General features: G+C 35.8%; 2 protein-coding genes across 7 annotated transcripts; one reads left to right on the forward strand and one right to left on the reverse strand.

Annotated features, from left to right (window-relative positions):
• Positions 1 to 8,035: 8,035 nt before the first annotated feature.
• On the reverse strand, positions 8,036 to 26,412 carry SLC35A5 (solute carrier family 35 member A5). 6 transcript variants are annotated; one of them, XM_017653449.3, is made up of 7 exons: positions 26,203 to 26,412; positions 25,268 to 25,413; positions 21,480 to 21,578; positions 20,099 to 20,229; positions 17,476 to 17,543; positions 10,821 to 11,601; positions 8,036 to 9,510 (listed from the first exon to the last, which is right to left on the reverse strand). In XM_017653449.3, exons 2-7 carry the CDS (start codon positions 25,392 to 25,394, stop codon positions 9,442 to 9,444), a joined length of 1,275 nt encoding a protein of 424 aa, XP_017508938.1. In that variant the 5' UTR covers positions 25,395 to 25,413; positions 26,203 to 26,412; the 3' UTR covers positions 8,036 to 9,441. The 6 variants fall into 6 exon arrangements, with proteins under 6 accessions (XP_017508938.1, XP_036873595.1, XP_036873596.1 ...); XM_037017700.2 differs by having other exon boundaries at positions 26,192 to 26,407; XM_037017701.2 differs by having other exon boundaries at positions 26,188 to 26,407.
• A 138-nt stretch (positions 26,413 to 26,550) lies between these two features.
• ATG3 (autophagy related 3) lies at positions 26,551 to 52,585 on the forward strand. The gene is made up of 12 exons (XM_037017705.2): positions 26,551 to 26,987; positions 29,706 to 29,747; positions 33,183 to 33,232; positions 35,991 to 36,061; positions 37,336 to 37,443; positions 40,833 to 40,882; positions 43,135 to 43,216; positions 46,567 to 46,601; positions 46,837 to 46,992; positions 48,491 to 48,618; positions 50,673 to 50,741; positions 52,311 to 52,585. The coding sequence occupies exons 1-12, from the start codon at positions 26,916 to 26,918 to the stop codon at positions 52,390 to 52,392; spliced, it is 945 nt and encodes a 314-aa protein (XP_036873600.1). The 5' UTR covers positions 26,551 to 26,915; the 3' UTR covers positions 52,393 to 52,585.
• Positions 52,586 to 72,089: the final 19,504 nt, after the last annotated feature.

Below are 72,089 nucleotides of genomic sequence, written 5' to 3' on the forward strand. Positions count from 1 at the left end.
CCTCAAACCCAAAGACATGTACAGACTAAAAGTCAAAGGATGGAAAAACATATTTCAGGCAAACAACAGTGAGAAGAAAGCAGGGGTTGCAGTACTAATATCAGACAAAATAGACTTCAAAACAAAGAAAGTAACAAGAGATAAAGAAGGACACTACATAATGATAAAGGGCTCAGTCCAACAAGAGGATATAACCAATCTAAATATATATGCACCCAACACAGGAGCACCAGCATATGTGAAACAAATACTAACAGAACTAAAGGGGGAAATAGACAGCAATGCATTCATTTTAGAAGACTTCAACACACCACTCACCCCAAAGGATAGATCCACCAGACAGAAAATAAGTAAGGACACGGAAGCACTGAACAACACAGTAGAGCAGATGGACCTAATAGACATCTATAGAACTCTACATCCAAAAGCAACAGGATATACATTCGTCTCAACTGTACATGGAACATTCTCCAGAATAGACCCCATACTAGCCCACAAAAAGAGCCTCAGCAAAATCCAAAATATTGAAATTCTACCAACCAATTTTTCAGACCACAAAGGTATAAAAGTAGAAATAAATTCTACAAAGAAAACAAAAAGGCTCACAAACACATTGAGGCTTAACAACATGCTCCTAAATAATCAATGGATCAACGAGCAAATTAAAATAGAGATCAAGGAATATATAGAAACAAATGACAACAACAACACAAAGCCCCAACTTCTGTGGGACGCAGCAAAAGCAGTCTTAAGAGGAAAGTATACAGCAATCCAGGCACACTTGAAGAAGGAAGAACAATCCCAAATGAATAGTCTAACATCACAATTATCGAAATTGGAAAATGAAGAGCAAATGAGGCCTAAAGTCAGCAGACGGAGGGACATAATAAAGATCAGAGAAGAAATAAACAAAATTGAGAAGAATAAAACAATAGCAAAAATCAATGAAACTAAGAGCTGGTTCTTTGAGAAAATAAACAAAATAGATAAGCCTCTAGCCAAACTTATTAAGAGAAAAAGAGAATCAACACAAATCAACAGAATCAGAAATGAGAACGGAAAAATCATGACAGACTCTACAGAAATACAGAGAATTATTAAAGACTACTATGAAAACCTATATGCCAACAAGCTGGAAAACCTAGAAGAAATGGACAACTTCCCAGAAAAATACAACCTTCCAAGACTGACCAAGGAAGAAACACAAAAGTTAAACAAACCAATTAGGAGCAAAGAAATTGAAACGGTAATCAAAAAACTACCCAAGAACAAAATACCCGGGCCGGACTGATTTACCTCGGAATTTTATCAGACACACAGAGAAGACATAATACCCATTCTCCTTAAAGTTTTCCAAAAAATAGAAGAGGAGGGAATACTCCCAAACTCATTCTATGAAGCCAACATCACCCTAATACCAAAACCAGGCAAACACCCCACCCAAAAAGAAAATTACAGACCAATATCCCTGATGAATGTAGATGCAAAAATACTCAATAAAATATTAGCAAACAGAATTCAACAGCATATCAAAAGGATCATACACCATGACTAAGTGGGATTCATCCCAGGGATGCAAGGATGGTACAATATTTGAAAATCCATCAACATCATACACCACATCAACAAAAAGAAAGACAAAAACCACATGATCATCTCCATAGATGCTGAAAAAGCATTTGACAAAATTCAACATCCATTCATGATAAAAACTCTCAGCAAAATGGGAATAGAGGGCAAGTACCTCAACATAATAAAGGCCATATATCATAAACCCACAGCCAGCATTATATTGAACAGCGAGAATCTGAAAGCTTTTCCTCTGAGATCGGGAACTAGACAGGGATGCCCACTCTTCCCACTGCTATTTAACATAGTACTGGAGGTCCTAGCCACAGCAATCAGACAAAACAAAGAAATACAAGGAATCCAGATTGGTAAAGAAGAAGTTAAACTGTCACTATTTGCAGATGACATGATATTGTACATAAAAAACCCTAAAGACTCCACCCCAAAACTACTAGAACTGATATTGGAATACAGCAAAGTTGCAGGATACAAAATTAACACACAGAAATCTGTAGCTTTCCTATACACTAACAATTAACCAATAGAAAGAGAAATCAGGAAAACAATTCCATTCACAATTGCATCAAAAAGAATAAAATACCTAGGAATAAATCTAACCAAAGAAGTGAATAACCTATACTCTGAAAACTACAAGTCACTCTTAAGAGAAATTAAAGGGGACACTAACAAATGGAAACTCATCCCATGCTCGTGGCTAGGAAGAATCAATATCATCAAAATGGCCATCCTGCCAAAGCAATATACAGATATGATGCAATCCCTATCAAATTACCAGCAATATTCTTCAATGAACTGGAACAAATAATTCAAAAATTCATATGGAAACACCAAAGACCCCGAATAGCCAAAGCAATGCTGAGAAAGAAGAATAAAGTAGGGGGGATCTCACTCCCCAACTTCAAGCTCTACTACAAAGCCATAGTAATCAAGACAATTTGGTACTGGCACAAGAACAGAGCCACAGACCAGTGGAACAGATTAGAGACTCCAGAAATTAACCCAAACATATATGGTCAATTAATATTTGATAAAGGAGCCATGGACATACAATGGCAAAATGACAGTCTCTTCAACAGATGGTGCTGGCAAAACTGGACAGCTACATGCAGGAGAATGAAACTGGACCATTGTCTCACCCCATATACAAAGGTAAACTCAAAATGGATCAAAGACCTGAATGTAAGTCATGAAACCATTAAACTCTTGGAAAAAAACATAGGCAAAAACCTCTTAGACATAAACATGAGTGACCTCTTCTTGAACATATCTCCCCGGGCAAGGAAAACAACAGCAAAAATGAACAAGTGGGACTATATTAAGCTGAAAAGCTTCTGTACAGCAAAAGACACCATCAATAGAACAAAAAGGAACCCTACAGTATGGGAGAATATATTTGTAAATGACAGATCTGATAAAGGCTTGACGTCCAAAATATATAAAGAGCTCACATGCCTCAACAAACAAAAATCAAATAATCCAATTAAAAAATGGGCAGGGGAACTGAACAGACAGTTCTCCAAAAAAGAAATACAGATGGCCAACAGACACATGAAAAGATGCTCCACATCACTAATTATCAGAGAAATGCAAATTAAAACTACAATGAGGTATCACCTCACACCAGTAAGGATGGCTGCCATCCAAAAGACAAACAACAACAAATGTTGGCGAGGTTGTGGAGAAAGGGGAACCCTCCTATACTGCTGGTGGGAATGTAAATTAGTTCAACCATTGTGGAAAGCAGTATGAAGGTTCATCAAAATGCTCAAAACAGACTTACCATTTGACCCAGGAATTCCACTCCTAGGAATTTACCCTAAGAATGCAGCAATCAAGTTTGAGAAAGACAGATGCACCCCTATGTTTATTGCAGCACTATTTACAATAGCCAAGAATTGGGAGCAACCTAAATGTCCATCGGTAGATGAATGGATAAAGAAGATGTGGTACATATACACAATGGAATATTACTCAGCCATAAGAAAAGGGCAAATCCTACCATTTGCAGCAACATGGATGGAGCTGGAGGGTATTATGCTCAGTAAAATAAGCCAAGCAGAGAAAGAGAAATACCAAATGATTTCACTCATCTGTGGAGTATAAGAACAAAGGAAAAACTGAAGGAACAAAACAGCAGCGGAATCACAGAACCCAAGAATGGACTAACAAGTACCAAAGGGAAAGGGACGGGGGAGGATGGGTGGGTAGAGAGGGATAAGGGGGGGGAAGAAGAAGGGGGTATTAAGATGAGCATGCATGGGGGGGTGGGAGAAAGGGGAGGGCTGTACAACACAGAGAAGACAAGTAGTGACTCTACAACATTTTGCTATGCTGATGGACAGTGACTGTAAAGGGGTTTAGAGGGGGAACCTGGTATAGGGGAGAGCCTAGTAAACATAATATTCTTCATGTAAGTGTAGATTAAAGATAACAAAAAAAAAAGAAAGAAAAGGGGGATTACTCCCTGATAGGATAAAACTAACTGTAAATCAACGATTAATGCATGCTTTAAATATCCTTAATTTTGATCACTTAAAGGGTGTCAGATGATCGGCTATGGAGGTACATTTTTCTGATAATATTCCTTTCTCTTAAAAAAAAAAGCAGTTCCTGGGTGGTGACCTCCAATGAGTTCTACACAATGGTATAAAGGGCATATCAATGTGTGGGCAAAGGGTCTGTTTGTGTTTATACAGAGGATCAAAGCCTAATTTGGCTACCCAGGAAATGAACTAAGATACGATATGAAGAAGAACTTCCAACATCAGCACTCTCTGGAAGAGTCATACCAGATGATCATCAAAAAATCTCAACAAACATCCAGGCAATGCTGCAGTTGTAGCTGCATTCATCCCACTAGTTCCTGGACTTACCATTGGAATGAAGAAGGAGATATCTAAGCTGGCCTGTGCATACAGCAAAACAACAAATTTGACTGGATCTATACTGTTGGAACTCAACCAAGAATTAGGAGAAGTGCAAGTTGTAGCGCTCCAAAATCTTACAACTACAGACTATCTACTGTTAAAAGAACATATGGGATGTGATAAGTTCCCAGGAATGGGTTGTTTTAATTTGTCTGATTTCTCTCAGACTGTTCAAGTACAGTTGGACAATATCCATTATATCATAGACAAATTTTCACAAATGCCTAGGGTGCCTAACTGGTTTTCTTGGCTTCACTGGAGATGGCTGGTAATTATAGATCTGCTTTGGTTATGTAACTGAATTCCTATTATGTTAATGTGTGTGTACAATTTAATTAGTAGTTTAAAACCTACACATGCTTAAGTTACTCTACAAGAAGATATGTCAAAGAAATCATCAATCTTCCCATGTTTGCTTCCATCTGCTACCTCTATAGCTTTTCCTTCCTTCCTAATTACAATCCTTAAATAGAATTCATGCCTCATATCGAAGTTACAGAGTATCATAATTCCTCCAAGTGGTAAAGATACCTCAAGACAAATGCTGGGCATAGAAGCCACAGGGCATAAATCTGCAAAGAAGTAAAAATCTAACCTTTTCAAACAATATGGCTTCTTTCTCACCAACTTTACATTTCCCTGTATGGCCCCGGAAGATGACTGGTTAGCCAGAGACGGGTAAGATTCCTCAAGGGAGGAACAACTTAAGACAGGCACAGTCACAGGGGGGCCATCAGGTGAGAAATTGGGGACCAACAGAGGTGAGGCTTAGAACCTCACCCCCACTCTTTTGAGAGAAATCTTCTGCATCCGTGGATGTTTTATTGACCTTGTCTAGCTTGGATTAACACATAGTCTACAGGCACACACCTGATCATCTGTATTTGCTCTCTTACAACTCTAAACTATGTTTTCCACCTTCATCTTGCATCTACCTACCACTTCAGCATTTTATTAAAAATAATAATAATAATAATAAAGGGAGAAATGTGGGATTCACATATAAATCAAGTATAAAAATCAAATGAATATTCATATTTGACCTGATTGTTTATAGTTCATAATGCGTGATCAAAACCGAAAGTTTTTGTGATGACTGCCCTTGTACTGTTCACCGTGTAAGAACTTATTCACTATGTAAGAATTTGTTCACCATGTAAGAACTTGTTCATTATGCTTCAGAAGATTGGAGACTGATGAGAATTAGGCTTGGGGTGGATTAATGACTGTGCATTGAGCATTGACTCCCCTATACAGAATTTTATTGTTGTTAACAACCATTTGATCAATAAATATGAGAGACACCCTCTCAAAAAAAAAAGGAGAAACCATCAATGCACAAAGTTAAGAAAGAGAAAGAAACCAGAACTATATAGTAAAAGAGGAAATTAAAATTTTGAGAATGATTCATAGATTCCTATGCAAATAAATTTGAGAATCTGGATGAATGGTTAATTTTTTAGTAAAATATCAATGATCAAAAGTAAACCAAGAAGAGACAAGGAAGAAATAGAGAATGTGGGTGGGGCGAAAGGTATTCGTGAATGAAGTGCCAAGCCTAGCCAATTTTACTCATCAGTTCATTCAGAACTTCAGGGAGCACGTAAAGCTGACGTTTAAAAAATCTTCCCAGGGCACTGAGGCCAATGGGAGTTGGCAGCTTGACCCACACCACATCCGTATGGGATTGTCAGGGACATGGGCTGATAAATCCCAGAAGGATTAAATGTATTACTAGCAATGTCAGCAGGCTTCCATTGTCTTGGCAGACAGGATATGCCTGAAGCAGGGAAAATAGCAAGCGAGGGGAAAAGCGTTCTGCAGGTCTGTTGGGGGATTTGTTGTGATTTTATTTGAGCAAAACATCACTTTCTCTCTAAATTCATATTTGAATTTAAAATTTGTTTTTTATAGCTTTGTATTTTAAGTTGTAGATTCATTTTGGTTTCCACATATACACTGTAAGAAGTTTATGTATTATGTTTGTACGTATCTATATAATAGAGTAGAAAAAAGGTCAACACTGAAATCTATAAGAAAATTAATTTTCCCTTAAAGGGAGGAATATATTATGCAATTTCAGAAAGTCTACTTTACCATTCAGAGAAGGAAAACCACTCTTTTTTGTTTGAGTTTGACTTTCTCTGCCTCTTACCCAACCTAGAGTGGTAAGAGCTCATGGGAAAAATCAGGACATAAAGGGAAAGGAGCCAGCAAGGACCTGACCTGTGTTCAGTCAAGCCTTTTGGGCTGTGCAGAAGAGTGAAGGGATTTTCTGCTCATCATAGTCTGGCTAGCTCACAAGCAACAGGGCCTCAGCACAGGGATTCAGAGGCCAAAAGCCTTAGAATTGTAAACAAACTTAATTCTGCCCTGTCTCCTCTGCACATGGGCCTTGAAAACCTACAACAGGAGGATGCAGTTGGCCAAGGAAGGGGTATCCTGGGCCTCGGCTACCTTTCCCTCTATACGCAATACCCATATCTTGCTTCCCCTCAGGATCAGTTTAGGCACATAGCTGGAGGAAAGTTTGGTCCTAGGACCAAAGACAGAGCTGGAACCAGGCCACGAGAGGCCATACTTGTGGTCCAACCAAAGGCTATTCAGAAACTCTGAAGGGAGCAGATTTAGTGCTTTCCTAGGGTCATAACTGCTTAGGAGGGAATCTGAAACCAGGAAGTAACTTAGAAATCACTTAGCCCAACTTCTGTACCAATGAAAGAATCTCTTTGAAAACATCCTGATAATACACTCTCTCCCTAAAATCTTCAGGGATAGAGAATTTACTACCCCCTTCCACAGGCCTCTTCTGTTGAAATCTATTATCTGTGGGGTGAGACTTCCTTATAAGGAAAGAACAACCATCACCTTGTGACTTTCTCTATGGTTTGGTTCTTGGAATCTGCTTCATTTTCCATGTGACCACTGTTTTTCCAGCCAAGTCACACACTTGACTCCAGGAGCTCCTAAGGCAATAGGAAATGATTTCTCGACCCCTCACCTTCTAGGGATTCTCCTTTTAAAACAGCACGACCCACAAAATACTTCAATGCATCCACATCAGAACTAGTTCCAGCTCTTTCTCTCTTATTAATTGCTAAGTTAACACAAGTAAACCTTATTTTGGGCAACAAGTGCTTTCTGAAAAAGAAAGTGAAAAAAGTAATTGTCGGTAAGAAAATCAAGCTCCATGAACTAGCAGAATCTGCTATTGAATGTATTCAGTAGGTAATACCTTTGCAAATACTGTAATTTTATCTGCTTTGTAAGATAAGTAGTTTTGTATGATAGACTGCCTAAAAGTGAGGCCTTCCTATACTTGACTTTCCTTACCTTTAAAATGAATTGCCGATAATGGTGTAATCTTCCTTTTCACAGCTCTGATGGCATGCCTATAAGGTGAACAGTTGTGTTATTCTCAGAAATCACAGAAAATTTTAAGTTATTTTTTGCTTTATTTTTTAAAATTAGAAGAATTCTGCATCCCACCACATATGACAGAACAGCGATGCAAGATACAGGGTTAATAATTATTTTATTTATCAATTTCTACCAACTCTTGCCAGTCATATTATTCTGGATATCACAGTATCACAGATGGATATGTTAATAGTATTATCAGATGTTCATCTGTATGAAAATCAGGGGCAAAAAGAGATACAGGGAATGCATGAAAATGGCACCTACAGCTCACATTTACAGTGTAGAGCTCTGTAAATACACAGGCCTATGAGTGAAACCTGACTGTCTTAACACTACCCAGCTGCATGACCTTGGGCAAGTCACTTCTTTTGTCGCTGTTAAATTATCTGTCACCTGACTGCTTCACTTCAGAGAGTCAACTGGCTGCAAATGCGAAAATACCTTGAAAAATAACACCCACCTAAAGTGTGAAATATTATTACTGTAAAGTGCTTCATTTATTACTAGCGTTCTTCCTTTTAGAGTAATACTATTCATATTTCCAGATTCCATGTTTGTTTGCCGAATGACCCTTTTAGGCATTAGGTCTTTCTGACCACCTGGTATGATTCTGAAGCCAGTGTTTCAACTCTTAGGAACAGGATATGATATAGAGATAGATATACAATCATAAATTCTAGTTAATAACACAATGAAAAATTTATGAGTTCTCCAAAATAAATAATCCAAGAGTAGAGGTCAAACTGAGGAGAAGAAAACCTACTATTACTTGCATAAGTGATTTAAAATACGAATGATAATTGTGGTGATTGGGAAACAACTTCCACCTAAATTGAAGCTTATTTGTGTAGAAAAATATCAAAAAATAATCACTAAAAATCAAATTCCCTATGTATTCCTAAAAATTAAAATAGTAAGATTTTGTTTCTGAAAAAACTGTTTGTAGCAAAATATTTAGCACAGGCTACATTACCCCCCAATCAATGTAGTTCCTTCAACCCAGTTTTTTAAGAGTCACATTGCTTTTTAATTGCAAAATGAGTACCTCTAGGGCCTCAAAATTCAAGAGATAACCTAGGTGATATTTATAATAACAAGGAAAGACTTTGGCATGCAGAGTAGAACTACATAATTATGAGTATCTGGCAAACTGATCTCTATTTATATATTTATAGGGTAAGCCTAACATGATTACTACAAGGTTTTAGGAATCTTGGAGGACAAAGAAAATAATTTATGAATATATCGTTTTGACTTATCAAGTACCAGGCCATTAATGCATCCTTGCAGACTCCAGACTATTAGTCTTAACATCAGTTCCTTAGGACTTTTTAGCCTTTGGGTACTCTAAGCTTTGGATGGAACTATTTAGAGAGTAGTTAGATATATGCCAAAAGCATTATGCTTCAGAATTCTTGGTTTATCAAAATGAAAAGACAAGTATCACACATGCTGAAAATGTAAAAAGTTTTGCAAGAGCTGCCAGCTATTGTGGTACCAATTAGAAAGTATCTTCGTCTGACTCAATATCACTCTTTGGTTTGGTCAGTCTTTCCAGTTCTTCTCCATCCTAAAAGGAAACATGAAATTAGTTATTACTTAAAACAAAATTTAAAAATCGCAGCATTTTTAATGATTACTAAGGAGAAAACTTACTAACAAATCATGGATTCAACTTCACTAGGTTACAAATATAATCTGGTCAAATGAAATTAAATAAATACTTAAGTCCTTTTAAAGTTAATTTTAGACATATAATGAGATCATGAAAAACTAAAACAGATCTGAGGACCTGAATTTCAGTTAACATGCGCACAGTACAGAGCGCTCTCTGCTGGTCTTGAAGGGAAATGTCTAAAGGTTGTAGAAAAACCTATTAACTAGGCTGTTACCGAAATTTATTTTCTTTTACCCAAAAAGAAAGGCAAGCCATATTATCAGACCATCGGAGAAGAATACAGGAGTTTTGGGTCTATACTCCAAATGAGATCAGGGCATTCGGGACCCAAGCGTCTAACTTTATCTTAAGAACCTACTGTATCACCATTTCAGATGCATAACTGAGGGAAGCTCTGTCTGACTGTAGTTGGAACATTCATTGTATGGAATATTTTGTATTTTGTGTGTGCATGAGTTTTTAATTGAAAGCTAGGTAGAGGAGTCTGTTTTTTCTTTTACTGAAACATATATTTAACTTCTTGCTTGAATCTCCAAAATATCATTATTAATTTGCTGATATCATGGCTGACAGACCTTCCTAAAACAATTATAAGCAACTGGCAGAATAACGGCATGATTATTTTTCTAGGAGATATTTCTCTATTTTTAGACATCCTTCTTAGTGAGACAAACAAGGCCTACCCTTCTGGTACACTGGGGTTTGAGTTAAGAGCAGGGGAGATCAAGCCAGGCTTTCCACTTAACATTTAACAAGACTAATGTTGAAGATCACCTTCTCTTATGAATAAGGCTTACTTCCCCAACAATGGAAAAGTGGAAGGAGTAATGGACTGGGAGTCAGACCTCATGGGTTCAGTACCAGTTCAGGCACTTGCTGTCTGTAAACCAGTTAGCCTGAGTCTGTTCTTCACTTGTAGAACTAGGGAGAATGGACAAGATAATATATGAGGCAGCTTCCAGCTCTGTGACTCTAAATTTTGAGTCCACTAACACATAAGGTGGCTTATGTTTAATCTCAACCTGACAGCATTATGATGAGCCCTTGCACAAGTAAGTCCAAAGAATGTTTGTTGAATGATTTTTAAAAGTCACAGAGATCCGACACAACCTTTGTAAGTCAGCACTGATCTTTCTTTTCTTGTATACCCATGCTTTGAGTTTGGGAAGAACAGGCAAAAGGCAGCATCATCACAAACTCACCCCACTGGATCGCTCCCAGAGACTGCCACTTAGACCTCGGATCCTTTCTTGCCTAGGAGCATATTCCAGGTCTTGAGGCTTGCTAGCATTATAAATAAATATGGAAAGAAGAACTGATGGGGCTTCTAGAAAAAACTCCATGGAGGGTCTGAAGTCAAAGACCAGGACAGACACTGTTGTGATAATGACAGTGGTGACCTGGGCCATCATGACATGGAACATATTATCCAGAAACTTCAGAATAAAAGCAACAGAGAGGCCCTGGAATGCAGTTACAAAAATTAGGACAACTGAAAATGCATTGTGGCCATAAAAAAACCCACAGTTCTTAATCTGATCACGGTTACTGCTCTGAAAGCCCAGGGTCAGTCCATTAAAAAGAATGCCAAAGAAATAGAGTTTGCTGTTCTGTATGAAGATGTTGTCAGTGAGCTGGTTACCTTCCTTCAATATCTTTTCATTATAGATATTGGCCATTGAAGAAATAAAACACTGGACTATAATAAGAATATGGCCCAAACCAAGACGGATGTGACTGAAAACACTGGCTGTTGTATTCCACTTGGCTTCAGAAAAACTCCACTCCTTTAATGTGCAATTGTCTCTTCTGGGACACTTATTTCTGAAAAGGCGGCAGGAATTGGATGGGCTGAAGAAGGCATCATGATGAAATCCATGTCTTGCCAGGTTATGCTGTGAGGTTCCAGTCCCTCCAGTGAGGGCCACAATAGACAGAAACAGAATCAGGAGGGAAGCCCACTGTATCCAGTTTAGATGTCTCCTGTTCAAAGATTAAAAACAAGATTTTACTACTGGCTTTCCCCCCTCCCATATCAACTGTAAGCTCAGACAGACACTTGAGTACTTGGTTAAATAAACTGTAGCCAGCTTTTGCTAGCATTCCCAATTCAAGTTCAAAGGAAAACTGTTGGTGTCTCTGCTTCTTAAACTTGGTATTTTTATTCACTTTTGTTAACTGTCCCTGAGACCATTCAGTCATCTCTCCCCACTGTAAGTTTCCTTTTAACCTATAGTTTTAACTAAGCCTCCTTTCTATCTCCAGAGGTGATATTGGACCTTTGGAACAGTAACTTTAAAATCTAACTATGAAGCTATGGCAGAGATTCTCAGCCTGCTTTCCAGAACCAGAATGTGAAGAGCTTCAGAAATCTGTGAATCCTTGCAGTGTGTGCCAAAGCTGCTATATAGTTGAATTCCCAGCCCTCTCCCAACCCCTAGGAGACCCTTGAAAACTGTCAAATGCTTGGTGGCTTTCTTCTTCCTTCCTTCTTCCTCCCTCCCTTCCTTCTTTTCTCTTTCTCTAAAAAATAAACTTCTGAAATACAGAAGATATATTTTTATCATTCCATCTTGCAGAATCATTCAGTCCAACAGACACTAAGCAGCTACTATGTGCCAGGCACCCGAGGGAGGTAAAGACACCTTGATCTCCATCCTCAAGGAACTTACACTTTAATATAGGGAGACAGCCATGAAACTAAATGATGACAACATAATGTGTGACAAGTGATAAATGGAACGGAAGTACAGTGAGGAAGGAGCACCTGAGTCTGTAAATGGAATCAGGTATTGCTTCAAAGAAGAAATAACACTTGAGCAGAAAGATGAAAAATAAACTGGAGTTTGCCACGTAAAAAGGGAATTTGTGATATATCCAGGCAGAGGGAAGAGTCTGCCAGCCAGAATGCACACTGTTAACTAGGGGACGAGTAGCTGACTCAGGGTGGAGAAGACACGAAGACCTTGGGAGGGGGGAACAAATCCTCAGAGATCATCTGGTAGGGCAAAGAAGAAGGACACACACACACACACACAGACACACACGGACACACACAAATTAACATATGCAAAGACATAAGTGCAAAGCAACAGGTAAGAACTGGAAGCTACAAAAATCTCAGAACATTTATTGAGCACCTATTTGGAGTTAGGCACTCCTGTTTTAAGGGAGAAAACACTGCTCTGAGAGGTTAGCTGACTTCCCTAAGGTCAAGCATTTATGAAAGAGCAAGGAAAGGATCTGAGCCATGGTTTTGTATGCCTTTGTTCTGGACTAATGCACCTCTTAAGTATAGTTCTGAGTTTCCAGGGTGCAAATACAGGAAGATGTGTCTGATTTTGCCAGTGCCTCCATAGAGCTTCATGCTTTGAAACTGCTAAACGCACAGACTGGCTTAGGTAAGACCACACCTATGCACACAATCATATACTTTCGAATAACCAGATATGGCACTTGTGATGTGCTCAACAGAGCCCTATGCCACGAGGCCAGAAACTGAACCAGTTACATAAATTACTAAAGGTGCTACTGGTACACTAAGTGGTAGAAAACAAATCGAATAGAAACAGAAAAGACAGATGAAAAATGAGTGCCCAATTTATAAAAATCATATATTGTATATATAACCAATTATTGTCTATCAAGACAGATGAGGCAATGACCTAGTTCCTTTAGAAGTTTTCAATTCTGACAGCCACAGAGTTTCCATTAATTCTGACACTGAGTAAAAGGAATCTAAGGAAACAAAGTCTTAAACAGGCTAAATGGTACCTTGCTGCAAACAATTACTCATCCAAGGTGTTGTTCTAGGGAACATAAAAATTACTAAGGGTTAAGCTGGAAATGTTAGATTTTCAGCAAAGAAAATAAAGCTTAATAAATTATCTTGTAAAGTTGACTGTTTGTGGCTCTTAGAAATGAAATGACTGTGCATAGAAGAGTTTGTTTGCTCTTCCGAGTTTAGTGGGTGCAACAGTAGAAACTCACTTTACTGATCTCTCCATTGCCCCAGTAAAACGCTCATTGATTCTCAGAGCTGAACACCTTACACTGCAAGGCCAGCTCAGGGCCTCTTCTCCCAAGCCAGCTGGGTTCCCATAGAAAGGCTCTATTCCTGTGTTTTTGTCAGGTAACATCATTACTTAAATAAAATGATACATTCTGAGTGAAAGAAAAGGATCAATGTTTTTATGAAAACTAAGTTGAATGCTTTGGGAAGATTAATTAAAAGGCAAATCACAAGATAAAAAACTGACTTCAAATTAGGTATAGGTGAGCTAATTTCAAGACTAGGGAATGGATAATAAAAATAAAAAAAAATCTACTTTAAAAAGTATTTTTAAGGACATGCTCTCTTTTAAAGAAATGGAAACTAGAATCGATTCTAATGTAGAATGTAGAAAGAAGAAGCCAAAGAACTCTAAACCAGTAAGCCGTACACATACTCAAAGGAAAGGCCCTGTCTCTTCATGAAAGAATGACTGGACATTTATTTATGTATCCGAAGTTAAACTGTTTAAAGTATGTGTTTTAAAAAAATGATTCTCCACTTTCAGTCTTCCTAGTAACTAAACAATTAAGTCCAAACTGTTACATAAGAGCATCTATGCCATATTTGGTGGTAATAAACCAAGGCAACACATAAAAATAAGTTGTAAGACTCACATGACTGCTATGTTTTTAAGAAATTGTGCATAATATTTTTCTTAGTATCACAGAAAATGACCAGAGGCAGATTTATAATGAGAAATTATAAAAAAAGATTTATCAAATGAATGATTTTATAGAAATACTTGTATTACTGAGTGGCATTTTTATTTTTCTGCTGCTTTGGAGAAAAAGTAAACTTTACTATAACTCCTAAGACAACTATGATATTTCAAATGCATTTTTTAATGATTTGTTTTCCACAGTTTCTCTGAGTATATCAGAGCAACATATACATTCTTTAGGTAAAGTAAGCACTGGTTTGATTATCTTTTGCCCCTAAATCTCAATGTTCAGGGTGATACTATTATTTCCTAAAGCCTAAGCACACATGATTAGACAATTTGCCAAGCCTTAAGAGCAAACCAGTAATGCTTTAGGCATAATGCCCACCACCAGTCTCCACTCTGAACCAGTGGCTATACTTCAAAGAACAAATCTATACATTCACATGGGGTTTCTCTAGAAAACACAGTAAGACATTTGGATAGTGATATATTTCTTTTTTCCCACTTTCAAAGTCTTCCAAGTAATTCTCACATTAGTCACTGGACTTATTTGTTCCTACCTGTGAGCCTTATATTCCTTATCAGTATGGAAAAGGTATTTGATGGCTCTGTGAGAGTCAAGTAAGTTATATAAGACAACAGCTCTACTATTGCAAGTGAAAAGTGAGTTATTTACAGCAAACAAGTTAAGAATATGTGATAGAATTCAAGAGGCTACTCCTAGGTCAAAATTTTAATGCCATGGGCAAAAGACCAGCAGATGATTCACATAGATCAAACAGGGAAAAAACAATCAAACAACCTACACCACCACCAGCAAAAAAGATCAAAATATAAGAAAGTTGAATTTAAAATGTAATAATAGATACTTAAAAGACAGTATTAGATTTATTGTCATATTATTTTAGCTCTATTAAGAGTAGCATCAGTGCTGACTTGTGAATGGGTCCAATAAAGACCCCCTCTGGGAGCAAATATTCCAAATTTATTATGGAATAAAATACTCCATATTAAAATTAAAAAAATGGATTTTTACCATCTTTAATACAAATAACTCCCAAAGATTCAAACCAGAGATATTAGCAACAAACATGTCTAAGAATCAATATTACTGCTCCAACTATTAAGATAAAGTATGTGGAAATTTTTTTTGAACTCTAGTTCTTAAGTGTTATTAAAACTAGCAGAAACATAATACAATAATTAATAGTATTAAAAGCAAACAAAGTTTACAGTATAGATTTGTTTTTGGTAGTACACTAAGAATTAGCTTTCTTATACAAATGAGTAAATGGTTAAAAACTTAATGGGACCATCTTTGCCCACAGTGTCAACGCTCCAGCACTAAGCCTGACAGGTGCAGCTCATTTCAAGCTGGCCCCTCTGCTCCTAACCCTGCCCCATCTCCAGCAGATGTGCCCTCCCCTACAAAGGGAGCTGCCTAACCCTGCAGTATGCTCAGCTTCTCTGGAACTGGACACATCTACTGATGAACAGATAAAAACTGCTCCTGCCAGCTGGGTCATTGTGAGGTTAAACTGAAACAGCAGAGAAAGGCTCTCAACTAATATGGCTCAGGGGAATCCCTAGTATGTTTTCTGGTTGCTACCTGGTGGAGAACCTCCCCCAGGTTGCCTTCAAAGCAAGCTGGCCAGCCCTGGGTAGGGCCTTTCTGAGGCTTTCTGTGGCTCCTTGACTGGCCACATAGCCATGGCTCATGCTCTGGAGTAAATTAAAACAAGAGACCCACTGGCACAGCTATAGCTACAGGCCCATTTAACATCAGGCAACACATACTTTACATCTTCTCCTTGGTAAATTCAGTTTTAGACTGATGTAATTTTGACATAATACTTATGTCAAATGCCTATATGAAAAAGTATAACACCGTATGTACCTACACTGTCATTTCACAGGAAAAAAATTTTTTACTTTAAAAAGACAAGTTTTTGAGACCCCTTTATTAAACAGTGATCTTTTCATTATGTGTCAAAGCCAACTTTCTTTTTTCTTCATGGAAGTGCATCTCTAATTTTATCACAGCAATCAATATAAAGATGTTATCATCTACATATATTTTCTCAGAAGCCAACTTTTTATAAGTGACTTTCCTGTTGATTTTAAAGACTAAAACATTTTTAGAATAGCATTCTTTAACTTGGTAGTTGAACTGTTTTCATAAATAAAATGAACATATTGCAGAAGCAAATTTCTGTATACTCTAATATTTAAACTGAGCAAAATGTAATGTTCATTTTTTTCCTCTCTCTCACATCAACCATTAAATTGAATGTTTCTCCAGGGTTAAAGAAAATCTTTCAGAAATTCCATATAATTGATGAACTCAATGCATCTTGGATTCAGCAAGTATTTACTGAGTTCTTATGTACCAAGACATTCATAACACAGCACACTGAGAAACAAGAAATTGAAAGAGAAGTGAACATAAAATTAACAACAACAAAAAAACAATCACAACAATATAACAAGAAGTTGATTTTATTTTTTTCATCATCATTACCAAGTCACAAATTAAACTGGAGTTAAGCATATAGATCCAGTATCACCTTAGGACATCTGGCTTTTGCTATGCAGCACAGACTATTTACTTAAAAATGTTTATTTTATTCAAAGGTCCTCCCAGAGATAGGAAAGACTGGTGATAGCATTTTTAAAAGCTTAAAAATCTATCATTTCCATTATTGTAATTTTGAGACCATCTCAAGTAGTTTAATAAAAATTTTCCATCTCCAAACTCCAAATAACAAATGTATTAACAATTTTTAGGAACTTCTTGGTTCCCTATTAAATGTATAGAGATTCTGGAAAAAAAAAAAAGCTGATGGATTCTGTGGTGGAAATCTGGCACTAAATTTCAAATACTACTTATGCTAATTATCTTTTTTTTTTTTGAGATGTTAAGAAACAACATTTCGTACACCTAACTACAGAAGATTTAGACAGGCTAGCACTGCAGCTGCTTTCTAGGTGGGTCAAACAATTTGCCCAATACATAAAGCCAATTAGGAATAAAATCCTGGCCTTGGGAGTCAGTGGGTTCAGTGCTCTGGGTATATCATCTGAAACAAGGCCGAGCCGTTTTAAAGTACGATACATGCTTTCACAGCAAGTTACTTACTTCAGCACTATCCTGAATAGAAGAGCTGTTGTTATAATGCTAAAATTTGAGAAGATAACAGCCATGGCCTAGAAAGAAAGAGAAGATAGAGTTACCATCCAAAGTAGTGACCTCAGAAATCTCCCGGTTGGTTCACCTAACAAAAAAAGCTTTTCGGTCAAAAAAGCAAAGGGGTTTAGGGCACCTATTTCACTAGAGGATTAAATTCCATTTTTATTGCTTGTTAAATTTATGCAGATATGATCAAATTTTTGAAAATGTTTTAATTCAGTAAATGCCTGTGTAAATACTCTGTATGCACAGATTTGGAAATACTTATTAACGCCAAAGGTTCAGGTCCAGAAATAACAAGTTACTATGCTTATGAAGCATACTTCTAAGTTCTTAGGGTGCTTTTTAGACTTTTCATATTCTATAGGTAGAGAGAAGGCAGGTACTATTAGGCCCATTTATACATTAAAAAATTAAGGTATAGGTGTCTTTACTTTTCCAGGAATTGAATCAATATTCCTGGCTGAATTCAACACCAGTGACTCAACACCAAACTCATATTTGATAGTCCTTTGATTTATTCATTATTGTTCTAAATACTTAAAAATGTTAGCCAGATTCTATAGGGTTTATTTTTGTGAATTCAGTCATATGAGAGTATTAACTTGAACATGTATATATTTTGGCTCAGAAAGAATGAAATTTCATCACTGCTCCCCATAAATGGATCTGCTGATATTATTTTTAATAACAAATCCTACTCACTCTGCCTTCTTCCTCGCTGTCACTTTAAGTCAACTAAACCCCTAAGAGTATCCAGTCTTGTGTAACTAGCAAACATGGTGAATATGCAGCTGAATCAAAGAAATAAAGTAAATCCAATAAAAACTAGCAAAAGTTGCAAGAACACAACAGTGTTGTTTTTCCTTTGAATTTTTATGAGAATTGCTATTTTAAGGTTTTCTCAAGTGTCATTCATTCTCTGTAGACAGATGCTTGTGAAATCCTAGTTGGGAGAAGAGTAAGAGAAGACAAGGAAAGCAAGTAATTGGTAAGAGTGGGGAAGGGCTGACTTTGGCTGACCACAGTAATGTCACAGCAATGCACTGAACCAAGCAGCCTGGCAGCCTGGTGAATTCTGAAAACTCTTCCCACAAATTGTCTAGAATAAACAAAACACCAGAGCTCTCTGCTCCAAAATTTCCATGCATCTCTAACTCTTTCCAATTCGACTTGGGCACGACAATATACTAACTATACCATCTGATCTATTTTGTAATACCAGCGGTCATACACAATCAGGAAGGAAGGGCGCAGCAATAGGCTGAAAAAACAAGGAAGCTGCAATCTCAGGAAGCTGCAATCTTGCTTTGGTACTAGGGCTGTAAGAAACGGGTGTAAATTTAGAGCTAATCTGATGGATACATTATCACATACAATAAATATATGCTCATGGGATACAAAAAATTGTGTTGTTGTTTACATGAATTCTCAAATCTGAAAAACAAAGTAGAAGTAAGAATGTAGGAGAGGACACATTCTGGATGGATGAACACTTAATAACAACATGGATCACAGAGCTGAAAAGAACTTCAGGTGATCACCTGCCCAGGTGCCTGCCTTCGGGTTGGTATGGTAACAGTATTCTGTTTTACAGAAGAGCACTTGAAGCTTCTAAATTGTGCAGAAGAATCAAACTCCTATTTTCTACTACAGTGCTCTGTTGACCCTTTTTGTCCCACTCTCAAACTGACTGGCTATATTCAAGAGGATTCACACAGATGACTTATGCCAATAAAAATCCTGTTAATAACCCAAATGCTTGAATTTATTCTTTAAAGAAACTTAATACACATTTTTGAAAAAATGGCAACAGAAATATGTACTTTACAAAATATTAGGGAAAATATGCATAAAACCCAAAGTGAGTAGTAGGTAAAAGCAGAAGACCAAATTTTTGTTCTGATCACTAATGGCTCTCTAAATTGGCATGGAGGATGCCAAGAGAGATTAAAAATAGTCCTAGTATCATCAGTCATAGATAGTATTTATAGCTGGGAGGCAAAAATCTCTAACCTTAAAGAACTTGTTGGTTAAATGATAGGGCTAACAGAAAAAAGGAAATCATATAAATAGAAGCCACATAAACTATATTAAAGCAGGTGTAAGAAAGAGTAGTGCACTATGTGTGTAATTTTCTGAGTTAATCATGGACATCATCTTGGAGGTCCTAGATGCTGAGCTTAGTATCAGAGGTTAACCATAGGATGGCCCCAAAAATAGGTGGCCTGATTCAGGTTACAGAGATGGCTGCAGATTCACTGGCCAGAGAGCAACTCCTCCCGAATAGTCAGCACAGCAATCTTTCACAAGGAGAGAGCCTGGCAAGCAGATTGGTAATTCAGCATTCGATGATTCTGGTCAAACCACAGGAAGGCTGGTGAGGGCAGTGAGAAACTAACAATGCCAAAGAAAATGATGGAAGGAAGGTAGGAGGGATGGAAGGGAGGGAGGGAAGAAAAGAAAGAAGAAAAAAGGGAGAGAGGGAGGAAGGAAGGTAAGAAAGAAAGAAAGACAGAAAGAAAGAAAGATTAGTTCTGGGATTCCTATTTTCTTTGTCATATTTACTTACAGGCTGCAGATAGGAAAGGATGTAGAAGACTATCAAATTATCCAGGAAATAAAGAAAGGCAGGAATGGACCACTTTATGAAATTAGAGAATTCCTTCCAGGAAGCACATCTCAGGTTTCTACTTTGATGATCTAAAGAAAGAAATGCAGCAATAAATAATCTTAATGAGAATACCCATATTTTTAGAAAGGTAAATTGTATTTGATTACTGATATAATTCTTTAAAAAGGGCTTTAAGAATTTGCTTCCATCAGTGACTATTAGCTGTAAGAAATCAAAGACCTTACAGCATTTCATTATTGTCTATTTCTTCAACCTCCCACCAGGCCCCACACTGACAATCAACCACCACCTTAGGAATACTGATTCTCCTAATTTCTGTTAACTTGAGATAGAAGTATCACTTAAAGCCATGCAAGATACATGTATGGTTTCTCTCACTATTATAAGAGACTAAAGCTAAGAAAAAAAGCAACAAGTTAGAATAAGTAGAAAAAAGTCAACCACTCATACTGGGATTTTTTTTTTCTTTAGGGGGACCAGAAAAGGGAGATACTAGGTGAACATTTATATAATGGGAGCAGAGAAAACTAATTTTTACTAATCCTCATATGTGTTATTACCCCTCTCAGATTTCCAAAAACTTAGAAAGATACTGTAACAGAGAATATTAAATAAAATAAAAAGATGAAAAGCAATTTAAGTATAAGCTATGCAAATAACACATGAATTGCATGAGATTAAGCAATGTTATTTCATTAACTAGAAATTTTGTACAGATTGAAAGCCTTTAGTATTTAAGGAGATCTTCCTGGGTAAGCCCTTTAATACTCTAAATTCTGTGTCAACCTCATGTGGGAAGGCAGGTCAGAGAAATGAAAGAACTGAGTCTCAGTCACTGGATAACTAAGAATTAGCAAAAATTAAGGCCACAATAGGCCAGATGCTTTAGATTTGAGGCAGGGATTAGTATCTCTAATAGTTAATGAAACTGGAACTCGGGATAATCTTCCACAGAATATAATCTCTCTGACTCGAATGTACTATGCCACCTCCCCTGTAGGAAATGGGGACTGCTTTGTAATTTGCTATGCATTAAATCAGTAGCATTTTAAATGGCCATGAAATGGCCAGGACACTAGGAAACATGAGTTAAAAGTGCTGGCTCTGCCCCTTGTTTACCCAGCACTGCAAAGCACTTGCTCTTTGAGCCTGTTTCTCCACCTGCAAAACATGGGTAATTGTACCTATGTTTGTATCTTAGCATCCTTATATATAAAATTAATGAGCTAGACTAAATGTTATAAAATGTTCCTTCCAGTTCTAAAATTTTTTGATTCTGTGATTTTTAACAAATATATAGTACCATTTCAAGACTCACCTTTCTTTATAATCCAGAATGTCACAATTACACAGAAAACTAGCTTCACCAGTTCTGAGCACACATTCACAGTAGTTGGAAGATAATCATATTTGTTCTCTGGAATGTAATAGAAATGTTTTTTAACTTTTGTTCTATACAATGCTGATATACAGTTATTAATTTATATCTGTTTTTAAACTTAAAAGCTGGATTTTAATACTGGTATGTTAACGTTCATCTGGATGGCTTTACTCTTTGGGATTTTTTTAATCATTTCACCTGATGTATTAGCTATCCCTAGCCCATTCAGTATTTTATTACCCATGAATTTGATAAACATACCTCTCATGTTTTTATCCAAGTTGCTGATAAATATTCTGAGGAGGCAAAGGCTAGAGGCAAAAAAGCTCTGTGGCTTGGCATTAGAGACCACCTTCTAAACTGACTGTTAATTAAAAATCAGGGCATGAGTAATCATGTAGCCATGAATTTACCTGGGTAAATCCTTACCTAATGCATGGATCCTCTTGTGTGCCTTTTTTCCCTTGCTCTGTTTGTGATACTAACTCAGAATTTTCCAGTTTCATATCATGTTACACATAGAAAACAATACTTGTTTGCACTCTGGGTTAAATGTACACTGGGGTAAAAGATGGAAGCTACTTTTTAACAGGCAAATACTAAATTCAGTGGACATTTAAAAGAGGCAAGAGGCACCTGGCCCAGGATTCTGGCTGCCTCTAGCGCTGAGAGGAAATGCTCTCACACTACCAGACGCATTGATGAGTTGAGATGCTACAGCCTAACTTACAAGACAATCTAATTAGGAAGTGAGTTTGGTTAGCACACTTGGGTCTTAGCTGTCTTGTCTATTCTAAATGCTCACAAACAACTTGCTGTATAATTTCCTGTGGACAAACATGAACTTCATTAAGTACTATTTTGAGGAATGCATTTTTCCTCCTTTTGAAAACATTTGCTTATTTCCCTTGGTCTTCAACATTAAAAACCAAACTGGCCAAGTAGAGAGGAAAAATACCAATTTAACATTCTTTCTACCCAGAACACCTTTTCTTCTTCTTTTCTGTGGTTTCCCTTGACCTTCTCAACCCAAGCAAAATCAATCCTTTATTCATCTCTGAACCTGTAGCACTACCTATAAACGTCTATTAATAGGACTTGCAACAATGTATTATACTTATGTTTGATGTCTATGTCTTGCCCTTAGAATGTAAGCTCCTTGCCAGAAGGAAACCATGTTATCTTCACATACCTGGCAGTTAACATATTCTGCACTTAATAAATGTCCACCTGAATTTAGTATGCTTGTTAAAAGTTCCTCCATCATTCAAAGTCTAGTTAAAACATCTCCTCCCTTTTCTGAGCTTAGAGTGAAATCACACTCTAATATTCTTCAACAATACTTTGCATTGATCTCATCTCTATCGTGATACACACAAGTGAATATGAACATACAAGAAGGATGTGGGGGGCTTTAGGTTACAACTCTCAAACTCATCACTGCTCTTTGACTCACATTTTTGCTTTTATTGCTTTTTTTCCTTGTATTTCTCTCATGGTTGATCCCAGCGTGTTTTAGCATCCTGCAGGACCTCCTCCCACTCACCTTCTGGCAACACTCACACCTGATCTACATTACATCCATCTTTACTGCTCTCCCTTTAGTCCCAGAGAAAGGGGCCATGGCTTCACTATGACCATTCTCCCCTTTAAAACTTGCCCTTCTCTTCAGGAACTGGCCCAGTAAGTATGTCCTCTGGCTTCGGTAGATCTCCTTTATCATTCTATGAACTGGCTTCCTCCCCTTGACCTGTAGGTACGCTCAAAAATCTCCTATCTGAAAAATAAAATCTAAGATCCTACCCCTCTAAACACTACACTTCTTCTTCTCTCAATACAATACTGTCAGTATTCATTATCTGCACGTCACTCCCTTTCCATTCAGGTATTGTCCACAAGCAATCTGGTTTCTGACTCCACCACTGTATTCAAAGTATCTAGTCTCAGAGACAACATCTTCTATTTACTAATTCCAAAGGGCATGTTTTAATCCCTATCTTATCAATGACGTTTTAATTCCCCTTTAGTCTTCAAACTCATTTCCCTCCCTTTTATGAACCATGTGCATTTAGTTATCTTATTTCTCTTACGATTCCTTATTCACACCCTTCTGAGTGTCAACACGCCTGCTAAATAGCATGCCATGGAGTTCTGTTCTTCGTTCTTATTCTTCTCATTTTTCATGCTTACCTTGAATAAGCCCTTTGCTCCTAGGGTTTTAAATGTCAATTTAATATTAATGTTTTCACTAAACATATCTATGTGAATAAATACTTTCTGCTTATTCATTTAATTGGCATATTCTTTACATATATGAGGCACTAGCCTGTTGCATAGTGTGGTAAGGACATAGCTCCGGCCTCATGGAAGGTACAAACCAGAAACCTTTGAGCTACCTAATATTTCATCTCCCTTAATCTCCACATTCATCTATTCCCTGTATTTTCTATGTTTAGAATATTTCTTGAATCTATGTTCTCTTTTCTATTCCTATTTCCAAAGCCTTGACTGGTCATCATCTGTGACGTGAATTTGCAATAATCTCCTACCTCGCTACCTTGCTTCCAACCTCTTCCCTTTAGTCCATCCTTCACCCAGTTATAATAGTCTTTCTCCTTTTATATTCCTGTTCATAATCCTTCAAGTATTCCTTACGCTTAAGACTCTGGAGACTAGAAATAAAGTCCCAGCTCCTTGGCATGATATATGAAGTCCTTAACTATCTGATCATTAATTTCCCCCTCTGGCGAAGCACTTCTTGCCCTTCTCCTCCAAGTCCTTAAACTTTTCGCTCAGTAATTCTGAACTGCATGTTCTCACAATCCATCCTGCTTTTTTATGCATTTGTTCATTTTTAAAGGCTGTTTCTATTGTTTGGAATACCCCTGTCCACCTTCTCTTCTCACAGATCAAGAGTCATCTTATTCCCTGATCCCTTTGCACTCCATATTATCCTCTCCTAAACAGAACAGGGTAGAACGAACTCTCTCCTCTACACTATCTCTGCATTTTTGGGATTGCATTTATTATACTGCATTTTCATGTTTTATAATGTGTGTTCTAATAAACTGTGAGGTTTTGACAAAGAGGTCTGTCTTACACACTTTGAACCCTGCTACTAATACTTAGCCTAGTGCCTGACAAATGTTAAGTGGAGACTTATAAACACATCTGACTCCTCTAGCAGACCATTAAAGATCATGAGGTCATGATTTTACGTGGCAATAGCTAGTGAGAAATTCTTAACAGTTGTGTGGATTTAAGCTATTCGTTTAATACAAATTTTTACATGGGAAAAAAGATTTGAGTAAGTACTTATCAAAGCTAATAATCTGTACTGTCCCATTGATAGAGTAATTAAGACAGTACAAATACCAAGAGACTAAATATATACTTTTGTATATTTCAAAATAAGTTATAATTGTATATATTGCTACAGGCCCAGAAACACCTGTTGATTGAAGCAATTCTCAGATGCTATGATCTATTCCGTAAAGGTTTTGATTTTGTACTTGACCAATCCAAATTTCACTCAGCACCAAAAACTTTTCTTGCTAAGGAAAGAAAGTTTAAAGGATCAAATTTAAACAGGCTTTATCATTCACATAAAGCGGAGTACTTGAAAGGGTATTATTCTCATTTTATACATGGGGAAACCAAAAGACAGGACAAATAATGTGTGATTAGATGAAAATGCTCCATACATATTCCAAATTTTAACTTACCTTCATTGGCTGAGTATTTTACCAGTAGTATTCGACTGGAGCTTAAAGTAATGAATATGGCCCCTAGCAGGAATGTATACATTGCTGACAAGGAGCATAACACAGAATGACGACACTTGCTCTCCATTCCACTGGTTTTTAATTGCCTTAAAGAAGAACACACTCATGTACAACTCTGCTGGCAGATTAAGCATAAGACAAATATCACTGATTTTGTTAAGAAAAGTAAAGGAATTATTTAGTTGTCCAGCTATGGCTATATCAAAACCAAGGAAGTTGAGGAGTAAAAGAAACTTTGGGGAAAGGAAAAAGATTCAAAATTTTATAGGGAGGGGAATTCTAGAGACAAAAACGCCAGGGCCAGATTAGAAGTGCTGCCAAAACTAGCAAGCGAGTAACTGACACTTTGGGACTGCAGAATTCTGCAGAAAAGCAATTCTACAACTTTCATTCTTATTAGCAACTCTGGGCTAAGAAGAAAATTTGCATTTTTCTTCTTGGTAGCAGTTATTCCCCAAGAGGAGGAAAGGCGCTTGCTGGGAAAGACTTGCTTCCAATAATGACCAGTATGAAATACCTGAAACGCTGCTGTTAATTTATACTTAACTAGTGTTAGAAGTACTTTGAAAATCAATGACTCTTAAGGACTCCTTTCGGTATGTTGAGGACACTAAACTCTAGGCCAGGTAAGTAACTTGCCGAAAGCCTCCCAGTGTAAGGACAGCGCGCAAGACCTGGGGAGCTGGTGAGCGATGGGTATGAAATGCCAACAGCAACAGCCATTGGGCACAGGGGCCAAAGAAACAACTGCCCCATACGAGCAGGGCAGGTTCCCCTCCACAGTCAGGAAGACTTCTGCTCACACATGCGCAATATGGATCTACGGCGCCCTCCCTTCGCACGCACGCGCACTTCTTCACCTGCCAGACGGTTACCTTGGTCCCACAGAAGAGCTTCTAGTGGACACACATCCTAGAGCTGAGACAGTAACTGCCTAGCTCGGCAGCAGCAGAAGCTTTTATGGTCCATAGGCGGGGAAGCTATAGGGGAGAAAGAAACGCTAAAAAGCCCCTGCCCCCGGATCGTCTATTCCGGAACAAAAAGCACGATAAGGTCCCCACTGGTAAACAGACTTGGTGCCCATTGCGCAGGCGCACTAAGTGCTACGCTTCCGGAGGGCGGGGAGAAGCGACCGGATCCCGCCCCAGTGCGGCCTTTCTCGCATCACTTGCCAGGAGACTCCTGTGTCACGTGAGGCTCAGGTGGCGGAGCTACGGCAAGAGAGAAGGGGAAGTAAGAAGGGGCTCGAGGAAAGCGACGGGAGAAGACAGCTGCAGAGGAGGCGAGGGGTGCGCGTGCGCCCGTTTCTCCCCCAAATCTCCACGCGGCCCCGCCGCCCTCCGTAGCGGCCAGGTGACAGCTGGGCCCGGTCCGCCGCACGCTGCCTGAGTTGCAAGGAGCGCGCGCGCGAGGCGCCAGCCGCCCCTCCCCCTCGTCCCGTCCGTCCCGTCTCGTCCCGGCCCCTCGGGTGCCGCCCGCCGGGTGCCGATGCGAGTCGGCGACTGCGGGGACATTTTCTGACTCCTGGTCCCTGTCCCGGCTGCCCTGCCCACCCGGTCGCGGGGCTGGCCGCTACTCCGGCCCTAGGATGCAGAATGTGATTAACACGGTGAAGGGAAAGGCACTGGAAGTGGCTGAGTACCTGACCCCGGTCCTCAAGGTAAGCCAGGTCGGGCTTGCCAGGGGCTGTCGGGCACACGCTTTGCCCCGCAGGGACCGAGGACCGGGCGCCGGGGAGTCCCCTCGTTCCCTGGCGGGGAAAGGTGGAGGAAGGTGGTGAGGGTGGGACTCCGGAAGAGGTGCAGCTCCTACCCGCAGTCCTACCCAGGTGTTCTCCGGGGCTTTCCGGCTCTTGGGGTAAACTTGGAGCGATGCTGTGCGCGTACTTCTTTCTCCACCCGTCAGAACTCAGCGCTTCTGGGTATGTCGAACTGGAAGGTGGTCGGCACCTAAGTATATTGAAGTACATTAAACCATAACTGAAAGTCTTTTGAACTTTTTGAAGAAGGATTTTGTTTATATTTTTAAAAAATGAAATCAGTGCTGAGTACTAAAATGACATGCCACTTTTTTCTTACAATTTTCGTAGAAAATCTCCTGTTATTAGGAGTTGCAAATAGTAAATTATGAATGAGGTCCCAGCTTGTTCGATTTCAGAGAAACAAGGTGAAATTTGCGACGTTATCTCTTTCAGTGCCATTGAACCCAGCTAACGGGCAACACTGGCCTTTCCTAAATTTTTAACATAGCCAAAACTAGTTGTTAATCTTGGAATTGAGTGATAATAAGGAGCAACTTGACCCTCCTAGATAAATAATTTTTTTTACATTAGCATTAGCAATAATAAAGCGTTTTTAAAGTAAAAATTGTGACATATTAGTGATTACAGCAGTGACTGTTTTCTTATTTTCAAAGATAAATTTTTGGAAGTGCAGTCAGGTTTTGATTTCATAATTCTTTTAGAGTAAGTTTTTTTGTTATTATAACTTTAATTTCCCTTCCCGAAAAATGAGCAATGATAGTAAATGAATAAGGAGTTCTAAATTAAAGCTTTCTATTAAAGTTTTGCAAATCCTGCATTTACATTTCCTTCTTGGAAATGATTGGTCTTTATTCAAGAACTTGCTCTGATATGCTAAGAATAATACTGGACAGTTTTACTTTGCTCCCCTTTCATGACAAAGGGAAATGTTAGTCCTGTATTTTTAAAATACTAATTTCAAAATACCTTGTTGGGCTAAGTTTAAAAAAAAAGGAAAGCTTATAAATGAGAATAACAGTCTTGCTGCATTTATATATGTTCACTGTGAAACTCATCATCTTAATTCAGATTATTCAGTCAGCTATGAAATTGAAAATAATTCTTACATTTAAGTTAAGTCGTTGTTTTTGCATATTATGTCATCTTTGCAGAAACATGTCTACTAGGTATACAGTATTTAAATACATGTATGTTGCATCTTTTTCATTTCAGGGAGAAAGGAACAAGAAAAAAGACCTCCCAAATTAAATATAAAACTGCTGTTTATTGGTCAATTGTATTTTATTGAACTTACAGCATAGAATTCTGTTTCTAGGAATCATTTTACTTTTTCACCAAACTGAAAAGGAAGTGTTGGCTTGTCTGTATGTATTTTTAGTAATAAGGAAAACAGAACTATTGACCTTCTTACTCCTCTCTGTGGAAACTTTTTTGCAGAGAGAATCCTTGTAGTTTCCTCCTAGTTGTGCAAAGGCAAGAAGAAAAAACTAAATCCCTGAAAAAGAAATAATGATTTCTTCCAACAAGTAAGAAATGCCGTGGTTTGGAAGACATACATACAGTAAAAGCCAAAGTCCTTACAATGATGTACAAGCCGCTATTTGATTGGTAGAGGCCTCTGTTTCATCTACTGCTTTATTCCTTACTCACTTTTGCTTAAGCCTGTCTGAATTCTGTTACTCCATCAAACAGTCTTGCCTCTGGTTTTTGCATTTACTCTTCCCTCTGCCTGAAATGCTCTTCCCTCAGACAGCCTTGTGGCTAGTTTCTTTCTTTAAAATACCTGCTTGGTATTCACTTATCAGTAAAGTCTTTCTTCTTTCACCATCCTATTTTAAATAGCCATATCTCTCCCTCCACCCCTGACAAGTTTCCTCTCTGCTTCATTTTCCTGCATGGTATTCATTACCACTGATTTTTTCTCCCTCCGCTAGAGTTTAAACTCCTTACGAGGACAAGGATGAATTTGGTCTATTTTATTCATTCCTATATTCCTATTATCTCAATTAGTGGCTGGCACATAGTAATTATTTGGTAAATATTTGTTGAATGAACAATGTTCATAAATGAATCTTCATTTTTGTAGACTACCACAAAAACTTACATAGAACTTAAAATTTAGAAAAATTTGGTAAATAATACCTTTGCTTCAGAGGAGAGAATGTTGTATCAGTATCTTGGTGGAGATGATAATAATGAGAAAGGATTAAATGACTTATGATTTACACTGGATTTGGTTTCTAATATTACTCAATTTATATGTGATGGCTGAATTGTTAAGATGTCTAAAACACCTTTAAGACATTTTCACTGTTCTGTAAAATAGATAATCGGTCATTTCACAAAAACTGATAACACTTAATGTTTGTGTAAACCTTTAAACGTTTTTCCTAGGAGCTTTATTGTACTACAGCACGGATCAAATTGTATAGAATTATTTCATGTCAGTTTCCTTCATTTGCCTTGTGTACTCCTTGAGGTCAGGTACCAGTGATACATTCTTTTTCATAAGTGCTCTCTTGCCTAAAAGGGTGCCAGGCAAATAGTTGCCTACAAATATTTTTTAATTGAAAGTGAAGGATAGTATAATACTGTTACTCTTTTTGCTCTTTTTAGGAATCAAAGTTTAAGGAAACAGGTGTTATTACTCCAGAAGAGGTGAGTGTTGAAGATATTCTGAAGCTGTTGTTTTATAATTTTAATAAACTGTGTGGCCTTCTTGTTTATAAGAAAATATCTGAAACTTTGTTCTTCATTTGAGTAAATTTAAATTCTGTTGACTATGTGAGCAATTTTACAGAAATTTCTACTTCCCATAATAGAATATGTAACTTCCTTCTCAGTTTGCCACTTCTCCTATTTCCCTGTACTTCCTCTTTATTTAGATATAAGGGTGGAAGAGGGAATGGGAAAGATTCCCTATGGCCATTTATCATTCACTCGTATTTGTGTTATATTGAGCTGTGCAGTGGGCTGTGTAGTGTTTGCTATGTCTTCTGTCTATACCAAACATACGTTTTCATGGCTTTCCTTTTGGAGAAATTGGCTCATTGATTTTTTTCTCACCTTTCTTTCAGCCAGGTAAAGTTGAATCTGCTTAACACTGAAACTAATGGCTATTGTATAGGCCAGTTGTGTTTTACTGAACTTTTAACATAATTATGTTTTGCGGAATCTGTTTAATCACAACATCTATGTAATAAAAGTGTTCTCTTTCCTGTGGGCAGTTTGTTTGTTATCCTTAGAAAAATAAATACTGGTCTAAAAGTCCTTATAGACTCCAGCTTTGTGAATAGTTATGGTTGCATCAGATTCATTTTTTTAGTCTTAATAAATGGTAAAAATATATTTAACTGTCATTAAAAGTACCACTCACTGGCAATAGAAGTTACTCATTGTTTTAATAGAAACATCTTGAAATGAGCCATGTTGGTTAATGTGCCTGTTGTAGCAATTCCAAGACCTCAAGCCAGTGAATCAACTGACCTTACAGTCTGCAGTTGTGATGGAATAACTTTAGTCCCAAATCCTAGTGCCTTGTAAGAATGATGTGCTGAACTGATCTTTTATATGAAATTGTCTGTATTTTTAGAGAAGGTATATGGTGGTATGGAAAGAACCTAGGAGACCTGCCTTCTAGATGCATTTCTCTAACTTCTGCTCTTCTAACTTGGTCAAATCAGTTGAGCTGTCTAAGCCCAGGCCTCATCTCATACTCCTCATAAATTGAGGGGTTTGGGCTAGACAGTCACAAAAGAACCCATCCTACCATAGCCATCATGAGTTTAGCACCTTGAATGCCAAAGAAAATTAAGTTTTGATCTTAAGGATATCATTAACTTTCTTGCCAAACAAAGGTGTAAGTTAGACATGGCTCCTGAAGCTATCTGAAATCAAGAGCAGCTACGTAAGTATGCTGTTCTTGTTACGCTCTTTGGCTTTATCTCCTCTTTGTGAAGATTGCTAATTGGTAAATAGATAAGATGCAAGTCTGTGGTCATTGGAGCGACCTAAGCTGTTTTAAAACAGCTACTAATCCTAAAATGAGTAACTGTTACACTTAATTGTATCATGAAGTATTTTATGAATTTTCCCCTTTTTAAAAAAATGCAAGGCAAAACTAGTTTGACTAGGTACATAATGGTGAATTGGATTGGGATAGAGCACAATTACATCATCAAGTTAGAATGAGTCTAGAGGAAGAAAATAAGACATAATTTGCTTAGATAAATACTATACTGAATTGATCTGTTCTGGGCTTCGGACCATCAGCCTCCATTGTCTTTGTTTTTGAGAGATTTGGAAGTATTGTGTTTAAAAAGGTAGGCATTATTTAATATAGGATTGTTTAACTAAAAATACTTTAATGTATAACATGTATGACTTGATTAAGTAGAGTACCAGTAATACAGAGCAGCTTGAGAAATAAAGTTGGCTCACCAAAATGTTAATATTGATTGTCTTGTTAGAATTATTCAATATTGTATAATGTTTACTACTAAGAGATAACTACTAAGAGAAAAATGATTGCAAGCAATTTAGAAATTTGAGTCTTTGTCTTACATTTTATTTTATTTGAACATGTAAAGTATGTAATAATGCCCATTCCAATGAGGGCAAATTATACATGTGCTAATTGCCAGAGCAAATACTCTTCTATAGTGTTCCTTTCTAGTGTTTGGTTATTTTTTTAAATAGATGCCTCCAGAGGTGCCATGGCATAAAATATTATAGAGTTTTGTAACCTCAGGACAATATCATTAAAGAATGTAAAAATGTTTAATTCTTTTTTCTGCTTGCATCTTGTTAAATTAATACTCTCTTGGTGGTGATGAATTAGCCCTTATAAGCACAGAGTTAAAGGTAGCATCCAGTTGCAGTAACCCAAAATACTTAAAACTTGGAGGAGAGAGTATTGTTTTCTTTTGGATTTTTGTCTTTTCCTAACCAGTTTAAATAAGATTCTTTGAAATACAACAACAGAAACATTTGAAGAGTTGCTGTTGGGAATAATACTGCTAAATTACATCTTTTTAAAAGAAGTTGTCCTCAGAATTCTTGTTCTATAGATTTCTACTTTCTCAAATTGAAATGGAGTAGTATATGTAGACATACTTTTCTCAGAAAGACATTAGAAGATTAAAAACACTAATTTTTCACTGAGCAATAAACCACGAACAACACATTGTTTTGAGTTAGAGGTGTTGTGAAATAGAAGTAATTGGGTATGTGCATTGCTTGTGTTGGGGCACTGCAGTTGTGCTTAACAGACTTTCATTTATGCTCCTAGGAATAAGCAGGATTTCTGTCTTGCAGTAAAATTAGTTCATGCTCATGTATAGTGGAAATTCTCATAAGGTTAAACTATTTCTTCCTGAGTCCAGTTTTTATTTCTGAAGAAAAACAAAAATGTGTACAATGTTCAACCTTCCCAGAAAGTCCGAAGTTTATTAGAGGATTCAGTTTAAGTGTCTTAGTATTTTCCAAGTTAATCCAAAAGCTTCTAACTTTTTCCCCATTGTTTGGTGCTGCATTTTTCACCTAGTTAATGATTCCTTTATGTATGAAAAAGCTTTCAAAATTGTCATTTAAATTTTAAAAAAAAGGAAGAGAAAATGTGCATTGCAATGTCATAAATTATTCTTATGTCATAGTCCTGTATCTGTTTAGTAATATTTTTCAAAGATCTTCATTGAATTTTCAACCACTAGCAAGAATCTGTGTATATTTTATTTGTTCATAAAATAGTGTTTGACATTTTAAATCCTATTGTTACCTTTGTTAGTTCATGATACTGTGTGCTTTGGGCATTGTTTAATCCAATGATAAAAATTGAATTAAAAATATCAGTACTCAATTTTTTTTCCTACCAAAACTAATTTGAATTTTTATAGATATTAAAAATTTTGCAGTTTTAGTAATAATCAAAAATAAATATTCAAGCTGGCAGATCAGGTTTGGGTTTGCATTTTAACTGATGATTGGTTATCAGGTTTACACAGGATGATCACTTTGGTGTTTTGCTACCTTAGATTCAATGATACTCAATATTTCTTTTTCCCTTTTCTTATATTCCTTCTAAATCCTGAATAGTTTGTGGCAGCTGGAGATCACTTAGTCCACCACTGTCCAACATGGCAATGGTAAGTAATCTTGAGCAAAAAATAGAAAATTAGTAAAAAGCATACTTCATAATTATGGCAGTTTGCAAAATAGGTTAGGGCACGAAAATCATAATGAGCACTTTAACCCTATTCAGTAGATTTTTCTATTAAACAGTGCTCCAGTGATTCTTAAAGTAAAATATAAGAAGACAAATTGGGTGTTATACCTGTTTTGTTTTGCTCTGTTAGCGCAAAAGATGGATGTTTTTGAGATAAATGCTGTTGCTTCCTTTTTTAGTATTCCCTTTCTTAATAGTGTCTAGGTCTGGTCTTGTGGTGGAGCTATAAAAAATAATGTTCAAGAGTTTAATAAATTTGATTGGCTCATTTTTCAAATTAAAAAGTATTGAATATTTTTATGACATTAAAAATACAGAGATTTTGCAGAGTCTTATATTCTTTAAACATAAGACCTTTTACTGAGGTTCAAAAGTATGCTCCCTTTTACGATTTAGCTCAAAAGTTAAGAAGGTTCATAATACTGTTAAAGGTCTTAATTAGAAATATGCCAGTAATAGACTTTTTACATTTTTTTCTTCATTAACTTTTAATTATAAAACTAATTTAAGCAACTTAGCAGATCTCATATATTTTAAATATTCTGCATACAGTAGAATGTTTTAAAACAAAATGTTGTAAAAGAAAAGTGCTTGCATTATTTTCAAGTACTTACAGTAAAACCACCTAATAGTAGCTGAAAAAGTGATACCAATGCTGGCACATAATTATAATTAGGCTAGAATTGTGTGGAGTTATTATCTTCTTTGGATATAAGTGGTTCAGCTTGTTATATCCTTTTTCCCCCAGATCCCCCTCAATGACACTTTTTCAGTTGTAGTTGAAAGGCCCAGTTTTGATTTGGGAGCAGGAGTTCTAGAATGAACAAAGTTCTCATTGATAATCTTTTCCTTAATATCAAAAGAGCTTAAGTAATTCAACTATTCTAAACCAGAGTTGGAGCTCTCTTTAGTCTATGGCCTAGTCTCTTTCTCTTAATTTTGATATTTAACACATAGCCAGAATAGTTGTTAATAATTTTCATCAATTGCTCTTTATCTTTTAGAGCACTGTTTGTGATTATGTACCAGAAAGGCCAAAATTTTAAGTTCTTTTTTTTAATGTCTTGGCTTTCCTACATGTATTTCTGACCCATATTTAATATTATATAAGCTCTCTGATTTTAAGGATACTTGACAGTTTTCTAAATTGTCTGTTAAAGCTATATTTAACTAGATTCTGGCCTATAACTTATATATATTTCAAGTTAGGTATATAAAATTTAAAATAATTTTTTTTAAAAAGAACTAATTTAGGATTTTCTTCAATATGATATATATTTTTTCTTTAGATTTCTTTTTCACAGTCCTTAATTGTCTAATTAGTTTAGAAATATTCTTTATGATTTTGTTATAGGGGTTTATATATATGGATAGGATCTTCTTTTAGCAGGTTATAGTTTATAATTCCACTTCATGAATTGTGATGATTGGAATAATTTTATTGAAAGTTAGAACTCACTTGTATACCACTCCACTGTTCACACTTCTGGCTGAACTGTTAGGGCTAAAGGGGTAATTCATTTTAAATCAGTACTAGAAACAGATTATTTCCATGCTGTACTTTCATGTCTGCTGGTGCCATCATGACCTTATGGTATCTGTTTCCCTCAGAACTTAAGGCATTATCATGACATTGTTTAATTTGACATTTGAGGTTGGTCTAAAGAAGCCTAGAAGGCTACTAAATGGCATCAAGGCATTTTCTGGCTTTATCCTGTGCTCAAATAAATGGTTTGAACTTTAGACTAAAGCTTGAGAAGGCAGAACTCCAAATTTATGCTCATGTTTTTGACAGACACCACATGCCACTCCAGCTCTGGCCTATTCTAGTAGGTGACCCATAGAAGAATCATTGAACAAATTCTTAATAAGATAGTGCAGAGTACCTTGGAAAAATTAGAAATGTTATAGCTGTTTTTGACATACAAAAGGAGTAGTATTTAAGAGCAGGAGCCCTGGAGTCCCTTGGCTTGGTCCTGGTACTCCACCTTCTTGTTTTGCAACTGTTGGCAATCTGGTTTCTTTAAGCTCTTGTTTACTTACCTATAAAATGCATATATATTAATATTATCTACCATGTAGGATTCTGAGGGCTAAAAAATAATGCATGTTAGAGTTCTCAGTCTTGTACTTAATAAGCACTCAATAGTTTTTGTTTTCAATCTTATTCTAACATTATTATCACCTTGTGATTCAAAGGATCTTTTTTCTCTTGGTTCCAATTTTAATAGAGTGGTAGAAACAGGGATCTTGCGAGCCACCTACTTTGTTATATAATATGCAGCTATTTTTCTGCCTCTCTTGGTCTCAAGATGAGCGGTTCTTTAGGATTAAAAATCTGAATGCGATTATGCTCACTAAGGAACAGCATTTTCTTTTTGTTTAGAGTCAAACATAATAGTTGTTTAATAGTTCTATATTATTGTACTTGTTTTGTCTAATACTTAATCCAAATTCTCCTAGGTCTGTCTGCATTTCAGTACATATCACTCATAATACTGCTGTGTTCTTCCGTGTGCTGACATATACCACTTGGCTACCCTTTCCAAACCAATCCTAAAGCAGTTTTCCCAGAGGTGTGGATTGCTTAGTTCTGAGATTTACACATGTTATCTTTTGTTCTGTCTTTGCCTTATAAAATAGTTTTTGTATTTTGGTGCTTCTCAATCTCTTCAAAGGGCCACAGGTGAAGAATTGAAAGTGAAGGCCTACCTACCAACAGGCAAACAATTTTTGGTCACCAAAAATGGTAAGAATTATGTCACATATATTAGTGAGTTTTGCAAAAAGTTATATTTTTTAAAAAACCTTAGCACCTACTAATCTTAATTTGTGCTTGAAGCTATACTTAAAACTTTTCTCAAAAATTTGAAAAATTTAATGAAGCTTTAGGTTTTCTATTGCTAGGGTATGTTTTTCCTTATTTAATTTTTAATCTCTGTCTAGTTTTAAGATATGAGGAAAGGGGCCCTAAGCAAATTTGGACTTCTGATTGGATTTTTTTTTAAGTTGACTTCATAATCATAATCTTTTTAGCCATAAGATCTTCTTTAGACTTAAACTTCTCATGGGAAATGAAATTGATACCAACTTTGACATCTTAAAGTTCAGAACTAAAGATTTTATTATCCATTGTGTCATTGAAAGATTGCCTGTGGGCACAACAAATGTTTTTGAAACAGGTCTTATTTATAAAGTTAATTTGGAAACAACATCAAAATGTTGTTATAATTCCTATCTAATCACATAACAATATATTGATTTCTATTCTAATTTACCCATTGTAGGAAAGGAAAAATAAAACATCATGTTTTTCTTTCCCACAGCATATTTTTTATTAGGGTTGGTCATTTATATCTTGCTTGTTTTAAAAAAATACAAGGAGATTACTAGCAATTTGTTGACCCTACATCATGTTTACCTTATAATTGTTCAATTTTAGGCTTACATGAATCATAATACCTAATTGACACATTGCTATATAAAAAACTTGGCACCAATATTTATAAAAGAGTAAAATTTAGGAATTTTGTGAATTTACACTGGTTTATCTGTTATGAATAGCTGGAAACTAAATATTATGAAATGTGTATTAAAAGTTACCTTAGCATTGCAAACTGGAGGTCAGCTACCACCAGTGAGCATGACAGGTGATCCTTCCACGTACTGAGAGTAAAGCCATTAAAATAAGGTATTACTCATTAGCATGAAGTTAACGATGTCCTCTCTGACTTTGGCCTGCTGTTCTTCACAGGCCATCAAGGTCAAGAATACATAGAACACTCTCAGTATAACCTTTCTACTTATCTTCTGACAAAGCTATTTAGGGAAAGATAAATGTGGTCAAATAATTATATATGTGGACTGAATGTAAAACTGATCATTTTCATTAGAAATGAAATAAAATATTCACTTAATATTTGAGTGAGAAATATATTTTGTGGAATAAACTTTCTCTAGATTTCTAATGGATGTATAGGAAACAGATTTTGTGCTAGTAACTTTGTTTGCCATTTTTTATAGTGCCATGCTACAAGAGGTGCAAACAGATGGAATATTCAGATGAATTAGAAGCTATCATTGAAGAAGATGATGGTGATGGGGGATGGGTAGATACTTATCATAACACAGGTAGGAGACTAGAATGGCATATATTTAAATTGTTTTAAACTTGTACAATCTTTTATAGCAGCCTTGATTTTTAAAAAAAGATATATAATACACAATTTTGTCCCAGTAGACTTTTCCTGAAAAGAAGCAGGACAGTTGGAAAAAAAGAAAAGAAAAATACGTCCTTGGAGTTTACCAAATTTCTATAGTACTGCTACCTAAGTAGCCATTTGAAATATCCATATTAGTTTCTTTTATTTCTAAAAAAAAAGAAAGCCAATTAGACATACTACTTTGCTTTTAGCTTTAGAACCTCCTACTTAATGTGTCATTCCATTGATGGATGACCAGCTTTAGGACAGGAACCATATTCTTCTCATATTTATTTTACTCAGAAACCTGGCATTTGAAAGTATTTAGTAATTATTCATTGAAAGACTGCTTAAAGAATTGTAAGGACTGTAGGCTCCATGAAGGTAGAGATTCATTGTTAAGTGCTCAGTATTTATCATAGTGTGTCTGATAGAGAAACTATTCAACAAATTATTGTTAAAGGAAATAGCTGCATTTAAGCCTTTCATAAGTGTATGTTTGCATATATTTGGAATCCTGAATATAATTTTTTATTCCAAATCCTAAAAGCCTATTTTGCTACTATATTTATGTAACCATGTAATTGCATATTATTATATGCTGGCATAGCTAACTACCATGTGTGATAATGTTCTGAGTTTAAATCTAAGATATTAAAAGTAAGTTTTCTTCCTGTAAGGCCTAAAGAGTTGGAGGTATATCAAAAGTAGTAGAAGAGCAGGGTTTCTTGGCCTCAGCACTACTAACATTTAGGGCCAGATAATTCTTTGTCTTAGCATTCCCCGTACTTTGCAGAATGTTCAGCAGTACCTTTGGCCTCTACCCACTAGGTGCCGGTAGTGTCCTCCCAATCGTGACATCCAGAAATGCCTCCAGACATTGCCAGATACTCCGTGAAGGGCAGAATTGTTGCCCTCAGTTGGGACCCACTGTAGCAGACAGAGGCTAAATAATCTGCACAGGAAAAGTACCTGTTAGGTCAGTTTCTTCTCTACTATGAATTAAGGACATTACCACCTATTTATGGTGATATAGGCACAAGTTCAGGACTCGGATTCCTTGATTTGAAACTCATTTGTTTCGTAATAAGTTGAGTTTGTTATGTCAAGGCCTAGGGAAGGTAGCAGATTAAATAATTTTTTAAGATAATTTCAAAATCATCCACTTTTCTCACACTAAGTAGTGCTATTAGACATCTTTATTTTCTGATCTTTGCAAAATTGTTCAGCTGCTCTGCTTTAGTTTTCCCATGACTGGAAGATGTGGGTAGCACATCTATAGGAAATTGTTGACTGACTGGAGTCATTGGTTATAGCACTGTGTTTCTGCTGCCAAGTTAATGAGTTATTATTTTATCTAGGTGTATTCCATTCTGTAATCACTATCTCAAAATCCAGGTGCATATTCAGAGAGGCATTCATTACGAGAGATGCAGGTGTCAGTATTATTGGATTGGCAAAAATCTATTATAGAAGTTGAAAAACTAGAAAAAATTCGCCCTACTGATAGGGGACAAGTAGTATCATTTTCTTGTATGGAAAACAACATAATATTGTACTGCAGTTAATTTGATATACATAATGAATTCAAACTAATGTTGATGAGAAATACACATAGAATTTTAGGTTTAAACTATATCCTGATGTGATTGAAGCAATGCTTCCAACTAACTCAGAAGACCAAGTACCGGGTTTCATATTCACCTCAGTTCTTTCCTTCATCCGTGCTTCTCTTCTCTTAGATTTCTTTTATTTCTCTTAGTCCTTGTATTAGTCATGGTTCTCCAAAGAAATAGAATAAATAGAATGTGTATGTAGATACAGATAATAGGTTATAGATGTATGTATAAGTATTGGTACAGATACAAATAAAGATAGCTTTATTTTGAGGAATCTGCTTATGTCATTGTGGGAGCTAGCAAGTCTGAAATTTATAGGGCTGGCCGGCCAGCAGGCTGAAAACCCAGGTAAGGGTTGACTGCTGCAGCTTGAGTCTGGAGGTGCAGATTTTTTTCTTCTTCCGGAGGACTTCAGTCTTTTTTTCTTAAGGCTTTCAGCTGGATTGGGTGGGCCCACCTGCCCTACCCACTCATGGAAGCTGTCCACTTTACTCACAGACTACTAATTTAAATGTTAATAACACCTAGAAAACACCTTCAAGTACATCTGTATGTCTTTAGGAGAGTCTGGTTTAATGGGCTACTACTACCTCATTATATTTAAACAGATTTTGAACAAGCTTATTTTCTTTGTTTCTGTATATTGGATTCAAAGAATTGTATTACCAATTGAATATGTTAAGATCTAGTTTTTACTGTTATGAAATAAAGATACCTATTACATAGTAATATCTAGAAAACTACTCTGAAGTAAAAGCCTTATGCTAGAGCTGTAGACTGTGGCAAATTTCATTTGTGAAAGCGAATCATTCTTTGAAAGTATTCGGCAAATGTTTTCAAAGTTTTAGAAGATTAACAAAGGAGCAAAGCATATTTTGTATGTAGGGTTTTTTTCCTTTAGTTTTCCTGTCCTTGTTGAACTGTCTTATTGAGAACACTGACAGGTATTTTGAGTTAGAAATATTATTTAGCTAACTTGTGGGCAGCCATCTGCCTAATGGCACCTTCATGAATGAGATAAGTAGATTCTGAGGTAGTTGCTTACTATTAGCAAGGTGCACTTAATAGAACATTGACCCAAAAGTCAGCATGTGTGGATTTGAATCCCAGTTTCTTCATTTAACTGTCTGTGCAAGTTATTTTACCTCTAGAGACTTCATTTCTTCATAGGGAGAAATTACTACCTTAACTACCTCAGAGAGTAGTGTTTGTAAGGATTAATAAATAAGATGTGGGAAGAGTGAAATAGAAAGCCCCATATAAATGTGATATGGTATTACTACCCCTGGGTGTTCAAGATTTCTGAAGCAAATAGCATATCAATATAACTAATACTTTGTTGAGAAAACATTGATGGAGGTTTAAATTAAATATGAATCATGTAGTCTCGTTCTGAGAATGAATTTGTATTTTGATACACAAAGAAAGTAAAGGGAAGTAGATGAGTAATAGTAAATGAGGAATGATAGAATAGTGTACATGGTAAAATATCAAGTTAATTTTTTATTTTTTTAATTTGAGAGGTGCCTGTGGTATTATTTATTCCTATTAGAGTTCATTTATAAAAATGTTGCTAATATTGTCAGAGATAAGAGAATTTATGTAATTTTTAAATATTTTTATATTGCTTAAAATGGAGGTAAACAGAAGAATTAACAATTTAATTTTGGGGGTTTTTTTCCTATCAAATTTTAAACAGGTATTACAGGAATAACTGAAGCAGTTAAAGAGATTACACTGGAAAGCAAGGTACTGGTAGTTATATTTCTAAATTCAACAGATTTAGTTATTTGCCAATATAATACATGTATTTGAAGATTACTCATCTTGCTTATTAACTGATTATTATCAAGTTCTTTTAAATTCTGTTTTTCCCCTCTCATTCTTCTTTATCAACATAGCAAAATACCTCTGTTTCCTAATATATGTATTATTGTCCTTAATCTATTGTATGGTTAAGAAAAATACATCTTGAGATAGTTACTAGTAAAAAATTACTAATTTTTACTAATTGGGAAGCCTTCTAGGCTAGTTTAAAAAAAATGACTTTTATTTTTAAGTATTAGTGCCAAATGTTGACTAAGTAGAGGTGTTTGAGGAGGTTTATCTACTTGCTGATTAGTAGCTGCTAATGATATATTTTTTAAGTTTTATAGTTTATACATTGTCTTAAGCATTTACTCATTCCCTCTAGTTTCTCAATTTACTGTTAATTTAAGTGTTTTTTTGTTTTTGAAAATTTAAAGGTAAACTTTAGCATCACCTAAAGTCATGACATTTTGAATAAATGGAAGCTATGTCATATTTACCGTGATACATTTTTCAGGAGGTAAAAAATTTGAAATTTGGTGGAATTTTCCTGCTTGAAAATTTTCAGTTCAAATATCTCTATTAGCTTTTCATTTCTAGAAAGAATGATTGCAGTTTTCATATTTACATAGTTGTTTGAAAAAATAATACAAAACACCTTCAGTCTTAACTCTCCTTAATTATTTTAACAGTCAAATCTCTTAGAGGATAGAATATTGGACAGAATAATTGTGTTCCTTTATCCCTACAAAACATTCACTGCAATAGTTACTCGTTAAGATAATCTTTCTGTGTTTTTGTCATTTGGATCTTTTGGGATTCATAACTGGGTCTTAACAGAAAGTGTTAGAAATGAAAAGAAGTTTTGTTTTTGTTTTTGTTTTGTTTTGTTTCAGTGTACAATTTTGTACTTGCTAGGGATTCAGGTTCAGTTCATCATTTTGAAATGCTACTTTTTGGAGAGTTTGAATGACTAAGGAGAAATCACACAAATGCCTTTGCTGCTTCAGAAGATCTTGTTTACTCCAGCTATTAATGTATATGCTTCAGACTTGGGAATAATAAATGTAGTGTGGGTAGCATTTTTAAAAATAGGTGTATGGTAACTTTGAAGAATTTTTAATAAGTGTAATAATGGCATATGGTGCTTGGTATTCCAGTTCTAACATCCTTATGTCCTACTAAAAGATGAATGCCTAGAATAATTTACAATGTGAATGTATCTTTCCTGTCATTTCCTGTTTAGTATAGAATTCACATTATTTTTTATGATTTAATGTTTAGAATACTTGCCATCGAGACCCAAGTATTAATCCTTCTTCTGTATTCTACTGTATGAAGCACAAATATCACCAACATGAATGAAATTTCCCTAAATGATCAGTTTGTCAGATATTGACTCATATAATAATTATACAGATACTGGCAATCTTTCTTCTGTGGTTTCATATTTTGGGTATAGCAATGATACATACAATTTAAGTTTCTAGTGATAAATAAAATTGTCCATAAGTAAAATTGTAAATTAGGTGAGACTAGATATCCAATGTTTTTACTTAACTACATTGACTTCAGATTTTTAGAATATTAATTTTGTGAAAATGATAGTTGTATATTTGGCATGTCTTTGGTTAGCATGATTTTTTCATTCTCCTCAATATAGTTGTGAAATTGAACTGAAATTCTATGTGTTGTAATAACTGTGATGTCTGGCAACTTTGCTTAATTTAACCAGGATATTGTTAACAAATCAGAATATAATAGTATTTAGTTTATAATAAACTTAACTTATATTATGATTTGTAAATATATACCTTTTTTCTCAGTTAAATTATGTTTGCAAAGTAACAAAACTTTAAACTGATTTTCTAATGATAATGAATTGGTTAATCAAAAATGGTGTTTTATTGGAGTTACAGCTGCCAACTATTTTTAAATAGCTTAGGTGACTCTTGGCGCTTCTATGATATAGTTTATATTTTTCAATCGTAGCTGTTAGCAACATCACTTTTAATGATTGGTGTGTGGGTTTGTCATCTCCACTGGAGTAGGAGTTTCTTGAGGGTAAGAATTATGTAACCACTTTCGCTTTCACAGTGGTTAGCACTCTACTGGCATGTGGGTACTCAGTGTACTCAGTGTTTGAACTAATGAACATAGTTAAGTGACTTTAAATATAATTAATTTCAAAGGACAGTATAAAACTTCAAGATTGCTCAGCCTTATGTGAGGAGGATGAAGATGAAGATGAAGGAGAAGCTGCAGATATGGAAGGTATTTGTGTTATAGATTTGCTTTAATATTGACTAGAATATTGATTTTGGAATATTTGAAATTAATGTGTACTCAGAACTTTACCCCATTGAGTTCTAAATTTTAACATTTAACAGCTTAGAGAGGATTTTGTTTGATGTAAATTTAACCAATGCAGAACTTATCTTGATCTTGTACTCTTATACTTCCCCTAAAGCATAGACTTAACAGCATTATTTCTACTGGGATAGATCTTAGTCATAAATCTTTAATTCTGGGTATAGCTGTTAAGATTCAGATTCTTAAACAATTCTTAAACTATTTCAGAGCATTACTAAGTTTGCTCTTATATTTTTTATTTTCTTTTTCTTTTTTGATAACATCTTACTAAGAAGACTTCAAGATGATGATTCTTAATGGGACTTTTTGAACTATAGAGAATCCCCTCTGTTCCCTGAGATTCTGAAATCCCTTCCAATCCCAGGCTGAGAATCACTATATTAGTTAATCATTGTCACAAGAGATTGAAACCCACTATTATTAACAAAATAATACAAAACAAAAGATATGGCTATTCAAAGCTTTATATTTTATAAGCATTATAATCTTTAATATACATGAAACCTTGGATATTTAAAAATAGATGAAGAAGTCAGTCACTAGAGCAATCTCTGTTAAATCCAGTCTATCTTTATTATACTTATACTCTTTCATTATTTGATTCTGTTAACTATTTTCTTTTTTTTTTTTTTTTTTTTGCCTCCTGTAGTTTTTATGATACTGGGTTTTCCTCCTCCTCTGACTGTTCCTTCTAAGTCTTCTTGGGGCTCTTTTATTCTGCTTAGCTTTTAAATGTTACTATTTCATGGGGTTTCTTTCCTCACTTCCTACACTCACAGGTAGATTTTTATGTACTCTTCTGGCTTCCCTAATGACATACTGTGATCTGGCATGGAAATTTTTACAAAAGGGAAAAAACAGTGTATAAGTTATATTAGATTCTCTATAAAGGTTTAAATATGAATATATCTGTATAGAGAGTTAGCATTAGGAAAAAGGGAAGGAATAAGAAAAAAAGACAGCAGACAGGTGTTTTGGATGCATAAGGTGGCTAAATCCCCAAAATATGTAGAATTTATGGTGAGATAGAATTGTTTCATAGCATACAGAAGTAGAAGATGGTGCCAAGTAGAGCTGAAGCACCATAATGCAGGTGCTGTTTGCTGATGAGATGACAGCACAGCCGAATTACCAGTTCTGTTTCAGTTTTGTTTCCTGAATTACTTTTGAGTCCCCATGAAACCTAGCTGTATTATACTGAGAGTCTTGTCCTTATTTCCACTGTAAACTCTCCATCTTTGGAGAAATTTATATGAGCTACTTGTTAACTAAAATTGCTCATAACCACCTCACATACCATCTCTGTGATCCACTCCCATATCTAAAAACTCCAATCCAGATTTCCTGAACTTCAGATTTACCTGTTTAGTTTCATTTCCACCTGGATGTCTCATAATGGGCAGAACCTTCCTGCAAAAATACTTTCTGGGTTCTGTCTGTCTCTGAATGGCATGCAGTTGTCCAGCCTGGGATGGAGGGTAAGAAAAACCCTAGGAATAAAGCACTGTTCTTAGAATACAACCTGTGGGACTGCCTTAAATATCTGACAGCCGTTTAGTATGTTTGCTACATTTCCCTTGGGTAGAGTTAAAGAATTGCTTTGTGTGGAATTTTGCTTAAAAAACAGTGTTGATGATCTAACAGGTAATGGTAATTCGCTCATTCAGTAAATATTTATTGAGCAATACATTATGTATCATACTCTTTTTGGTGCTGTTGTTTCTGGTTTTTGGATAGACTTGATCTCATGGAGCTTATGTTCTAATTAGGGGAATCAAGAAACAAGTTAGACAAAATAGATACCATATTAGTTGTTAGGGTTAGGGAGAAAAGTAAAGGAGGCGGAGGAGATAGGAAGTCCTGGTTGGGATAAGTGTTACCATTTTTAAATAGGTTGGTCAAGAAGAAAACCCCATGGAGAGTATGTATTTTGTGTAAAGCCTGGCAGGAAGTGAGTGACAAGCTATTTGGATATCTGAGGAAGAGTGCAAAGGCTTTGAGGTGGGAATACATGTGGCTTATATAAATACTGTGAGGAGGCTCCTGTATCCAGAGAGGGGTAAGAGAAAGTAGTCAGGCGCAGAGTCAGGTGACCTGGGGACCAGATGGCGTAGGGCCTCAGCTTTAACTTACAGAGTGAGATGAGAAACCACTGGAGGGTCTTTCTAAGTCGCAGAGTGGCTTAGAATGAAAGAACAACATTTTAACAGAATCACTGTGTGCAGCTTTGCGAATAGACTGAAGGGGGGATAGGGACAACCAGTGGGAGGCTGTTTTGAAAATCTAGACAAGGAATGGTGGTGACTTGGTCTTGAGTGGCAATATTGAAAGTGGTGAGAAACAGAATTCTGGACATATTTTGAGGGTGGGGCCGAAAGAATTTGCTGCTGAGTTGGATGTGGCATGTGAGAGGAAGAGTAGTCAAGCGTGACTCCCATTTTTTACCTGAGCATCTGGAAAGATGCCATTAACTGAGATGGGGAAAATTATAGGACTGAATAGCTTTGGAAGGGGGAGTTGCGAGCTCATGGGAGCTCAGTTTGGGCATCTGGTATTTCTAAGGTCCATTAGTCATTCATTGGAGCCATAAGCAAACAATTAGATGTCCAGATATTGAAACTAGATAAATTATTAAGGGACTAAGTGTGGCTAGAAAAGAGCTACAGTCCAAAAACTGATTGAGTAGTTTCTGTAGAGTTAAGAGAGAAAAAAAAGTTGAGATGAAGAAGAGGAGCCAGCATAGGCAATAGTGAAGAAGAGGCCAGTGAGGTGGGAGGAAATTCAGGAAAACATATCTTAGATGTTGAGGAAAGTGTCCAAATAGGAGGAAATAAATCATGTAAGATACTCCTGAGAAGTCAGTTAAGATGAAAACTGGAAATTTACCAGCATATTCAGCAAGTGAAAGTAACTGATGACTGACGAGAGCATTTTATGCAATTGATTTAAATAGCCTGTGTGCACTATGTTAAATAGCCACAGAGTCTGAGGATTCTACAATATTACTATGCCATTTTTTATTGCTAATAGGCAAGCAACAGCACAGACCAAGCTTTGAGCATGTTAACTTTCTTTGGCTCTGTCAGAATATCTTCTGTTTTGGAAGTGTAGAGTTAGCTCACTAATTCTATTTAATATCATTAGTTAAAAGCAAAAGCAAAAACCCAGTTTTTGAATGATACTCTGAAATAGTAATTTGGTTTAGGAAATTATCTTGATCTTGATTAATCTTTTGTTGCTTTTTGTAACAGAATATGAAGAGAGTGGATTGTTGGAAACAGATGAGGTTTGTAAATTGAATTTTCTTCAGTTAATTTTTACTGAATAAACTTGAGGATTAGTGTTTGTTCTTAGTAATATCTTGATCTTTCAAATACTTTTTATTTATATGTTTACTTGTTTATAGCATTTAGCTTTGGTTTTAAGTTATATCCGCTTTTGAAAAAAATATATATAGGTGGGAAAAATAGATTTTCTAAAGTGTCACATTATGGTTATAAATTTTTCTCCATTATTTCCAGGCTACTCTAGACACAAGGAAAATAGTAGAAGCTTGTAAAGCTAAAACTGATGCTGGAGGAGAAGATGCTATTTTGCAGACCAGGACTTATGACCTTTATATCACATACGATAAATATTACCAGACCCCCCGATTATGGTTGTTTGGCTATGATGAGGTAAAAATAAAAATATATTTTAATATAAATATTTTAAATTACTGTGTTTAATTCCTAAACCATTAGGTTCATGTGTATACATTGTGGCCATTTAAATTTTAGAAATCATTTGTCCTAAAATTTTTTAATTAACATTGAACATTATCCTTATTTTGAAAAAACTACAAGTAATTCAGTATCACAGAAACACTACAAAGAAATAAACAGAAATAATCTGTTATGTATTTATTGCTTGGTCCCTGAGTTTATCCTCAAAATGTGAGAGAAATTGAGCTTGGTTGGTTGTATTAAATTTTTTTTTTTTCAGTTATCTGCTTTAATTTGTATGACTCTAAATGTTTACAGTTCTATCCCACATTTTTTATTTTTTGAGAGGGCATCTCTCATATTTATTGATCAAATGGTTGTTAACAACAATAAAATTCAGTATAGGGGGACAATGCTCAATGCACAATCATTAATCCATCTCAAGCCTAGTTCTTGTCAGTCTCCAATCTTCTAAAGCATAACGAACAAGTTCTTACATAGTGAACGAATTCTTACATAGTGAATAAGTTCTTACATGGTGAACAGTACAAGGGCATTCATAACAGAAACTTTCGGTTCTGATCACGCATTATGAACTATAAACAATCAGTTCAAATATGAATATTCGTTTGATTTTTATACTTGATTAATATGTGGTTCCCACATTTCTTCCTTTATTATTATTATTTTTTTATTTTTATTTTTTTTAATAAACTGCTGAAGTGGTAGGTAGATGCAAGATAAAGGTAGAAAACATAGTTTAGTGTTGTAAGAGAGCAATTGTAGATGATCAGGTGTGTGCCTGTAGACTATGTACTAATCCGAGCTAGACAAGGGCAGTAAAACATCCATGGATGCAGAAGCTTTCTCTCAACACAGGGGGGGGCGGTGAGGTTCTAAGCTTCACCACTGTTGTTCCCCAGTTTCTCACCTGATGGCCCCCCTGCGACTGTGCCTGTCTTAGGTTGTTCCTCCCTTGAGGAATCTGGTTGTATTAAATTTTGTTGGGGATTACATTTGCTGGATATATAAGGTGTTTACAGAATGATCATGTCATACAAGTTTTTTTTCCTTAAGACAGAAAACCTTTTTCATCAACTTAATTGAATTAAAGGATAAGTGAAATAAATTCAACCTGTCATTCTTAACTAAGTGGGAGACAAGAAAATAAATCAGGCCTAAAAGATGAGTTGCAAAGTTATAAAATGTTTTGACAGCTTATGTACTTGACTTTTTGGGGGATTTTTACTGCATTAAGTAGTGGCTGATGGCATATAGCCCTGATGTATACTTCCTCTCACCCCTCCTTGGTATAAATGAATTGTAAACTTCCCCCCAAATAAACTGGTGATTCAAAATAGTGTAGAATTGTAAATTAGAAGTGATGTGGGAGGTGGGAGTAAACGTAAGCATTGAAGTTTAGGCCTAAACATGTTTAAACAATATTTCAAAGCATTTTTTATGGTTCCAGCAACGGCAGCCTTTAACAGTTGAGCACATGTATGAAGATATCAGTCAAGATCATGTGAAGAAAACAGTCACCATTGAAAATCACCCTCATCTACCACCACCTCCTATGTGTTCAGTTCACCCATGCAGGTCTGTGTATACGTGTGTGTGTACTTAATGGATTTATTGCTTTGTGTATAACCATAGTGCTATAACAGAAAAAATTTAATAAGCAAATAAAATTCTCTTTTGTCTTCCTTAGAAATATTCTTGTTCTTAAATATATTTGAAAAAAGGAAAAATTTGACCAATTTATTTTAAGTTTAATTCATTAAGAATATTTTTTTTGTTTTCTGTATGCTTATAGATCTTTGTGATTTTACTCCTGTTTTTAGCTCTAAGAATAGTTTGAAAGATCCTTTTTAGATAAAAAATTAATCATCATGTAGACATGGTTTGCTCTATTGAAATGTATCTTTCAGTGAACATGAAGTATGAAGTTAACCTTGTGCTTTTTCTAGGTATCTCCTTTCATTGGTTCGTGAAGGGAGATGTAGGCAGAGTTTCTGTCTTCCTTTACCCTTGAGTTAAGAGGTTTCCAGTCCTAATTACAGATGAAGTGAATTTTATAATTTGGGATTTTCCTGATATCATAGGGCTGGTTTCCTAGGGCTAAAAGAGTGAAGCTGTCTATATGCATGATTTATTCAAATTTTCCTGGGAAAAAAAAACTTACATTCTAATTTCTTTCAGTAATTTCTAATGAGTAACTTTCAAAAGTCATAGAGAAATTCTGGTAGCAGATGAAAACTCTGATACTCCATTGATTAATTAGACACACAACATTCTAGTTTTAAAGAATCCTTTTATGTTTTCTTCTCATTTTTTGCAAATCTTTATTCCCAAACTATCCTATAGAAAGCCTACTTCATTTTACCAGTTATGTCAAGAACTGTTAATATTGCTAACTGAAAAGTATTCAAGAGTCATTAGTTTTAGTTTTGATTTATTTAAAAGGTTTTCATTTTTTAGTTATTCTGTTGCTTCCTCTTATAGTTTGAGGTTTTAGAACAGTGCTTACCAAACTGAGGCATATCTCTTTCTGAGGTGTAAATGTTACTCAATCAGAAAAAGAGAAATAATTTAGTTAATGTGGAACATGTTAATAAATGACTATTTTGGAATGTAATGTAAATATGTCAGAAAAGTTGGGGGCCTGTAAAATGAAAGAATTCAGGGACATCAGGGACATTCTAAGCCTTGACATGGGCCACCTCAGATTCTGCCCTCAGATCCTCCGGGCTAATACATTTACTCTCATCTTCTAAAGGTTATATCCATAAAAATATAAGTGGTATTACTTAAGCCAGTATATGTATAAAGGAGTATTTATTTTGTATGTCACCCTTTTCCCAGTTTATATGCCTATGCAATTGCTGTGATACCATTCTTTTCTCTAGCACAAGAGAGACACCAGTTTGCCATGAAAAGATATGTGAATAGAAGAGAAACTTCAGATAAATATTTTTCTTTATGTAAAGCTAAAATATTATTTCTAAACAGAATCACATAGACTGTACAATAACATTACAGTCTCTTTGTATGGTGACAGAAGGTAACTACATATCCTGGTGAGAATTTTGTAGTGTATATAATTGTCAAATCACTATGTTGTATGTCTGAAACCAATATAATAGTGTGTATCAACCATACTTCAATAAAAAAAAATTTATAAGCCACATTAGGGCTAAGGAAAAAACACTTCTCAACTCTGATCAATTAGCTTTTCTTTAATATAGTTTTGGTTTATTCTCAGCTGACTATGTAAACAATCACAGCATTGTAAATATTGCTTGGTGTTTTGAATTTGCCTGTTTTGATTATTTTTTGTTTTTAGAACACACAGCCCTTACTCTGCAATTATACTGTGGCATGGTTTCCCTTTCTCTAGTTTCTGCTCCCATACCCCACCCCATTATAAGAATGCTAACTGATGCCATTGTGTGTGTGTGTGTGTGCATGTGACTACCATAGCTTTTAAAAATACCCTCCTCCAGTAAAGCTATCTGCATGACTCAACAGTCTGACTTTTGGGGAGTAGGGAGGAGAATATACATGTGTTACAATTAATTTGCTGACAATAATAAGGTAGATTTCTGTTTTGGTCTGATCTATAGTAATAAGATTTATCCTTTTACTTTTAGGCATGCAGAAGTGATGAAGAAAATCATTGAGACAGTTGCAGAAGGAGGGGGAGAACTTGGTGTTCATATGTATCCTTACCTGTGTATGTGATTAGTGGCAAATTGGATCCTAGGCATTTTTTTCCCTTTTTGGGAAATTTAGTGTCACCTTACCTATGGCACAATACCTATAATTTGTGTTAGCCCCTCATATCTGCAAGTCTTAGTGGGAGTCGATTTAGAAATGTTGTGTTACAGTAGTTCTCCCTCGTTCATTTGATTAGCACATGTCTATGTGTACCACTTAGATCTCTTTGTTGCAGAGCCTCCCATCAGTATGTGCTTTTCTGGGCGGCAGCTCGCCAGTTGCTTTTATTGATAAGGAGGCAGTGGCTAAGAGTGAATGCAAAAGCACTGCTCTTGGTAGAAAAGAAGCTCAGTGGGCTTAGTTTATTGAAGAAAGATGAGTAACCTAATTTAGAGGGTAACACAATAGGTATCTTTTTCCTAGTATATTGCCATCAGGCAAAAGCAAAGTTAAGTTGTATCAGTCTGAGGTTTCTGAAACAGAAGGATTCAATCTAAACAAATAGTTAATTAAAAAATAAAGCATGTGAAGTATATTGCAGATATTCTTAATATATAGTATTTTCATTTTTCTCCAGGTAAGAGCATACTTTTTGTGTCTACTAGTGTTTTCCCACTCAGTTCTCTGGAGTTGACAAGAGGAATAAATTCAGTAAACTGCTGGATTCTGAAATACATGTACCCATAGCATGGATTCATCAAAAGCTGCCAAAGTCAATGTTTTAGATGGCAAATAGTTTAAATTAGTTTGTTACTAGATTGATACTACAGTTAGTAGTTCATGCCACTCAGCGTTACAGACTGAGGGGGTCAGCACTGTCTTGGAAGTACAGATAACCTAAGCGTTGCTAATACAGTATGTCCCTCAGAGGAACTTTGGGCTGATTTGATATTGAAACAGACCAAGAATTTGTGGTCCAAATCAGATTTATTCCTGAAATCATAGCATAATTTGGCCATTCTCTCTGTATTGGAAACTAGGTAGCAACTTGGAAGACCGTATATAATTAATCATTGAGTCATCAGTTATCTCAAAAATTAAGCTCTTAATGTTTCCATGTGCAATGGAACATAGAAAAAATGTCAGGATTTTATTGAAGACAGTCCAGTATTGCAGTACATACACTAACCTAGAATCAATCCTTATGGAGGGTTTCCACTTAATTCATTTTTTCTTATTGCATCAGTGCTTTTATATTCCTTGCCCTGTCTCATTTTCTAGCATTCTATAGCAAAGTTACAGGCATACAGGGACTATTTCCTACTTACTTAAACATGGACAACTTGTCCTTATTTTTTTATCAAAATACGTGGGCCTATATGAGCTCAGTTATTAACTCATTGTCTCACATTCAGATATTAAATGGGAATGGGTCAGGCAGTCTGAACATTATAGAGAGCCTCATATTGGATAGACACAGATTGGCATGAGTAAATTTTTTTAATGTGCTTAAAATTCTGGGTTACATATTTTTTCTAAGAAATTAATGCTTTATAAAATAAATAATTGCAATGTTAGCTTAAATTATAGAACCATTTACCAATCTATTTTCCTTAGCTAAAGACCTTTAGGTATCTTCTAATTTTCTTGAAGTTTGTACAAGCTGTCATTCCAACAATAGAATATGACTACACAAGACACTTCACTATGTAATGAAGAGAACATAGAGTCTGTCCTAAATAACTATTGGTTCTGATTTTTAAAGAATTAACCCATAGATGTGACCATTGACCATACTTACCGATATGTACAATTTCTCTAATAAAGGGACTTATATGTTTATGCATTAAATAAAAAATGTTCCACTACTAGCCTTATTTGTTTAATAAAAATGATTGCAAAGAGATTTTTCCTTGCTTCTTATCAAAAGAAAACAATACTGTTTTTCTTAAATAACAACTCTTTAAGTGAAGAAGTATCTGTCTCACACAGAATAAGTTTTGGTTACCTTTATGAGGAAGTTACTAAATGTGTAATAGCGTGAGAACTTGGACTAGAAAATACTGTTAGGCTTCCCTTCTTTCTCTTCCTCTTTGTTTCTTTTGATTTTCCCTCTTTTACCTTCTCCCCAAATCTCGTAACAGCGAGTAGTTAATATTTCTGAAGCACTTACTGTGTGCCAGGAAATAATGCCAAGTACTGATATTTGTCTTGTTGCCTGATTGTTGTGTTAAGTTGATACCACCAAATTATTTTTTATTAAGGATTCAGGAATATTTCTCCTATTGTGATAACCTTGTAGAATATCAGAATTTAAAGGGATCTGTTTGTTTTATTACCTCAGTTTATAGATTTGGGTATCGGAATTTAGAAAGGCTAAGTGTATTCTACTCAGAGATACACACTGAGAGCCAAGAAGTATAACACAAGCACTTTGAATGACTCCTTTCACATTCTTTTGTACTCCTACCTTGCCTCTCACCCTGTTATTTCTATTCTGCATGTCAGAGTGGCTAACCCTACCTCTAAGGAACCTCAGTTTGTTGTTTCTGTTTTTCCCTCCCTCGTCATTCAAGAATACTTTCCTTACCTTCAATGTTCCTTTTTTTTTTCTTTCTCCAGTTGTAACCCAATTCTTGTACTGCAAGAATATCTCCATAATGAAGATAATGACTTGGTAGAGTTAAGGTGGTTTTTGCTATGGTATACTATGGAGACCGCCTCTTTTAATGTACTTCAAATATCCCTCTTGTTCATGTAGCCAGGAAACTACTCTTTCTAAGTGCAAACTAATTTTACTGAAATATTCTATTTTTGAATACTTTTAAAGGATAATCCAGTATTAAATATTATCAATATTTTTATCTCAGTTGAATCTTATTTATCAAAATAGCCCCAAATCTTTTTTTTGTCAGCCATCCTAATTATCTCAGTCACCACTAGGTGGCATAAGTAAGTATGATGCTGAAACTTTTTGCTTCAGATCTTTTTCCCAGTTGAGCTGTTTGTATGGATCCCTAATACATAAAACAAAAGGGGATATGTTAATGTTATAAATGTTTGTTCATGAGTTCAGATTTATAGCAGTCATGGAGAACAATGAGTTATTTTGATGAACAATGAAATTTTGATGAACTTAAAACAAACAAATTAAGATTGTGGGTAACAATTTATAAGACTTTGTATCCAGGTTTTATATCGGCTTCATGGAATTTTCAAATGTCTTAGTTACATAAATAGTAGCAAATGGCAGTAGGGTTTTTAAAAAATTTTTAATATAGGAAGAATTTTAGACCTACAGAAGAATTACAAGTCCTGTATACCCTTCACCCATTTTCTTCTAATGTTAATATTTAACATAACTATGATACAGTTATCAAAACAAAGAAATTAACACTGATAGAATGCTATTTCTAAACTCCACATCTTATTCACATTCCCCCAGTACTTCTTCCACTTAATGTCTTCTTTCAGTACAGAATCCGATCCAGGGACTACATTGCATTTAGTTGTTATGTCTTAGTCTCTTCCAATCTGTGACAGTTTCTCTCTTGGCCATGATACTTTAAAAGAGTAATGGTGAGGAATTTTGTACAGTGTCCTTCAATTTGGATTTACCTGCAATTTTTTGATGATGACTCAGGTTATGACTTTTGGAGAAAAACCCCACAGGGGTGATGTGCCCTTCTCTTTTCATGATGTCAGTTTGGGTAGGATCACGTGCTTGGTTGCTCCACTGTACAGTTAACTGTTTGTTCCCTTACATTGTTGGAAGCAGGTTACCAAGTATATAGCCTCAGGGGTAAGGAATTAAACTTTTCTCCTCAGAAAACGGAATATCAAAAGAACGTGTCATATAAAACCACCAGAGTTATTAGTAAACTTGGGAGATATATTGATGTATGAATATCCAGTTTGTCTTTAAAAGTTTCATCCAGTAATTTTGGCATTCATCAGTGGATCTCGTTTTGCAAGTTACTCTGGTGTTCTAATGACTGTCCTTTTGTCTCTTCCATACTGCTTTGATGACCATAATAAGCTTTAAAATTGGGTCTGATTTCTCCTTTTGTAGAATTGTTTTGGTTATCTCATTTCTTTGTCTTTGTATGTAAATTTTAGAATCAGCTTGTCTAAATCTACAAAAAGCCTGCTGGGATTTTGATTGAAAGTGCTTTGAGTATATAGGTCTAATAAGGGAGAATTCACATCTTAAGGATACTGAGTCTTCAAATATGTGAGATAGTATGTGCCCATTTTTTAAGATTTTCTTTGATTTCTTATATCCTGCAATACTGTGTTGTTAGATTTACATCTAAGTACCCCTATTTTTTTGGTGCTATTATAAATTTTTTTTCTTTCTTTATTTCAAATTCTAATTGTTTATTGCTTGTAATAGGAAAGCAATTGACTTTCATATACTAATCTTATATTCCACAACTTCCTAAATTCATTTTTTAATTCTGGAAGTTTATTTAGATCCTTTTAGATTATCTATCTACATAGACAGTAATATCATCTGCAAATGTAGACAGTTTTACTTGTTTTCTTCCCATCTCTATGTCATATTTTTCTTACCTCATTGAACTGGGTAGGATATCCAGTACAATGTTGAGTAGGAGTAATGACAGTGGACATCCTTGCCTATTTCTGATCTTTGGGGAAAAGTACTAAGTTTATTACTGTTAAGTAGGATGTTAGCTGTAGCTTTTTGTACATGCCCTTTATTAGGTTAGGGAAGCTCATTTCTATTTCTGGTTTGTTGAGTTTTTACCATAAATATTGGATTTTGTCAAATTTAGTTTCTGTACCTATTGAAACATACAGTTTTTTTTTTATTCTGTCAGTATGGATGACATTGATTATAGACAGCTTTGCATTCCTTAGATGAACCTCATATTATTTTTATGTGTTGCTGGATTCAGTTGGCTAAAATTTTATTGATGAACTTTGCGTCTCTGTTCATGAGGGATATTAGCAGTTTGCTAATAAAATATGAATTTTGCATCTATGTTCACGAGGTTTTCTAATGTCTGTCTGAGTTTAATGGCAGTGTTAACTTAAGAATACAAGTTGGGAAGTGTTTCCTTCTCTTTTATTTTCTTGAAGATATTTAGAATTAGAATTTGCCAGGGAAACTATCTGGCATTTTTTGCAAAGCTTTAAATACAGATTCAGTTTCTTTCTTTCATATATATAGGATTATTTCTTCTTGAGTTTGGTAATTTGTGTCTTTGAAGAAATTTTATTTTATAGTGGAGATAGAGGGGAAAGATCCTGGTGGAGTTTCTGCTGCTCCTGCATGGCCGCCATCCCCTACACAAGGGCTGCAGCACAATAGACACTTCTTAGGGTTCTTCCTGAGCTTTTCTGGGGGCACCAAGCAAAATTCATGGAGGAAGAGCCTACAAGAGGATGGGGACTCCCCACAGTATTTTCAGCCCCAAGAGGTCCACATTTTTCTGTCATGCTGCAGTCTGTCTTCACTGAGTGCCAGCTGTCCTAGCTCCACCACTTCAAGTGGGCTTGTGTCACCTCTCCTGTTCCTGTAGAGATGATTTTGGACTAGTTTCCTCTGCAACTTCAGGTCTTGTATGGGTTCACATTAAGTCTTAAATTTGAAGCTAGTCTTGATCTTTTTGCTGCAACAGTAGAAGCAACACTTTCCAGCTATTTCCATCCTGAAGCAGAAGTCTTCATGTTTTTAAAAAATACCAATTTCAAGGTATACTCAGTTAAACCAAATGGTAGAAAAATGTTCATTCTGAGATCTGCACATAAATGATTTATCCTGGAAGTATGTGATAATGTGATGCTACAGTGTATTAGGCATTTGCTATGTAATATGGTGTTTACATTTTTAAATGATTTTTTTAAGTTTTTTTTTTTGAGTAATTAAAATAAATCAATGATTTGAGAACTCTGCAAAGCACTCTGCAAAACTCATCTGAAAAATGCATAGTTCATTTTTTAGGATTTGGGCTTCTATTTCAAGAAGGGAGAGACAACCAAGCAACTTAAACCTAGATTCTCCTAAAAATACTCGGTAAGAATAGCAGGCTCATAGAAGGAATTCTGTCATAAGCACTTGAGTTCTACTATGTTGGTTCACAGGTAAAGCTTATTCCTTGTTCAGCCTTTCTAAACCCAAATAGAGATTTAAAGGAATGTATTAATTCTTGCAGTGAAAAATTATGTAATCCTGAATTGAGGTAAATCTGTCTGACCAGAATCTGCAGGTTTAATAAGCAAGGGAACTTACAAGGCTTGTCCTGGGCAACTGCTAGACAAGCAGCTCTCTGTACCTACCCACTAATCTTAATTGAAAGTTGATATAGAAACTTTAACTGAGTTCAGTCACAGGTACTGTCCAGATGGTCCAACACTGTATCACTATCACAAGGGTATGTCCTTAAGGCTATGTCTTTGAGCCTCTGGGAGCAGGGAAGGCAAGCAGAACCCACATTCCAAGGATAAAGGAGGGAGTGAGGAGCATCTGATTGCTAGGCCCACCTCATGGACCAAGGTCACGTCTTCTTTAGGACATTCCCCAACAAAGTTGAAGAATGGCTATTTAGATACCAGCCTCCCTCTGCCCCAGCATGAACCATAATGCAGAAAAAAGGTGAATTTTATTATACTAAAGTTACAAATTTATTTTTCAAAAAGACACTAAAACTTTAATAGACAAATGGTAGTTTTGCAAGAGATATGACAAATTGACAGAGGACTCATGTTTTTAGACTCTAGAGGAAAGTCCTACAAATTAACAACAAAAAACATCAAAGTTTCAGTTAATCTGTTGCTGCATATGTTACTACAAAAGGTAGTGGCTCAATACAGTAATAAGCAGTTAGTATCTTTCACAATCTCTGTGAGTCAGGAATTTGGGGGTGACCTAGCCATGTGTTTCTGAGTCAGGGTCTCATGTTGTAGACAGCATGTTGGTCATGGTTGCAGATAACTAAAGACTTGACTGGATTTGAGAACCCACTTTAAACATAACTCACTCACTTGCTAGATAACTGACAAGTTGGTGCTGCCTGGTGGCTGTTTCTCACTTTATGGACCTCTCTGTAAGGATCCTTGAGTGTCTTCAGGACATGACAATGGGCTTCTCCCAGCATAAGTCATCTAAGGGAGTAAGGCAGAAACCACAGTATCTTTTATAACCTAGTCTCAGAATTCACACACTAATGTCCTCATTGGTTACACAGGTCAGCCCTACCCAGTGTGGGAGGAAACTGCAATGGTGTGAATGCCATGACACAAGGGTCACTGCCATAGCCAGGAATCCTAATTCTTTTAAAAAAGATGAAATGTGGATAGGCAATTTATAGAAGAAAAAAAAAGGCAAATTAATGAGTATGTAAAGATACTCAAAACTTACCAGAGAGGTGCTAATTAAAGCAACACGATGCTTATTTATACTTGCTCAGTTGGTAAGCATTTAGTTGGATAATGGTAAGCATTCAAAGAGATGAAAAGATACAGGAGCCCTCGTGCCCTGCTGTTGGCGGGTAGACTGTACAGATGTGTAGGAGGGAGTCTGATCATACCTGGTCAAAGTAAGTGTGTTTCACTGCTGAGTAGACAACTCCAAAGAAGTGGATGCAGAGGACCTTAAAAGGATGTATTAGAAAAACTCAGTTTTCCACCTGTGTTTCTTCCTTTACTGCTCACACAGAACATTTTACTTCTGATCACCAAATGTGTGGAGGTTTCCTCCCATACCAAGCGATTCTCTGTGACACCAGCTGGGTGTCCTATAGTTCAGTTCAATCCCAGTACTATCTTCCTGGAGATTGGTTTGATAATTTGCTAGTACAGCTCATAGACTTTAGAGGAACTCTCTCTATATATATACATAATAATAATTTAACAGTAGGCATTTAGGAGAATGCATTGCTGTATTGTGTATGGTGACAGGAGTTGGAAGCAATCCCAGGATTTATCATTGGTAGGGTTACAAGGTACTGTATAGCAGTTAGAGACAGGTTAGCTGTATGTGAAACAACATGGATAGATTGTAAACAGTTCTGAATCAGAAGAGTAAGGCTCAGTAGTTCCCTTTGAAGTTTCCTCTGTTTTCCATTTTTATTTGATTATCTACATGATATCACAAACATTACATGTCCAAACCAAAACTCCCAATTTAATATCCACTGCCAAACCCATTCTCTTCTTCCAGTCTTCCCCATCTCACCATTTCAGTGCCACTGCTGCCTATCCAGTTGCTAAGCAGAATATCCTACAAGTCCTCTTTGATTCTTCTGCCTGTCCACCTCTACCCCACTAATGCATATAACATCTCTCAGCAACAAGACTTGTTCTCTGCCTCACAATACATCCTGGTGCCTGGGATTCCAGGTGCTGAACCAGCAACTCAGATGACTCAAATGCAGGAGAGTCATGGATCATTCTTTGAGAAAGCCTAAGAAACACACTCTCAGTTGAGGAGTAAACTTTCTTGATAAATTTTGGGGCTTCTCAAGAGGAAAAAGTTAAAGGAAGATACTTATTTTGAGCTTTTTAGAATAAAAGTCATCTTGTGATTCCATTGTTAATAATTAGAATCAACAGGTCTCAAATGGTAATACATTTCCAGATTTATCTCCAATATAGCTGATAGCATGAAAGTTCACATCTAGTGAACACGAAGTAACTAAGCTGGGCTCTAGAGCCAATATTTTAATTTCCAATTTGCTTATTTTAGTTCTATGATGTTGATTGGTTTTCTTGCCTCTGAACTTCCAGATTCTTTACCTGCAAAGTGAAGATAGCATTTTGTAGCCATAGAGTTGTTGGGAGGCTGAATGAGGTAATGTATGTAAAGCATTATTATTACAGTCAAGACCTTTATGATGCTACTAGTATGATTACGACAGGTTATTATTACTGCCACTCTAGAACTAGTTTTGAGGTCACATTTATCACATACATCCAGCAGAGGGCAGTGGAATAGCACAAGACTTAAGTAAGCATACTGGAGATGTAAAATTTATAAAAAATTATTTATTTTACTTCTGATATTTTTTATTGTAATAGGGGAAGGAGATGGATGACCTTCCTTTATGTTTGAGATTCTCACCCCTGTATTGAAGAACAGGGATGCATCGAGTTTATCCAGTGTTTGCTTGTAATTATTTGTACTTTGAATCTCCTGACATCTTTCCTGCCCTTCATATGTACTTTTCTAAAATGAGGGGAATGGAGTAAATTTTTTTTTGTTTAATTGAGGTGTAATTGATCAAATTATGATATATTCAATGTGTATACATGATTTGATATACAAATACATTGTAAAAATATTCTTAACACTATTACCTTATATATTTACCTTTTTTGTATGTGTGAGAATAATTAAGAACTATTCTCTTACCTAAATTTTAATTGTATAATACAGTGTTATCAACTATAGTCACCATTATAAACATTAGACACTTTATTCATCCTATAACTGAAAGTTTATATGTCCTTTTACCAACGTCTTCCCCATTTTCTCTAGCCTCTGGCAACCATCATTCTACTCTAATTCTTGAGTTTAACTTTATATATGTAGATTCTACGTGTAAGTGATAATGTTCAGTATTTGTCTTCTATTTGGCTTATTCTACCTGGTGAAATGCCCTCTGGATTCATCCATATTGTTGCAAATGACAGGATTTCCTTCTTTTTAAAGAATAAATAGTTTTTCATTGTATACACACACACACACACACACACAATCACATTCTCTATCCATTCATCATTCAGAAGATTCTTAGGTTATTTCAATATCTTGCCTAGTGTGAATAATGCTGCACCAAATGTGGGAGTATGGGTATCACCTTGAGATAATGATTGCATGTACTTTCGATTTATACCCAGAAATGGGATTGCTGGGTGATATGCTAGTTATATTTTCAATTTCTTGAGGAACTTCCATACTGTTTTCCATAGTGCCTGTACCAGTTTACATTTCCACCAACAATGCACAAGGTTTCCCTTTTCTCCACATTCTCATCAGCATTTCTTGTCTCTTGTGTTTTTGATAATAGCTTCCTAACAGGTGTGAGGTGAGATCTTACAGTTTTGATTTGTATTTCCCTGATGATAAGTGATATTGACAATCTTTTCATATACCTGTTGGTCATTTGGATGTCTTCTTTGGAAAAATATCTATTCAAGTCCTTTACTTATTTTTTAATTGGGTTATGTGGTTTTTTTGCTACTGAGATGTATAAATTCCTTACATATTTTAGATATTAACCCATTCTCATATATGTGGTTTGCAAATATTTTCTCCTTTTCCATGGCTTGTTTCTCATTTTTTTAATGGTTTCTTTTGCTGTGGGAAGCTTGATATATTCCCACTTGTTTATTTTTGCTTATGTCACCTTTGCTTTTGGTGTCAAATCCAAAATATCATTGCCAGACCAGTGTCAAGGACCTTACCTGCCATGTTTTCCTCTATAAGTTTTATGGGTTTTAGGTCTTACGTAGAAGTCTTTAATCCATTTTAGTTGATTTTTGCATATGGTGTAAGATAGTGGTCCAGTTTTATTCTTTTACATGTGGATATACAGTTTCCCCAGCACCATTTTTTGAACTGACTATTCTTTCCTCATTGTTTATTCTTGACACCTTTTGTCAAAAATTAACTGAGACCATGTATGCATGGGTTTATTTTGGGGGACTTGATTGTACTTCATTAGTCTATATTTTTTATGCTAATACCATACTATTTTGATTACTATGGCTATATACTACAACTTGAAATCAGGAAGTGTGATATCTCCAGTTTTGTTCTTCCTCAAGATTGCTTCAGATATTCAGGGTACTTTGTGGTTGCATATGAGTTTTTAGAACTATTTTTTTCTATTTCTTTGAAAATTACCATTGGAATGTTGATAGGGATTACATTGAATCTGTAGATTGCTTTGGGTTATATGGATATTTTAACAATATTCTTCCAATCCATGAACATGGAATATCTTTGCATTTATTTGTGCCTTATTCAGTTTCTTTAATCAAATATTTTTTAGCTTTTATGGTTACAGATCTTTCACCTCCTTGGTTAAATTTATTCCTAAATATAAATATATTATTGTTTTTGATGCTATGATAAATGGGATTATTTTCCTGATTTCTTATACAGACTTCCTTGTTAGTGTGTAAAGTCCAACTAGTTTTTGTAGTGATTTTATATCCTGAAATTTTTCTGAATTTATTATTCAAATAAGGTTTTTGGGGTTTTTTTCTTTGCAGTCTGGGGCTTTCTATGTATAGTATAATGTCATCTGCAAACAATTTAACTTATTCCTTCACTATTTTCAAGCCTTTCTTCTTTTTCTTAACTAACTACTCTGGCTAAGACTTCCACTACTATGTTGATACATGTGGTGTGTGGGTTTCTTTGTCTTCTTCCTGATCTTAGAGGAAAAGCTTTTAGCTTTTCACTATTGAGTATGACGTTAGCTATGGATTCTCATAAATTGCCTTTATTATTTTGAGACACATTCCATTTATACCTAATTGTTGAGTTTTTATCATGAAAGGATGTTGAATTTCGTCAAATGTTTTTTCTGCATGTATTGGTGTGATTTTTATCCTTCATTTTGTTAATGTGGTGTGACATATTTATTGATTTATGTATGTTGAACCCTCCTTGCATCCCAGGAATAAATCCCAGTTAATCATGGTGTATAATTTCTTTAATGTACTGTTTAATTTGACTTGCTACTATTTTGTTGAGGATTTTTGCATCCATGTTCATTGGTGATACCAGCCTGTAATTTCTTGTGTACTTGTCTGGCTTTGATATCAGGGTGTTGATGATGGCCTTGTAAAATAAGTTTGGAGGTGTTATCTTCAGTTTTTTTAAAGCCGGAGAAGTATTGGTATTAATTTTTCTTTAAATGTTGTCAGTGAATTAAGGTATTACTGGATTTTGTTGGGAAATTTTTTAATACCGATTCCATCTCCTTACTCATTATTGGTCTGTTTAGAAATTCTTTCTCCATGATTCAGCCTTGGAAGGTTATTCTAGTAGTTTATCCATTTTTTCATAATTCTTGGCACATAATTGCTCATAGTAGTTTCCTATGATCCTTAGTATTTCTGAGTTATCAGTTGTAATGTTTGCTGTTTCACTTCTGACTTTGAGTCCTCTTTTTCTTAATTTGTCTACCTAAAAGATTTCCCCATTTTCTTTATCCTTTTAGTTTCATTGATTTTTACTATTGTCTCTCTAGTCTGTTTCATTTTTTTTCTGCTCTGCTCTTTGTTATTTCTTTTCTTTTCCTAACTTTGGGCTTAGTTCTATTTCTAGTTCTTTGAGGTATAAAGTTAGATTGTTATTTGTTAATGTAGCTCTTTATAACTACAGATTTTCTTATTAGTGCTTTTCCTATATTCCACAGGTTTTTGTATGTTGTGTTTTGTTTGTTTCAAGATAATTTTAAAATTTTCTGATTTCCTATTTGACCAAATAGTTGTCCAAGAGTCGTTAATTTCCATGTATGTGTGAATTTTCCAGTTTTCTTGTTGTTATTTATCTAGTTTCATTCCATATGGTTGTAAAAGATAAGTTGGAATGGTTTTGATCTTCTTAAATTTGTTGATATTTTTGTGACCTAACATCATGTGATCTCTCCTGGGGAATGTGTCCCATGTACACTTGAGAAGAATGTATATTCTGCTGCTGGGTTAAAAGTTCTGTGTATAAATATATAAATATGTCAGTTAGGTCCATGTGATCTATAGTCCTCAAATCAGCTGTTTATTGCTTTTTCCGGGTGGATGTTCTATCCCTTATTGTAAGTGGAATATTGAAATCCCTTACCATTATTATATTGATGTCAATTTCTATCTTCAGATCTGTTGATATTTGCTTGATATGTTTAGGTGCTCTGATGCTAAATATATTTATAGCTGGTATATCTTCCAGTTTAATTGACCCCTCTATTATAATGTAATGACTTCTTTGTCTATAAAAACAGTTTAGGCTTAAAGTGTATTTTGTCTGATATGAGTATAGCTACACTTGCTTTCTTTTCTCTTTTTTACCATTTGCATGAAATATCTTTTTCCTCTCCTTCACTTTCAGCCTGTATGTATCTTTAATTCAAAAGCAAGTCTCTTGTAAATGGTACATTGATTAACCTTGTCTTTTTGTTCATTTAATCTGTGCCTTTTGATTGGTGAGTTTAATCCATTTATATTTTAAGTTAATTATTGATAAGTAATGATTTACACTGCCATTTTGTTAATTGTTTTCTGTTTGTCTTTCAGTTGCTTTGTCTCTCTCTTACTCTCTGCCTTTGTTGTTTAATGGTTTTTTATAGTAATTTACATTGTTTTGTTTTCTCTTTATCTTTTGTATATCTTTTGTAGATTTTCATGCTGGTTAGCTTGAGACTTGCATAAAGTACTTTAAAAAAATTTGTTTTGGAATATTGTTGATATAAATATTATATTGGTTTTCAGATGACTTAATATCTTGAAGTTATAACCATCTATTTAAATTGAACAACTTCTATTTCACACGAAATACTGTCCTTTTACTTCCCCAACCCCAATGCTTTGTGCTCCTGAACATAGTTGGTTTCCTTTTAAATTGTGTATTCATGAACAAATTTTTAACTATTAAATTTTATGTGGTGTATTTACCTTTATTGGTGAGACTTATGCTTTCACATGCTTTTATGTTGTTATTTACCATGTTTTCATCTCATTTGCACAAGTCACAGCTCAGAGGATACCTCAGTGGTGCCAGTATCTAAGGTGCAGTCTCATGTGACATAGTTGCAAAGATTGCGTTTGGGCCATGTGCATGATAATGGAAGAGAGGTGTCAGCCCTGGCTTCCTTCCCTGGAGGCCAGTGGTCCAGCAGTGTGCATAGATGGCTCTGGCTGTGGCTCTGGGGAAGCGTGAGAAGTGTACAGAAGCAGCTCTGGCCCTTGGTGTGAAGGTACAGCTGCTGAGGGTGGAGGACAGTCGTGGCTCCTTCTTGGGGGGAAGCACAGCATTGTGACTGCATGGAACTTCATCATCTGCTTTCAGCATCGGTGTAGACTGTTGGGGTCCTTGGTGGCAAAAACTGAGGTGTTCACAACAGTGACAAGGGCTGCTTAGGTCCTCCTGTTCTTTTTCCCCAGAGGGGCGGTCACTCTTTCCCTTTTTGATTGATAAGCTGCACCAGACTGGTGGATAAGGGGACGGAGGTATGCCTCCTACACTTTTCTATTGAACCATCCTGGGTTTGTGTTCCAGGGGGTTTCGTCAGGTACTTTATTTTATGTTAGAGCTCTCCCAGAGCTATTTCATCAGTATGTAATTGTTTATTCTTTTTTTTGGTGGGAGGGACAAGCACTGGATCCTCCTAATCTACTATCCTACTGACATTACCTGTTTTTATATCTTTGGGGTAAATACTTAGGGGTAGAATTGTTAGGTCATGAGGTAAGTGCATGTGCAGTTTCATGTAAAAGCAATTGTTGGGTCATGAGGTAAGTGTATGTGCAATTTCATGTAAAATCAGAAACTTGCCAGATCTTTTTTTAACATGGTATGATACTATTATACATTCCTACCAAGAATGCATGAGAGATGTAGTTGCTCCAAAACCTCAGCATTTGATGTTGTCAGGTCTTTAATTTTAGCCACTCTGGTGGTTGTGGTATTGATCTTGAGGTTTTAGTTTTCATTTTCCTCATAAGTAATAATGTTGGACTTTTTTTTCCACATGCTCACTGGCCATTTATATATCTTCTTTTGTGAAGTGTCTATTTTAATGTTTTCCCCTTTTTTACTGGACAGTTTGTCTTTTTTTATTTTTCATTTGTAGTTCTTTATCCTGCATACTGGACTTTTGGCATATGTATGTTTTGCAAATATTTGCTTCTAGTCTTGTGACTTGCCTGTTCATTTTCTTTATGGGGCCTTTTGAGGAATAGACTTTTAGTTTCGGTGAGGTCTAATTTTTCAATTTCTTTTCTGTTTCTGTATCCTTTCTTAAGAAATCTTTCTACCATTTAATCATGAAACTATACCTCTAAAGGCTTTATGATTTTAGCTTTTTTTTTTATATTTAGCTCTATGTATATGGATGTGGAGTGGGTTCTCGTTGAGTCTCTCCAACCCTCAATTCGTTTCAAAGACTTTCCTTTCTCTGATTGCTTTGGCATCTTTGCTGAATATCATATGAACATAAAAGCATGAGTCTGTTTCTGGGCTTTCTCTTCTGTTCCTTTGATCTACTTGTCAGTCTTTACACCAATACACCTGGTCTTGAGTGATACAGATTTCTAGGAAGATTTGACATCAGGCAGTGTATGTCCTTCAGCTTTTTTCTTCTTTTTCCCAGATTGCTTTGGATATTCTAGGTCCTTTGAATTTTTATATAAAATTAAAAATAAGCTTGTCATTTACTACAAAATGATACATTTGGAGTTTTTATTGGGAGTATTGAGAATTGACATCTTAACAAGATTGAGTCTACTAATTCATGAATGTGATATATCTCTTCATTTGTTTAAGTCTTCTTTTATTTATCTCAACAGTATTTTGTAATTTCCAGTGGATGTTTTGAACATCTGAAATTTATTTCTAAATATGTTTGTTTTACACATGTTACAAGTGGCATTCTCCTATTTCATTATTTGATTGCTGGTAGTGTGTAAAAATACAATCAATTTTTATATTGACCATATTGTCATATAACCTTGCAAAATTATCAACTTCTTTGTAGTATTTTGTACGTTCCTTAGGGTTTTTCATGTAAATAAATGTCATCTGCATACAGTTTTGCCTTTTCTTTTAAAACTTTAAGCTTTTATTTCTTTTCTTGTTTTATTACAATGATGAGGACCTTCAGTACAATGTTGAATTCAAGTGATATGACTGTGCATCCTTTTCTTGCTCCTGAATTTGTGGCAAAAGCATTCAGTTCTTTATCATCAGTTATGTTACCTGTAGGGTTTACATAGCCTGTCAGGAAACAATTTTCCCTAAGTCTCACATTGCCATACATCTTGCAAGCAGATGTACTAACTACCTTTTTGTTCTGGACTATCTTTTTCAAGGACATTTGTATAGCAAAAATTCTCAGAATATATAGCATTTCCTTTTAGAGCAAAGGGCATATTTATTTACTGTCCTATATGAGGATAATGTCTCTCTCTGAGGCAAAGGCTGGGTAGGTTTGCTTTCAGCCCATTGTAAGAGATTTTGGTTTGCTAATCTCCTGGTTCCTCTTCTGTAATGCAAGCTACTGTGGGTGTAGGTGACACCTAGCCCCTATTGTGTCCCCCTTTGAGATTGGGGCTTAAAAAGTAGCACAAGAAAATGATAATACTCTAGCTACTGCTGCTGTTATGAGAAATAAACTATCCTTTACAACTGACCTAGGAGACTTATGTCTTTTGCCAGCATCCATGAAACTATGACAAGCTGCTTTGTTAACTTGTTAAGTACAGCCAAATCTCCACTACACTTCTTCACAATGATCTTGATCACATTGTGGAAAGTCCCTTCTATTCATAATTTGATGTTTTTTTCAGATCTGATTCTAAGGACTCTTCTCCCAAATTGTAAATCATTTAATATAATAAATTTATAACTTTTGTTATAAGTGGCCCACATACCTTTTGCCTCTCTGAACAATGATTATTAATTGCCAATTATCAATTACCATCACATTAATATATGAAAATTCAAATAACTTATTCTTTGTGGTGTTGAAGGGATTCTGAAAATAAAAAATGTACTCCAAATAGGGTTTGCCTTCTTCATAAAAAAAAAAAACTCAGATTTTTATTTTTATCATGAATAAATGTTGAATTTTGTCAAGTGCTTTATTTTTTTATCTATTGAGATTATCTTTTTGAAAATTATTTAATTTTTTGTGCATTGCATCAACTTTTGGATGTTAAACTATTATAATGCATCCTATTTGGTTATAAGGTATTACCCATTTTATATATTGCTGGATTTGATGTGCTAATATTTTGTTACATGATATTTTGCATCTATGTTCATGAGGTATATTGATCTATAATTTTTCCCTCTCTGCCCAACTTCCTTTTCCTTCCTTTCTCTTTCTCTTTCTTCTCTCCCTCTCTCCGTACTCTATATTTTATAATATTTTTGTCAGGTTTTGATACTCTGGGCACACTGACTTTGTAAAACAGGTTGCGAAAAGTTTCTTTGCTGTGTTCTGATAGGATTTATATAAAATTGATCTTGCTCCTTTTCCTTAAATTTGTGATGGAATCCACTGCTGCAACCATCTGGGTCTGCAGTCTTATTTCTAGAAAGATTTTGATAACAGATATGAGTTCTTTAATTAGACCAATTCAAATTTTCGGTTTCACATATTGTGTTATATTTTTCAAAGAACTTGTCTATTCATCCAAGATGCCAGAACTGTTTGTATAAAGTTAGTTATTTTATCTTCTTTACTATCTTTCCAATGTATGTGGGATCGTCTTTATTTCTTATATTGGAAATTTATGTTCTTCCTAGCTAGACCTGTATCAATTTCATTGATTTTTTTCAAAGAACTAACTTAAGGTTTTGATAACTCTCCTTCATGTTTGCTTGTTTTATTTCATATATTTTTGCTCTTTTTTATTTTCCTCCTTTTACTTTGGGCTTACTTTTTTTGTGTGTGAGGTTTTTGAGCTCTAAACTAGCCTATTGGTTTGGACCTTTCTTCTTTTCTAAAATAAGCATTTAAAATAAATAAATAAATTGGAAGAATTTAAAATTCTTCCAAACATTGTTGTAACTACAACCACAAATTCTGATTTATTTTCATTATCATTCTTTTCAAACTAGTTTCTAATTTCTCTAATGATTTCTTCTTTGCCTCATGGACTATAGAGAAGTCTGCTGTTTAATTTCCAAATTAGGGTTTTTTATATCTTGTTATTTCTAATTTAATTCTACTGTACACTATATGATTTCAGTCATTTAAAATTGAGATTTGTTATGTTCAGCATTTGGTCTATTTTAGTGAACAAGCCATGTGTAATTGGAAGGAATATATATTCTGCTGTAGCAAGATACACCGTTCTACAACAATTAATTAGGTCAAAGTGATTAATAGTGTTATTCAGATCTATATTAACAATGCAAATACATAACATGTCATTCACTTCAGGTTATGTATGTATGAAAAAGAGGGAAAAAGAGTACCTTTGGTCTATGAGTTTGATATTTTAGAACTCTGACTTTATATTATAATTTTACATTAAAGCTTTCTCTGTATAGTTACTAATTAATTGTTAGAGCTGTTAGTTGGGATGATTATGGTTAATTACCTGTACCTGCTAGTAGAAACAACAAAAGCTCCATCTTAAAAATTACATAAAAGTAAAGGTTTGTTGGTGATTCAGTGGGAGGAAAATATAGTTAAAAGCAGGAGAAATAAGATCAGATTTATGGAAGTTTCTTATGAGGACACCAACCCTATTAGGTTGAGGTCTAATCCTTATGACTTCACTTAACCTTACTTGCCTCCTTATGGGTCCTACCTTCAAGTATAGTCATATTAGGGGTTAGGATTTTGACATATGAATTTGGGAGGGAGGAGACACAGTTCAGTCCAAACAGGCAGGTGTGAATAACAATTCCTATAGCAAATGACAGGAAACAGGTAATTTCTTCACAACGTGCTAAGAGGATGATGAATAAAGAAAAAGTTGTGTCAGCATAGGGTATGGAAGGCTTTTGAAGAAAATGAGTCATTTTCATTCAATCATTATTTATTTGTGAAAGAATTACTGGACATTTACTGTATGCCTAGCATGTTTGGTGTTAAGAGCACAGAAGATGAACAGGATGTGATAAATGCCATTGACTGTCTCAAGTCAGATGGGGGATGTAGAAATAATGCACACGCAGATTGTGCAAGGTGCTGGTGGCCTGCATCCTGAACTAGTGAGTCATAGATCCTGTTATGTGAGCTAGGGTCTGTGGTGCAGTTAATGTTTTTGTTTTAGATTTCCTGTGATTCTTATGTGCCATGACTAAAGATAACTAGAGATAAGCTGAGAATAGTTTTACAGAAAACCTGACTACCTAAAGTCCTACGTTTTCTTAACTATCTTTCCAGCCTCTAAACACAGCAGTGTACTTCAAAATATTAGAGTGGAGGGGAAAAATTCTCCCAGGAAAAGAAAACAGTTTCCATTTAGGCAAGGAAGTGAGTATGGGCAGAATGGTAGTTTAGACAGGTCCTTTTAGTGTCAACTAATATTTAAGGACCATCCAATCTAGACTTTGAGAGCAAATATGAGTCCTTTACTTTTCTTTTTTTATTCTGGGCATCCTAAGCACAGGCCAAGCTGACTGCAGCATGGAATTGGGACTCCAAGGCTGTCTCAATTCCTTCTTTAGCCAGAAAAGGGTCAGGCTGAGCCAGTCATATGCCTACAGACCAGAGGGGACCCTAGTAAACCACAGCATAGTTTAATTAAAAATACATTATCCAACAAGTGGGGGAGCCAAGATGGCGGTGTGAGTAGGGCAGTGGAAATCTCCTCCAAAAACCATACATATTTTTTAAAATACAACTATTCCTAAAAGAGACAATACAACAGCCAGGCTACATCTACATCTGCGAGAACTCAGCATCTCACGAAGGGTATAAGATACAAGCTGTAGCCCAGCAGGACGTGAGTGCTTCCCCCACCCCAGCTCCCCAGCAGGAGGAAAAGAATCAGAGTAAGGAGGGAGTGGAAGCACAGGACTGCTGAATAAGCAGCCCTGATAATCCACACTGGGAGCACAGACACATATTGCATGGTGTGCTGGATATTAGGGAAATGGAAAAGTAAAATCTGCGAGTGGGTCCCCACACCTGGGTCCCCTGGCACAAAAGAAAAGCAAGTGCATTTTGAAAATCTTAAAGGGACAGGGGCCTCACAGCTGGACGGAATCATCCTAGCACACTCAGCCCAGCAGCTGGGAATACCGGGGAACTTCAGGCGCCCTAACCCCCTGGGTGGGAGCGCAGCTCGGAAGCTCCTCATGGTGATAAACAGCCTGCCATTCATGCCCACTCCAGCGCAGCCACGCCACAGTGGCGGAGCAGCCTGAGAGTGGCCATGCCCACAGCAGCCTCCCAAAGTCTATTTCCAGTGTGCAGGTGCCTAGACCAGATCCAGGGACACCACCAGCATGTGGCTGCACGGTGCAGGCAAAGGAAGCAGGGACAGGGCGCAGACGGGCACCGTTCTCGCAGGAGAGCACACCAAGCATGCCTGCCTCTCCCCACAGGGCTCTGGGCTACCCCAAGGGCTGCTCCCACTGTGCTGATAACCAACACAGGCAGTGAAGAAGGGCAGGGAGACCAGCAAGCAGGAAGGGAGTTTGTTCTCCCAGCTGACACATGTGCCACCTGCCTATGACTAGCTCTATCACCATGAAAAGGCAGAAGAATTTGGTCCAGTCCAGAATCACCCAGAGAACCCCTGAGAAAGGACCTGGGGAGATAGATATAACCAATGTTCCTGAAAAATAATTCAAAATAAAGGTCATAACCATGCTGATGAACCTGCAGAGAAATATGCAAGAGCTGAAGGATCAACTTAGGAGGGAGAATACAGAAATAAAACAATCTCTGGAAGGACTTAAGAGCAGACTGGATGAGGTGCAAGAGACTGTTAATGGAATAGAAATCAGAGAACAGGAATACAGAGAAGCTGAGGCAGAGAGATAAAAGGATCTCCAGGAATGAAAGAATATTAAGAGAACTATGTGACCAAATCCAAATGGAACGATATTCGCATTATAGGGGTACCAGAAGAAGAAGAGAGAGAGAAAGGGATAGACAGTGTCTTTGAAGAAATAATTGCTGAAAACTTCCCCAGGCTGGGGGAGGAAATAGTCTCTCAGACCATGGAAGCCCACAGATCTCCCAACAAAAGGGACCTAAGGAGGACAACTTCAAGACATATAATAATTAAAATGGCAAAGATCAAAGACAAGGACAGAGTATTAAAGGCAGCCAGAGACAGAAAAAAGGAAAAAGGTCACTTACAAAGGAAAACCCATCAGGCTATCATCAGACTTCTCAGCAGAAACCTTACAGGTCAGAAGAGAATGGCATGATATATTTAATGCAATGAAACAGAAGGGCCTTGAACCAATAATACTGTATCCAGCACAATTATCATTTAAATATGAAGGAGGGATTAAACAATTCCTAGACAAGCAAAAGTTGAGGGAATTTGCCTCCCACAAACCACCTCTACAGGATATTTTAAAGGGAACTGCTCTAGATGGAAGCACTCCTAAAGCTAAATAGATGTCACCAGAGAAAATAAAATCACACCAAAGAAAGCAGACCAACCAAATACTAATTAAAGGCAAAAAAATAAAATCAACTATTCACAAAAGCAGTCAAAGGAAACACAAAAGA

Source organism: Manis javanica, chromosome 3 (assembly GCF_040802235.1).
Source record: "Manis javanica isolate MJ-LG chromosome 3, MJ_LKY, whole genome shotgun sequence".
NCBI lineage: Eukaryota > Metazoa > Chordata > Mammalia > Pholidota > Manidae > Manis > Manis javanica.

Excerpts from the sequence above, each read along its gene's own strand:
- SLC35A5 (XM_017653449.3), bottom strand. The coding sequence starts at position 25,394 with ATGGAGAGCAAGTGTCGTCATTCTGTGTTATGCTCCTTGTCAGCAATG. Across the intron at positions 21,579-25,267 it reads AAAATACTCAGCCAATGAAG|AGAACAAATATGATTATCTT; the intron begins GTAAGTTAAAAT and ends ATTACATTCCAG. Across the intron at positions 17,544-20,098 it reads TCCTTTCCTATCTGCAGCCT|GCCATGGCTGTTATCTTCTC; the intron begins GTAAGTAAATAT and ends CTTTCTTTCTAG.
- ATG3 (XM_037017705.2), top strand. The coding sequence starts at position 26,916 with ATGCAGAATGTGATTAACACGGTGAAGGGAAAGGCACTGGAAGTGGCT. Across the intron at positions 26,988-29,705 it reads ACCTGACCCCGGTCCTCAAG|GAATCAAAGTTTAAGGAAAC; the intron begins GTAAGCCAGGTC and ends TGCTCTTTTTAG. Across the intron at positions 36,062-37,335 it reads ATTTTTGGTCACCAAAAATG|TGCCATGCTACAAGAGGTGC; the intron begins GTAAGAATTATG and ends CATTTTTTATAG.